The 71,338-nt window shown below is 49.8% G+C and overlaps 2 protein-coding genes across 3 annotated transcripts in view; both read right to left on the reverse strand.

The window, feature by feature from the left end:
- Positions 1 to 1,592: 1,592 nt before the first annotated feature.
- Positions 1,593 to 37,541, reverse strand: Glp1r (glucagon like peptide 1 receptor). Its single transcript, XM_036168129.1, has 13 exons — positions 37,431 to 37,541; positions 30,343 to 30,439; positions 28,242 to 28,349; positions 20,043 to 20,161; positions 19,598 to 19,704; positions 14,119 to 14,272; positions 13,173 to 13,332; positions 8,412 to 8,472; positions 7,811 to 7,880; positions 7,611 to 7,699; positions 7,157 to 7,295; positions 5,364 to 5,405; positions 1,593 to 1,852 (listed from the first exon to the last, which is right to left on the reverse strand). Exons 1-13 carry the CDS (start codon positions 37,506 to 37,508, stop codon positions 1,685 to 1,687), a joined length of 1,392 nt encoding a protein of 463 aa, XP_036024022.1. The 5' UTR covers positions 37,509 to 37,541; the 3' UTR covers positions 1,593 to 1,684.
- A 25,126-nt stretch (positions 37,542 to 62,667) lies between these two features.
- Dnah8 (dynein axonemal heavy chain 8) overlaps positions 62,668 to 71,338 on the reverse strand; it is a 234,034-nt gene continuing 225,363 nt past the window's right edge. For both annotated transcript variants that reach the window (XM_036167928.1, XM_036167929.1), the window contains 2 exons: positions 66,008 to 66,129; positions 62,668 to 62,955 (listed from right to left, as the gene is read on the reverse strand). In XM_036167928.1, coding sequence (XP_036023821.1) covers positions 62,668 to 62,955; positions 66,008 to 66,129 — 410 coding nt within the window. The remainder of the gene's footprint in view (positions 62,956 to 66,007; positions 66,130 to 71,338) is intronic.

Genomic DNA, 71,338 nt, shown 5'->3' on the forward strand with positions numbered 1-71,338 from the left:
GTTTCCACTTCTCTAGTAACATAGACACAACACTCAGGTGAAGCTGAAGGAGAAGAAATTTTCTGCTTGGTGTGTTTTATGGCCCATTACTATCTCCCATACGTATCCTATGCCTCTCCGAGGGGTGCAGGAGAATGTGCCTAGTAAAAGCATTGGGGAGGCCCCCCATTTTCCACAGGATCAAGGAAAGATCAGCCTCATGAGAGAATCCATCTGAAGCCACCTCCACCCCAACCTCAAAAGAGGTCTGGACTACGAGGATTCTTTCCATCTCTGGAACCTTCCTTGGCCTCTATGAACTCATTGTCTACTTTCCCAGGGATGCTGTCCTTGGATTTGGGTCTCTGCAGAGCTGTCCCTGGATGGCTTTCTCATGGTGGCCGAGGGCAGGAGTGATAGATTGTCCCCATCCTGCCCTATCTCTACTCATCATGTGTGGGAGGAGTCTGGGGGGATAAAATCAATCACTTCCCCCACTCCCCTCAAACGTAACAACAGCCACGATTTAGTTTTTCCATGGGGTGGAAGAAATCAGAATTTTATGTTTATATAGACACTGCCACTTCAATAAAAGAAAAAGGATAAAGTGTGTGTGTGTGTGTGTGTGTGTGTGTCTGTGTGTGTGTGTGTGTGTGTGTTCAAAGTGGGAGGATTTCAAAGGCAGGGGAGCCCACCACCATGGTAGCATCAAGAGCTGTTGGTTTCAGAGGATGTACCCCAATTCCCATCCAAGACATGGAATCTGGTCACAGATAAGATGGAGGTATGGAGGCCGTGGATCCCTTGTTCCTCTAGATTCATGTCATCAACACCCCTAGCGGGACATTCCTGAAGTGTCTCCAGATGAGCCTTAGAGGGCATTTGAGCTTCTTTACACCAGAACGGGGGTTCACACCCCAGGTCTGGGCTCCTCACGGTAGGACTTGCCCTAGTACCCTAGGCACAGCAGAAGCTGAGAGAGCCAAGTGACTTAAAAGGCCGGGTGAGAAGTGGGCACCAGCAAACGGTGACCTCTGAGCATCTCCTTGGTACTTATCCCCAGCACCACAGGGAGCCACTTCCAGAAAGAGCTGCGGGTTGTAGTTCCAGCAACCCCCCCCCTCCCCACAAGGACAGACAGGATGGTGAGATGAATGGGCAGATGAGGGAGCGCCAGCAGCCCAGACACACAGAGAAGGCCCCTCTTCTCTCATGAGGAGGATGACGCAGCTAGCAACCCCAGACAGGCACAGAGCACAGCCACTCACCTTGCCAAGCTCTGTGCTGGCTGAGGTCAGAATGGCGGGTCTCTTGTGGAACTGCCCCCTCGCACAAGCCCCAATCCCACTAATCAGCAGTTGCCCTTGAGTAGGAGTCCGGGGTTGATTTGCTGTTCTGTCCGAGGGAACCCCAAGGGCCCTGTGGCTCTAACAGGAAGGAGTCCTCCTCCTTTTAGCAGCAATCATTTCTTCCTCTCTTCCTGCCACGGTGATTAAATTAGCAGGCTGTTCTCCTTGGAGAACATGTGTCTACGGTCCCGGGAGGCACTGCCCACTTGCCTGTCTGATAGGTTTGGAGAAGGAAAGCAAAGGGTGTGGGTGTGCCTATGTCCCTGCCCGTCCCTGTCCCTGGGAGGGTCTGTCCCACCTGGGATGGCCACCTAGCCGGCAGCAAGGACCACAGGAGGGGGGGGCAGCACTGGGGCTCAGCTGCAGGAAGCCTGGCAGGTAGCTGCGTACACGCTGCTGCCCACGGTGGCCCCACTGCTTACACTGCTGGTGGGACACTTGAGGGGCTTCATGCTGCTGTCCCTCTGGATGTTCAAGTGCTCCAGCCTCCAGCGCTCCCAGCTCTTCCGAAACTCCATCTGGACCTTCCGTGGGAAAGCAAAAAGAGAGGGAAGCGAAAGCCATCAGGCAAACCAACTGCCCACAAAATGGCCCTGTTATTACATTAGCAGGGAAGGGAAAAAATCCACTGGATTATATTAAGAGACACAAGTCAAGGTCTTCAGGCGCCTAAATTAATATCCCAATAAAATTGTTTATTGTTGTCTCCTATTCTCTGCCTCTCCTCGGGAGAGAGATGGGCTTGACGACCTAATTGTCCCTTTCCATCTCCAGACTCGGTGATTCAGCTAAGTACCTTCTACAATCCATCACAGTATTACTTAGCAGGGGAGAGTGAGAGCGAGGAGGAGATACGGAGAGGGAGAGAGAATCGGGAGAAGATGGAACCTCACTAGAAAGTGCTCTCACAGTGTGGCTTAGACAATTGAGAGGGGAAAGGCTCTCCACCCTAACCCTGGTGACACCCGTGTGGCAGTTGGAATGCCCTCGGGAGCTTTCCTTTGTTTCCTTTGGGTCTGAGGTGGTGGTGGTGGTTGTTTTTGTTTTCTGACAATGTTCATCTCACTATATAGCCCAGGCTGGGTTCGAACTCTTCACCTTCCTGTCTCAGCTCCCTGAATTACAAGCGTGAACTGTCAAGTCCAGATTCTCCTTAAGGTTTTCACTCAGTCTCTGAACCTCCCAGGGCAGGGGAGGGGTGAAGGAAGCAAGGAGGACTAGCCAAGATCCAGGACTTCTGTGCCTGGCTTTGACTGGCCCGTCCAGAGAAACTAAAGGGAGTTTGGCTGGGCAATCTGCCAGGTGAGCTCAGCCAACCAGATTCCCCAGTGTGCTGACCTCTCAGAAGGATAGATGCTGGAGGACCAGATTGCTGGGGCAGAAAGTTACCCAGAACGCTGAGGGGCTCTGAATCCCTCCAGGGTCTGTGGTAATGCTGCAGCTCTGTGACCAGGTTCCAGTGAGAGCCGTTATTACAAGCTGCACAGCATGTCCTGAGGGCTAGATCACACTTCAGGGACTTATTCTCACTGTCTGCTCTTCTATCCTTGCCCCCAGCCTTTCCATCCAGGAGTGTCTAGGGACTGTGTTCCTTTCAGACCCAAGCCATCAAGAGGGCCAGCGGCCAGCAGCTGTGTACAAGAGGTTCCCCGCCATTGCCCCCACCTGCCCCTAAGCAAACACCCCTCCTCTACTCCTTCCATGCCATCCATCTTGCTAAGCCCAGCCAGACACCCTGTGTGGCCACATGCCATCCCTTAAAAGAACTTCTGTGCTGGGTAGAGTGATGATCGCCCAGAGCCTGCCTGCCAGGGCGTCTTGGTGTCCCAGACAGTGTCGTGGAGCCCAGGCCTAGGCGGTGAAGGAAGGAGGTGGAGCAGACACTACCTATGGCTGCCTTGCATGGCTGGGTTTGTGTAGTGCTAATAGCTAAATCTCCCAGTCTTCCACTTGGAATAGAGGGAAAAAACTGGTAAACTGAGGCACACCAAACTAGCAGGACTTAGAGCACATGGTATCTCTTGATCTTGTCTCCCTAGGTACTTTTTCTGAGTCTCCATGGTGGCCCCGGTCATCACAGCTATCCTCAAGAACCATTATCTATGGGCTGCAGGGGATGGTCCAGTCAGTACATTACCTGTGTCAGAAACCCGAGAACCTGAGTTCAGATCCCCAGAAACCACATAAAAAGTTGGGCAAGGGGAGCTGGAGGGATGTTCCAGCAGTTGAAAGCACTGGCTACTCTTTCAGAGGACCTGAGTTTAATTCCCAGCAGCCATATGGCTCATGACCATCTCTAACTCCATTTCCAGGGGATCCAATGCCTTCCTCTGGCCTCCATGGGCACACAGACATATATGCAAGTAAAACATTCATACACATAAAACAAAAATAAATCTTAAAGACCAGTTGAGCATGTTGGCTCAGATTTATAAACTCAGTATATATATATATATATATATATATATATATATATATATATATATATATATATATATATATGGCAGGTGGATCCCTGGGGCTTTAACCAGTTATGAACTTCAGATTCAGCAAAAGGTATCATCTCAAAAACAAGGTGGGGAGTGTCTGAGGAAGACACTTGGCAAGATCCCTGGCTTCTACACACATGCGCACGCACATACATATCCATACACCCAAAAAGAAACACCATTTTGATTTCCTTCCTTGTTAACCCTGGGAAGCAGCCATTACTCCTCGGGAAAAGTGGGGCGAGCAGAGGAGCAGAACTCATAAATATCTCCCCAGGTCTCAGCCAGGATTAGAATCCAGGTCTAGTCCAACTCCAGCACCCTCATCTAACCACTGGCTTCCTGCCTGCCACAGCTCTAGAAGCCCAGCTGGTCCCTGGCTGTGTCTCCTCCCCACGCACAGAGCACTTGATAGACACATCTACATCTTCCTCCTCTAAGCACCCATGCTCTGACATGAGGTCCTCCCGCTGATCAGTCAGAGAAATGAAACAGAGAATGACCTTGGGGCTGATGAGATGGCCCAGTGGGCAAAGGCATTTGCCACCAAGCCAGATGGCCTGAGTTGGATCACCTGAACCTACATGGAGGAGGGAGAGAATCAACTCACCCCAAGTTGTCTGACTTTCCTTTCATGTGCACTCTGTGGCACACACACCCTGCCTGCACCCGGATGGATGAGTGATTAAAAAGTAAATAAATAAATGACCAGCCGTGGCATCTGCACCACTGAATGTTAACCTGCCCTCTGAGCACTAATGCCCAGCATCACATCCCAAGAATCCCTGACTCAGAACCAAATCAGGCTCAGGGTTTGATAAATCTTTCTTATCTCCACTGACCCCTGGGGTAAAACAGGCTGAGCACTCATGGCTCCTGGGCGACTTTACTTTGGCCCTCAGACATAAACCACAGTAAATCCATCACCGCCCCCCCCCCATCCCCACTCCTCACCGACCAGCAGCTGGTCCAGGCCTTGACAGCCACATGAGGCCAATGTTCAAGCCATCTTCTCAGGTCACAAGTACCTGGCATTGCCATGGCAACCCTGGATCTGGAGAACGGCTCTTGTGGGCAGAGGCCACAAGAGTGGCCAGGGCACATGTATGTTAAATCACTTTGCAGTAAATCAGGTGTGTCCAACCTGTAGCCTAAGGGCTACATGAATATTAGGATAGCGACAAATGTGGCCCCTATCATTTGTGGATGACAGTGACATACAGCAAGGTCACAGGTTGAACACCCCCAGCTTGAAATAGTCAACATTAACCCTTTAACACGAGGCTGGGTCTTCCCTAAGCTCTTATTTCATTAGGAGTGTGTGTGTGTGTGTGTGTGTGTGTGTGTGTGTGTGTGTATGTGTGTGTGTGTGTGTGTTGAGGGGAGCACAGAATAGAATATAAAGGCAAGACACCACCTCAATTTTCAGCCACAGTGAGGGGACTGGAAGAATAGAAAGACTGAAGAGAACCCCTACTGCATAGCCCCACACCAGCCAATGGCAGCAGCCCCAGCAGGGTCCCTACCATCCCCCTGCAGACCTTACCTCATTGTTGACAAAGCAGTACAAGATGGCCACCATCAGGCCCTGGAAACAAGAGGTGTGTTAGCAGGAAGGGACCCAAGAGGAGGCAACCAGGTGACTCGCCTCTGGGATTCCTCTCCTCAAATCAGGCAGCCCAGACTGGCTTGGGAATAGACAAGGGTTAATTTTTTTTTTAATTTTCCAAAATGAATTTGTGTGTGTGTGTGTGTGTGTGTGTGTGTGTGTGTGTGTGTGAGAGAGAGAGAGAGAGAGAGAGAGAGAGAGAGAGAGAGAGAGAGAGAGAGAAAGTATTTACATGCACCATGTGTGTGCAGGAGCCCTTGGAGGCCAGAAGAGGACATCTGACATCTGATTCTCTTGGAATAGGAGTAATAGGTAATTGTATAAGATAGCACATGGATGCTGGGAACCAAACCTGGGTCCTCTTCCAGAGCAGCAAGTGCTCCTAACTGCTGAGCCATCTCTCCAGGCCCAGTTTCTTATATTTTTCACTCATGCTGCATCATCTAATGCTAGTGAGGAGGACCGGTTCCTTGCTTTGAACCCATATGACACATCCCCACCCCCCTAACTCCATCCTGTGTTGTGTGGCTAGTTCTTCTGAACTGAGATATTCCTTCCTGGAAGGAAGGAAGAAAGAGGCTCCTAAGACCTAGGAAACTCATGGAACTTGTAAGACCCAGGAAGTTCAGAAAGTTACAGACTCCTCCATGGGGTTATATGAGCAGTCGGCAGTTTTGGAAGAAAGAGGAGTGTGGTAGTTTGAAAGAAAATGCCCCCAAAGGGAGTGTCACTATTAGGAGGATTTGTTGGAATAGGTACGGCCTTGTTGGAGGAAGTGTGTCACTGCGGAGGTGGGCTTTGAGGTCTCATATATGATCAAGCCACACCCAGTGACTCAGAACACTTCCTGTTGCCTGTGAGTCAAGATGTAAGAACTCTCAGCTTCTTCTGAGAGCTTGTCTAGAGAAGGACATGTCTAGCATGTTTTCCTGAACGCTGTCTTGCTTCCTGCCATGACTACAATGGACTAAACCTCTGAACTGCAAGTGAGCCACCACAATGAAATGTTTTCCTTTATAAGAGCTGCCATGGTCATGGTGTCTCTTCACAGCAATAGAAACCCTAACTAAGGCAAGGAGACTCTCCTCCATGGAGCTGCCTGCAAATCATGTAGGGAGCTGCAGGGATGCTGCTTTTGTAGGTCATCATCCACACTGGGATGGGCTTTTCAATGATGCAGCTGCCTTTGAGTCACCAATGGCCCTGTATCCAAGCCCAAGTTCATTGGCTCACCACCTGGACTTCAGTGGGATCATTTTCTTTGTCAACTGTCAGTATTCTATGCGGAGTGAATAGATATCTGTTCGTGTCTTCCTAGGAAAAGTCACACAACCCCCTGTAAACCTTGTTTTAACATCTCCGGGCCTCAGTTTCCAGTTATGTCAAGTAGGGGCCATCTCACAACTGTAGGTCCTGGGAGGATTGAATGCATTGTGTGTATAAATTGCCTGGCAGGATGTAGTGGATGGCAGTGCCTCTCTCTAGATGCCCATATGCCCAGGTCCACATCTGAGAAGACTTCTTGTCCTATGGGCTTACAAAGAAGACCGACTTCTATGTCAAAATACCTGGGGATACTCGCTCTGGCTCTGCTCCCACCGTGTGATTTGGGGCCCAGATTGTTCTCAGGCCTTATCTCATTCATCTTTCCCCATGTGCATGATGCAAGCTGGTGCCACCCCTCCCTCACTTTGGGACATCCCAGGCGTGTGCCCCCAACTGTGAGTCACCTGGAAGGAAGTGAAGGAGAGCTCTGTGAACAGCTTGATGAAGCGGAGGGTCCCTCGGGCATGTTCGTCCATCACAAAGGCAAAGATGACCTCATGTGTCCCCAGGAGGGGGATAAGCGTCAGAGTGGACTTGGCAAGTCTGGAGACAGGGTGAGACGGCTTGTGTCATTCAGCCACTTGTACACAGATAGCTCTTTGCTCTCTGTGCCCACCATGGACACTTTTCACCGAAAATACCCTGGACAAGCTGCCTTGGTGTGTGTGTGAGAGATGGGGGCAGAAGTCAAGACTCTAGAAGCTCAGGGGCTGTTAAAATAGAGAGAAAAGCTCAGGGGTTGCAGACCAGACCTGAGGGGAAAAGAGGGCTACAGCAGACTCCAAACAGAGTGTCCCAGAATCTCTCTGGTGAAAGGGAAGGCCAAGGGCACCCCTGCAGCCATCTTGGTTAAGGTACCTGCATTTGATGTCAGTCCTGCACATGAGATTAGCCTTCAGTTTGGATACCACAATACAGATGACCCGGATGAAGATGAGAAAGTTGACCTACAGAGCACATGGGCAGGAGGCTAGGACCATTCACCTTTCCCCAGTCATTAGCCTGGTCCCAGGCCAGATCCACCAGCTTCCATTTCAATCCCCAACTCTGTCACTTACCCCAATAGCAAAGAGAATGGGCAGTCGAATGATGAGCCAGTAGTTCATGTTGGAATTCCTGGTCCAGCAGCTGGGGAGGAAGAGAAGGGCACACAAGGCATCCAACTGGACACTCAGAGGCTCCAGTGGTGGCTCCAGTGGTTGGTGCAGGACACAGGCACAAATGCCCAATGCCAGCAAAGTGCTACACCCAGCCACAGATCCATGCAGAATCCTCTAAGCATCACATACCCCACCCCAGAGTCCTCAATACATGGTCACACACAGAGAGACCCATGCTTCTCCCACATAATCATGGACCCCTGCAAACAGTCATATGCACACCCAACATCATACACAAAACAACAGGCTATTCACTCTGATGTTCATAAAAGCCATCGGGAAGGCATCATGCACTCCAAAGGCCAGCAATATTGATCATCGTACCATCCCAGGGCAGGTTCAGGGAGTAGAGATTAGAGACGGGATTCATATGCCAAACTCCTGCTGGCCCTATGAGTCTTCCCACACAAGTAGTAAACTTGTGCTCCGGGGTTCAAGAGTCCCATAGATTATAAGGACGAGACCCCAGCGCACCACACTCCTGCAGCAAGACACTCACCCCTCATCCTCATAGAGGTATTTGACAACGCCCCAGGGGATAACAAACAGCAGAGGAACACCTAGTGGAGAGAAGGAAAGAGAAAGAGAAGAGAAGCTGGCAGGCAGGACAGAGCTGCTGCCACAGTGCCCAGGTCCTCTCCACACCCTGGACCCCTCACATCTCCAGCCCCTCGACCTCCCTGGCCCTAAAACAGTGCTTGAGAGAAGGGAAGTGAAGGGTTTCACACTCATGTTCCACATACTTCCTCACAGAGTTCGTCATGGTCCAGCCCCTCCTGTGTGCCAGGTGCCCTGCCAGGATTTGTCTCCAGAATCTTGGCTGTGAGATCCCAGGACAGACACTCATGTAGCACAAGATCAGTACAACGTGGTGGGGAGCACATGCTGGATGAGGAGGGGACCAGAACAACTCTCTGATGCTCCATCCTCCCTCTTTACAGCCCATATGCCCATCTCAGTCCACACCTTAGGTCCCAGAAGCCCCTTCAAGTGTCTGGTCCCTTCCCCATGTACCTGTTCAAGGCCTAGAAAAGAGACAAGGCCTGTCCCGTTTATATAGAGGCCTACACAATTAACTAACTGCAGCAGCAATACTTCTCAGTGAGCTCTAGGCTTTAGACACGTGTTCACGTGACACTAAATGGTGGAGTCTTCAGAAGATGGGGCCTGTGGGCAGAGGAGATTTTGGGACGACCCCTCCCCCCTGCCACCTGTCCAACCTCTCATTTTTCCTTCCTGGCATGAGGTGGACTATTTACTCACTCATATGTACCCCACCACTGTAATGTGGCACCCCCACATGAGGCTCAAAGCAAGGAGTCTGCCTAATCTTTGACTTGAATCTGCAGAATGGTGATCATATAAATAGCCCTTTTCTCTTTATGATAGCAACATCCCAGATATTTATTTTATTATAGCAATGCAAAGTTGACAGATATAGCTTAGAGGTAGCCACTTAGATGGTTCCCAGTGATCACTACCTCTAGGTATTCATATTGGTTGTTGTTGAGATAGGGTCTCAAGTAGCCCAAACTGGCCTCAAACTTTCTTTTTTTGCTATAAAGTCAAAGATGACCTTGTACTTCTGATCTTCTTCCGTCCACTTCCTGAGTACTAGGATTATAGACTTTTGTTCTCTCTCTCTCTCTCTCTCTCTCTCTCTCTCTCTCTCTCTCTCCCTCCCTCCCTCCCTCCCTCCCTCCCTCCCTCCCTCTCCCTCTTCCTCTCCCCTTCCCTGTCTCCATTTAATTGGGGAAGTAGAGGGAGGGGAGTTGTCACACCAAGAATGTTCCCTGACAGTCTACAGAGAGCTCCCTACAGCAAGAAATGGAGGGCTCCTACCCACAGCTCCATGAGTGAACTTGGAGATCGATTCCCCAGGCAAGCCCTAGATGGCAGTAACTCTGACTAACAGATCTAGCTAGATATTCTGAGTCAGGGGTGCACAGCCATGTTGAACTCAAGACTTTAAACTGTGAGATTGTAGTTTGTGGCTCTAAGCAGCAAAGTTCAGAGGTCACTGTTAGACAGAAATGGAAAAGAGTCTGGCTGGTTCCTAAGGTCTACAGGGTAGACTCAGTGTGTGCTGAGCAGGGGGACCGGCCATCCTCTCCCGGCAGCTGGGGAGATGGATGGGAGGAAAGAACACATGTAGGAGCAGATTCTGGGGCTGTAAGCCTACACCCACTCCAGCCATCCTCAGAGGCTTTCTGCATCAATATCTCATTACCTGCCTCTACCTAGGCCTTTCTCAAGTTGGTCACGTGGATGTCTGAGGTAGGTCACAGTGTGCACGTTAAGGTGTGTGGACACAGGTTTTGTGCACGTGGTGGAGGATCTATGCATGTGCACATGTGGCTTTGGGACATCTCTCCCAGGTGTACATTTCTAAGGCAAAACTACTTCAGAACCTTTCCAATCACCATCATCAGGGTCCTCAATTTATTGGGGCCCACACAGTCACAGCTGCTGAGCAGACACAACTTGTGTGTCTGGATCACTGTACTGGCCCATGATTCAGATAGGGGAGGGGATCTAATAGTACACAGCTGGCCAGCATCCATCAGGTCTCCCTATTGATCCATTCACTAATGTTACTATTACTATTGTTTAAAAGTTTTATTACATTCATTGTGTGTGTGTGTGTGTGTGTGTGTGTGTGTGTGTGTGTGTGCGTCTGTGTCTGCTCATCCATATCTATGCTCAAAGGTGTGTGTGCAAAAGTGTATATACCCATGAACATGAGGGCCAGAGGACAACCTCAGATGTCATTCCTAAGGATCTGTCTACCCTGTTTTTTGAGTCAGAGTCTCTTGCTGGAACCTGGAGTTTACCAACTAGGTTAAACTGGTTGGTCAGTAAGTCCTGGGCACCCATCTGTTTCTGTCTCCCTGGTACTGGAATTACAGGCAGGTGCCACAACTCTTTTATGTGGGTTCTGGGGAATCAAACTCCATTCCTCATGATTATTCAGTAAGCACTTCCACTGAGTGAGCTATCTCTCCCCACCCTCTATTTTTACACAGACCAGCCATCCAACATCCATGATAGGAGGGGCCTGGGACACAGCATAGACCCTGTTCCATAGAATATGCCCAGTAAGAATGCAATGAATTTATCAATGAGAGAAGGGAGGCTCTCTAGACAAGACCGTGCAATTTCTTGGGCCATACATGCACAGAAACATCAGGTGGTGAGTCCTCCATCAGTTGCTGTCCTGAGACCTCACTCCAGAATGAATGAGCTTGCCACCAGCCAGCTCCGATGAGCTCCATCCATGCATTAACATCTGATGGACAAGGCCCTTCAGAGCACAGCTCTGTCACCCACATGGTGACATTCCCCTTGAAGGCTACACGTTCTCCAAGACAAGCCAGGGGAGAAAGGGCAACCAGAGGCACAGAACAGGTCTTGGGAAGTCATGTCTCCCCACCAACACTTATCTCCCTTCTGGGGATGCCCAGCTGCTCATGGATGGCAGCACCAGTTGATGAACCTTTTAGGAGCTTTCCACAACTCCACAAGTCTTACTTTTAGCTCAGCTGCACAGGAAGCTGGAAGTTGTCTGCCTATCCTGACTCGGGCGAGGCCTCCTGACATGGCCATAGAGCATGCAGGTCTCTGTGACTCTTGCTTCCTCTCTGACCCTGCCTCTCCCCACTCCAGTTCCTCAGAAAAAGATATCCTTGTTGGGGAAGATGTCCCTGAGGGTCCTGAGCCCTGAGCAAGGATAAGCAAGAAAGACCTGGTACCCTTCCTTCCCCCATATCCTACTTAAAGACCTCCAGAGTACCATATGTCCACTGACCATTACCAACTCCCTGCTTTCCTGAACACATCGCTTTGCTTGGTCCTGCCCTCGGGTTGCCATGGTGACAGATACAAACAGCACTGATGTTATTTCCCAGAATGGACAGATGCTATCCGTCCCCCACACAGAGGAAGCCCTTCCCTGAGTTCTCCTCAGTGGCCTGTCCCTGCACCCAACCCTAGGGAGCATCAGGACTCTCCAGATGTCCCACCTGATGGAGTTGTCTGGCAGGATAAAGAGGCGTAGGAAGGAAGGAAAGATCTAGTTGGGTGGGCTGGGTCTTGGAGGAGGAGGAAGAAAAGGGACGGTCGGGAACCTCTACATGCTGAAGCTAGGGCCACTTTCATCTGTACAGAGACCTAAGCCTGCTCGGCAGAACCAACAGAGGCCTGAAGCGAAAAGCAGAAGCCAAGGTCTGTGCTTGGCAAGTGGACAACAAGGCCCAGAGTCAGGAAGTTAGTTGCCTCTTGTGACTCGGGGTCTGCTCTGTCTTTAAGGCCCTGTTGTTCTCTGGTCTTAACACTTCGGTTACACTAAACCCCCACCAGAGCTCCTCACCCATGAGGTTGGCTGAGGAGCACCCGAAGAAATAAGCAGGGTGCAAGGAGAGTGCGGAGGGGCTGAGAGAACCAGAGGGCGGGGTCCTAAGGGGCTGGAAACCTGAGGCAGCTTCCTGGAAAGTGAGCTAGCAACCGTGCAATGAGGGGGATGCTCCCGGCACCAAACAGCATCTTGGAAGGGCAGGATGAGGATGGGAGAGCACACAGTCTGCTCTGACTGAGCTGAGCTGTCTCTGGAAGCCAAGGCTGGGAGGGACCAGAAGAGCTCTAGGGGCTGAAGGTACGGCATGAGAAAGAAAACCCTGGAACTCCAAGGCGAGATCAAGAAGGGCCCCCACCCTCCACCCCAAATGAACTGCAATCCTCCCCCTCCACGTGACTCTCATGTGGTGAGAGGTAGAAACACAACCAGAAATGTTCCAGCAAAAAAAAAAAAAAAGGCACAATAGTTCTCAGTAGACTTCTTTTGGCTAGAACATTTCTAGCTGGGCTCCAGGCACATCCGCAGTCCACCCCTTTCCTCGATGCTCACCTCTCCCAATTTGGCTCTCTGAATCCTTCCCTCTATCATTACAACAGTAGCCTACCCCCGGCCCACCGTGAGGACCAGGATATAGCACCTCCCACAGGACCCCTGTTGCCCTGCGCTGGGTATGAAATGCTCTCCCCTTAGTATTTGAGGACAGTATCCTGACTTCTAATGCTGTGGTGGCAAGGTTAAGGGTCAGGGTAGGGGGATGTGCAGCCATATGAGAGTAGAAGCATCTATTAAGAAAGGAGATACATTAAAAAAAAAAAAAAAAAAAAAAAAAGACAGGGTAGGGTCTGCCTGCCACTCCTTGCTGCAGGTTCCCATGGAGGTGGGGAGGTGAAGGACTGTAGGCCTTACCCCAGCCTATGCTCAGGTACAGCTTGAAGATGCGCTGCTCCGAGAACACTGAGAAGGCCAGCAGCGTGTACAGGTAGACACCCTCCACCAGCAGCCAGTAGTAGTTGGCCGCCACACAGTACTGCATGAGCAGGAACACCAGTCGGCAGCTTAGAGAGTCCTAGGGACAAAGAAGGGTCCCATAGGGACAGCAGCCCTGCCTGCACCTGCCGCTCCTCACTGGCCTGGCCTGGCCACTGTCCTACCATGCTTAACACAGGATAAAAGAGTTTTCATACGGCCAGGGCCACTACTGGGGACTGTCTCTGCTTCAGTTCACTGAACCCTCCCTACCCTGAGAAGAAAGCGCCTGCTATTGTCCCCATGCTGGGAAGAGAACCGAGCCCTGCAGAAGTTATACATCGTGTCTGAATTTATACACAGCGAGTGCACGGGAGAGCTGGGATGCAAACTCAGGTCTGCACCCAGAGTTCTTCTGGTGTCTCCCACTGAACTCCCTACGGCAGAGTCTCTTACCCAGAGACTCGCTTGCCCAGGGTGAACTGTCTCCTCCATCCCACTAGGGGCTCCCCATGGTGGACTTCCTCTTCCATCAGACTGGGGGCTCTGTGGGTTGGACTGCCTCTCTCGTCAAATGAGGCCTCTCAGAGTAGACTGTCTCTCACATCAGACTAGGGACTCCCCAGGTTAGACTGCCTCTCATCACACCAGGGGCTCCCTAGGGTGTATTACCTCTCCCATCAGACTAGGGCTTTCCCACATGGTAAACTGCCTCTCCCATCAGACAGGGACTCTCTGAGGCCAAATCTGGGATACTTTTGCTGTTACCCATCCCAGACTTACGCAGTGGACCTCTTCACCAATGTCCTTCCCTCTCCAGGCTCCCCAGGCCCCAGGCTCCCTGGGCCCCCCAGGCTCCCCAGGCTCCCCAGGCCATGCCATGCACCTGATAGGAGAGGAGTCCATCCCACTGGTGCTGTTGGGCAGCCGTGCTATACATCCACTTGAGGGCAGCATCCTTGATGAAGACGGACAGGGCCCGGAGGATGAAGGATGCAAACAGGTTCAGGTGGATGTAGTTCCGGGTGCAGTGCAAGTGTCTGAGGGAGAAAGCAGGGCCCTTCCCTGACAAGACCGTTAACACTGGCTCCCAGCCAGCTTCCTCCCCACGTCAGGCATGAGTCTCTTTCTTCCTTCCTCTGAGAATGTCTTTCTTCCTCACAACCTTAGAAAACCCCTTGAAGCACTGCCTAAGAAGCCCTCAACCAGGCAGCCACCGCCTGTTTCCTACCCATCGTCTCTCCTTGCCATGGTGCCTTTTCTCATACAGTTACATGTAACCAAAGCAATGTATGTGTCAGATCAGTCTTCCCAGTGGGGGCTTTGATTCTTTGGGACAAGACACTTCTGGACTGTTCTCTGGGGTAGAGTGTGTCTAGGCATATGGTAGAAATGAAGGAGGAATTGGGCACTGTGTCAGTATACTCTCCAGTAAAAATGTGTAGCAGGGCCGAGGAGATGGCTCAGCGAGCGGGTAAGAGTGTTTGCTGTGCAAACATGAGGACCTCAGTTCAGATCCCCAGCGCTCACCTGGAAAACCAAGTGTGCACACCTGTAACCTCGATGCTGGGGGCGCGGGGGGGGGGGGGGGGGGGGGGGTGGTGAGGAGCAGAGAGACCAGGAGATGACTAGGGTTTGCTGGCTGCCAGCCTAGCTCCAGGTTCAGTAAGAAACTCTGTTCTCAAGCAAATAGTGTAAGAGTAACAGAAAGTGACGTTCGATGTTCTTCTCTGGCTTCCACACGCTTGGTAGGCAAGCCATGTGCAGAGCATGCACACACACACACACACACACACACACACACACACACACACACACCACTGTGGGGCAAACTGGAAGTCTGAAGGCACCTCATCTGCTCAAAGGCTATCTCCCAAGCAAAAGGCAACTTCATTCTTAACAGAGGAACCTGGTAACTATTTTCTTTAAAACCATCAGCCAGGCGAGGATGTGCTCTCATCACCTCTACTGACTACTCTACAGACCCTAGCACTTCAACAGGGCCACAGAAGGGGGTGAACCAGAACTGGTTGTGGCTTATAGATGAGTCTCTTCAGAGAAACCCCAAAACAATGTACGGATGAAACTATAGCAACCCAAGAGCTCAGCTAGTTTGCTGACGGCTTCCCTGACGCATCCTAGCGATATGCAGTAAAATGACACTGAAGATCCATTGGTAAGGTTCTATTTGATTTCCTGAAAATATCTCTAACAAGAGGATCATTATGGGCAACATAATAAAATTGGCTTAAGATTATTAGAGAAGTCTTAAATTAGTGGGAGATACGTAGTCACACCATACTTACGAACAGAAATGCCAATGTCACTGTCCCCTGTTAAATAATGAATTCAAAGCAGCTGCAATAAAATGTCAACTTTTTTTTCATGGTACTTAAAAAGTTTACAAAGAAGAGCTAAAGATCCAGGATAGTGTGGGATGGTTCATACAGAACCATCAAGTGGCCCTTTCCTGTAATCCCAGCATGTGATAGGCTGAAGCAGGAGGATCAGGAATTTGAGGCAAGTCTAGGCCACGAAGCAAGGCCCAGATTCAACAAAACAATCTCCAGCGGGGCATGATTTGAACACCTATAATCCCACCACTTGGAAGGTGGAAGCAAGGGAATCAGGAGTTCAAAGCCAGCCTCAGCCACAAAGCAAGCTCAAAGCCTGCCCAGATTACATGAGACCCTGTCTCAAAATAATCGAGACACAAAAGAAATCACAACATAGGAGTCTTTTCTGTAAGACAGCTAGGATTTCTCTGTGTCTATGTATGTGACACCTGCACATATGTGTGCATGTTCATGGGTGTGAGTGCACGGGCAGAGGATAGCCTCAGGTGCTAATCCTCACCATCTACCGTGTTTGACAGTCTCTGGTTCACACTCCTCACACCAGGCTGGCTGGTCCAGGGACTCCGAGGGTACTCTTATCTCTGCCTTCCATGCCCCTGCAGGAGTAGTGCCAGGCCGCAAGCACATGCCACCAACCATATCTGGCTTTCCGTGGGTTCTGGGGATGCAAACTCAGCTTCTTACACTCAGGTATCAAATGCTTAACTCACTGAGCCATCTCCGCAGCCTGAGAGATGGGATTGATTTTTATTTCTCCTTTAAAAAATTTTTATTATATTAATTAATTAATTTTATGTATATATAGCACATATGTATGTGTATGTGTTTGGGCCCACACATGCCAGGACACTTGTGTGGCGGCCAGAGGGCTGGGAACGAAGTTGGAGGTGTCAGTTCTTTTCTCGCGCTGTGTGGATCCAGGGATCAAACTCAGGTCATCAGGGCTGGCCTTTACTTTCTGGCCTGTGACTTTAAATTTCTAACAAATCTTTAGGAGACAAGGTGCTATGGTTTAGGAATAGGGTAGATAAACAGACCAACAGAGCAGGATGTAAACAACAGAAATAAACCTATAGATCCAGGGGCACTTGTGATAAACCAAGACTGACGGCAAAGGCTGGCGATGGCCTCATGCCTTTGGGAGGGAGGGGATTAAATCCCAGGTTCTCACCTGACACAAACCTAATCCCTGGGGACTGAAGAGCCACAGGGCAGAACGAGACCCCGCAGCTTCTTGACAGGAACGGAGCTGAGTGGCTTTGCAGCCATCAGATAAGAAAAGATCACTCAAGGGAGGGTCAAAAGAAATCTAGTCTTCAGGGAAAAAATTAATAAATGTCTATCAATTGATAAAAATAACTTTTGTTAATTAATAGTTCCTATTGATACATTTTACTTATCAATAAAAATTGATAGTTGGCCAATTTCATTTCATTTAAATGCAGAGCTCCTGTGTATAAAAGGCACCGTAGAGTTAAAGAAAATTTGGCATAGATTAAGTCTATCTTGGGTTACTATCCAGATAACAAATGCCTAAAACAAGCCATGAAAGCCAAATAAACTAAGAATTAAAGAAAAAAGAAATGAACAAACAATACATAGACTAAAACATGAAAAAAATCTCTCTAGGAACCAAAGATAAGCAAATTAAAATCATAACAAGTTCTTTTGCACACTTTATAGATTAGCTTCACTTAACTGTGAAAATATTAAATGTAGGTAGGGTATGAAGCAAGGGGAACCTTCTTCACTGGTGGCCAGAGCACAGACTGGCAGCAGCTGCCTGGCAAGCCACCTAACACCAGCTGACAAAATAGTAAAAACCAGGCAGATGGCTATTGGTGACAACTGGGGCTAAACCTCTGGGGATATGCCCCAAGGGAACACACAGGCAAAAACCACAGGAAAAAACCATTGTTGTTAGGTTTGTAATGCAGAAAGGAAAAATCAATAAAACACTTCAAAGATCCACAACCCATGTGATGACACAGGGATACAGGGTCGGCTCAAATTAATGAAACAGGACTGCCTATCATCAGAATGGGCCTCACGAAAACAGTGTTGGATTCCCACCATATCCTGCTGTTCACTACGCTGTTAAAAATATCAGCAAACCACGCTGTGTGTTCTTACAGACCCTTAGCAAAGGAGTGCAAGGTAATGAGATAGAATGGGAATTGAGTAAGTCCCTACAGAAAAAGGATTAGCTCTTCAGGGGCAGACACAGGGACCTGGTGGATGCGCTTTGCTTTGTGTTGTAGCTCAGGTTAGCCTGGAATGTGTTACGTAACCCAGACCAGCCTTGAGCTTGTGGTAATCCTTCTGCCTTGATCTAAGTGCTGGGATTATGGGTGTTTGCCTGTAATCTGACTTGTAATAATTTGGGTTTTGTGGGGTATTTTTTCCATTTCTTCTGCAGGTATGCGCATGTTTTCCCATGACTATATGTGCGTGTGTGTGCACACAGGGAGGCCTGAGGATGATGTTGGGAATCTTTCGCCATTGCTCTTTCAACTTTTTCATCGAGGCAAGGGCTCTCCATCAAACCCAGAGCTCACTGAGATGGCTAGCCTGGCTAGTAAGCTTGTTCCGGCAATCCCGTTTTAGCCTGCCAAGGCCAGAATTGTAGGTGAGCCACCACGCCCACCTGGCATTTATGTGGCTTCCTCAGGATCTGAACTCTGCTCCTCACATTTATGTGGCAAGGACTTTAACTGTGGAGCCCTCTCCCTAACTCACAATGCCTTAGTTCTAAAAGTGTATCCCTATATGCATTTTCACTATACTTCTGAATCTCTGGACTAGTTCACAATAAAAGAGTATTTGTCATGATTTGAATATGAAATCTCACTGGGATGTGTAGATTGGGATGGTGACACTATTTAAGGGGTGATGAACACTTTATGGGTGGAGCCTAAGTGGGGGAAGTAAGTCACGAGGGGCATGCCTTTGAAGAATAAACTCACTCTTCAGTTCCTTCCTCTCTCTGCCCTCTGTCCATCAGAAAATGAACAACTTCCTCTGGCATACACTCTCATGGCCATGATTTTCTCTGACCCCCATCTCATAGGGGGTCAAGTAGCCAAAGACTGAACCCCCAAAATCATGAGTCAAAACAAAGCCCTCCACTCTGAAACTGCCCTTGCATGTATCTCTCTGGTACATAAAAGTAGCTAACACAAGACTCATCCAATGAACGCATTTATTGAACACCAACTGTATGTCCAGGTGCTTTAGAGACCAGAGGAGAAAAAAAGCATCCCCTGTTTTTATTAAGTATTTATGTTTATTCTTTTAAATATGTGTATGTTGTGGGGGGGTACATGAGTGCAGGTCCCACGGAGTCCAGAAGAGGGCACCATATCCCCTAGAGCTGGAATTACAAGTGGTTGTGAGTTGTCCAGCATGGGTATGGAGACTTGGACCAGGGTCCTCTGTAAAAGTGGTATATGTTCTTAAATGCAGAGCGCCATCTCCACAGCCCCACCTCTCCTATTCTTGATAATCGAGATCCCCAGGTTTCTGCCCCCACAATTCTTCTGACCATAAACTCAGTTTCCCTCACTTACCCCAGAGAGATTAAGGAAGCTGCTTCTCAGCCCCTCCTCAGCTAGGTTAGACCCAAGAAAGAACTTTCCAGTGGCGTTAACAAGCTCCAAGACAGTAGGGTCTCTAGCCAACTGAGACTTGCCTGAAATCATGCTGAACGACTGATTATTATCTGCATGATGGAGGTGACTTTTTGGAATTTCCCATCATCTTACCATCCACTGTTACAATCCGTGTGTGTGTGTGTGTGTGTGTGTGTGTGTGTGTGTGTGTGTGTGTGTTTTGGAGTGCACATGCGCAGTTACACAGTAGAGATTAGACTGAACACACACTGTTTTCAACCTCATGTTTTCCAGGAAGTTCTAGAAAGCAGGACCCCGACTGCTTTGGCTTGGAATTCCTCCCCTATGGAAATGAGCACAAGACAGTCTCCCCCACTCCGTCTTGAGCTCCCCTTACCTGAAGCCAACGAGGATGGCGGAGGCGATGACCAGGGCAGAGAAGGAAAGTGCGTAGCCCACGGTGTAGATAATGTACAGAGACAGGAGCTGTTCCTCGGGGGAGTTCTGTGTGTACAGAGGGACACACGGATGTATGCACAGCCTGTGAGTCTCCTTCTCCCACAGCTTTCATTCCAGAGTCCAGGGACTGAGGTGACCTGGGGGCCCCACTTGGGATTCCAGGATCAAGGAAGAGCGTGACCTATGGAAGTGGTCCAGGGATGTTTACAACCTGGCTCCAGGGTGAGCACACATCACCTTTGGCCAGACGGCAGATGTGCAGAGTCACCCGAAGCACGGGGACAGATGTGACAACAGCCAGCCCCACCCACAGCCCAGAGTCTCTGCTCCCATGAAGCAGACACCCCGCTGCCCCTTCCCAGGCCCAGAAGCCGACGGCTCACTCTCTCCCCTCGCTTGGACTCTTCACACTCCGACAGGTCCCTCCAGGGCAGGCTGGAGTTGTCCTTCTGCAGCCAAAGACCCTCAGCCGTGCAGAAGCGGTACACATGGCCCTGGAGCACTACAGGAGGGAGACACGGCAGCTGAGGTTCCGCCCGGAAATGAGCAGTCCACCCAATGTTGTCCTTCTCCTTCCCTCTCCTGGGGGACCCCGCTCCATTAGAGGACTCTTCTGAGTTAGTAACAGGCACGTCCTCTGTGCTCACACTCACACACACACACATACACACACACACACACACACACACACACACACACACACGCACACACACACACACACACGCACGCACACACGCACGCACACACCATGATGGTCCGGGTACATGACAAGAGATTGCACAGCAAGGATCACCCAGTCACCTTCATCTGTCCCTCTGGGACACCCAGGGACACAGTTGAGTAAATCCATAGCTTTTAGACAAGACAAATCTAGTTTGGATCTGTCTTATCCCCCAGCCTCAAATCGCACTGTGGACAAGGTCTGGTGCTGAGCAGAAGAGACCCTGCCAATCACAGTCACCCTCTATGATTTCTGATATTCCAGATGCAGAGTCCTTCCCCCTCCTGCATTCTTTGGGGGACAGACATCCCTACAACTTAAGCTATCTGGTACTGAATTTCTAAGAACGAAACTAAAGCAACCTCTCCCTCAGGGAGCCCCAGTCTGAGGAGACTTGGCCTGTCCTCAGGGAACCCCAGTCTGAGGAGACATGGCCTGTCCTCAAGGGAACCCCAGTCTGAGGAGACATGGCCTGTCCTCAGGGAACCCCAGACTGAGGAGACATGGCCTGCCCAGGGAACCCCCGACTGAGGAGACATGGCCTGTCCTCAGGGAACTCCAGTCTGAGGAGACATGGCCTGTCCTCAGGGAGCCCCCCGTCTTAAGAGATTCAGACTTCCTCTCAAAGGCCTCTCAAAGGCGCACAAAGTGTTGTCGTGCCATCCTAACTGTTGCTCTTGGAAAATTTCCCTTCCAACCAGGAGACAAAGCTTGCTCCTTCAACTAACCACTAGTCCTGTGTTCAAGGAGGAAACGGCTCTTTGAGACCTGCACTTCTGAGAGAAGGCACCAACTCGGTCCCTGCCCTCATGCAGCTCCCAGAAAAGAGCAGTGAAAAGGGAAGCCAGCAGGGACCCAGCGCAGTCTCAGCAGAGCTGGGAGTGGGCTGCCACATGTGGGGGTGCTGGGGCAGTTCCCATCATGCTCTACTGTGGACCTGTCTAGGGAGATGAGGAAGAGGAATGGATTTTTAGCCCAAGACTCCATGTCAGCCCAGCAGAGCGCTCTGTTTATCTAGGAAATGCCTCACTTGTTGTCTCCCTGTAGGAGAACTTAAATCTTTCACCAGGGTCAAGGAACAGGGCGGGGGGGGGGGGGTGGGGCTGGGGACAAAGAGGTTGAAGGAGGTGGGGTCAGCACAGGAGAGTGAGGAGGGCAGAGAAGTCAGGGCCGACTGCAGACGACTTAAATTGTGTAAGACTGAACAACTTGAATCAGCGAGATGGATCCGCCCATAGAGATGCCTGCTCGGAAGCCTGCTGCCCTGAGTTCTGTCCCCCGGCCTCACATGGTCACCTGATGGGAGGAAAGAAGCAGCTCCTACAATCCTACAAGCTCTGAACTCCACATGAGTGCTGCGCAGCGCGTGCCTCCCCTGAATGAGCAAATAAATGTAAGAAAATGGTTTAAAGACCAAAAGCCTTGAAGGGCCGGCTGTGGGCGGCAGCCAGTGTGGAAAGGAGCAGCAGCGGGGGGGAGGTGGGTTCCGAAGTCACCAGGAGCCCTGGGTGGCTGTGGCTGGTCAGTGTTGAGGTGAAGAGGTTGTCGATAGGAGGAGGCTAATTAATGTATGTACGCGGCAGCCTGGCAGCTGCATCCTGTGGGAGACATACCCAAGGGACGCCCACCCCAGGGGCAGCCTTTCAGTACAGAAACCCAATCTCCCAGCTTCTGAGACCATTGTTCTGTGGCAGGGAGACCTACTGTTGGTCCTGTGACAGCCTCTTCCGGTGCAAGTCCCGCACCTGTCAATCAGGCCTTACTCTTAACACTCAGCACCCAGGGTGGGCAGTCCTCACACTTCTTCCCCTTCTTTCTTTCCCCTTCAGGAACAGCCCCTGAGGCAGGTCCCTCTCCAGGAGAGTGAACCTCATCCAAGTCAAACAGCTTTGTAGTATTACTACTGTGAGACAAGTCTGCACACAAGTGCATGCGTGTGCACATGCAAGTGTGTGGGGGAGAACGTTTGCGGGTGCGCACAAACACACATGCACTCCTGTGCATGGAGGCCAGAAATTGATGGTGGATGCCAGGTGTCTGCCCCACAACCAGCTTGCGGCTTGGACAGGCTCTTTCACTGGACCTGGAGCTCACTGACTCGGCCAGGCTAGCGGACCAGCCAGCCCCTCCCCTGTGCGGGCACACCACACCGCAGCCAGCTTTCTGCATGGGGCTGGCGATCTAAACTTAGCTCCTCCTGCTTGCGCAGCAAGCGCTTGACCAGCTAAACTGTCTCCTCGGCCTGAAACCTGCCTTGTCAGAGACTTCAACAAAACCCCGGGAATCTGAGCATGGCTTGTCCCGGAAGCATCTCTCAGGACTTAAAAACGGTTGGGCACGTATAAAGGCAGGGGAGAACAGGTGCGTGGGCTCATTTTAGCATCGTGAAGGGCCATGCTCAGGTCCCCAAATGCTTCTCTCATCTGCTGCATGGATGCTTAAAATTATTTAATGGGAGTCCAGGCTTCTGGTAGATAACAAGTCTGTCTTTGGCTGTAGATACACCCCAAGAATGGTGATAGGGACCTGGGCCAACTTTGTGGGAATGACACTGGTACAGAGCTTGCTCTGCAGTCTGAATGGGAGGAAGTGGGGAGAAGGAACCTTGGGAGCTAGGAGAAGGGAGAAAACACAGCGCTAGATTCTTCCCACAGCTGGCATAAACCCCAGTATACAGTAGACACTGTACCTTACATACACTGTGCACACAGTAGGTACTATACCCTGCATGCACTCTGCACACAGTAGGTACTATAGCCTGCATTCACTGTGCACACACAAGGCTCTGAACTCTACATGCACTGTGCACACAGGAGGAACTACACCCTACATGTACTGTGCACACTTCAGGTGCTGAACTCTACATGTACCGTGCACACAGTAGACACTGTACTATTGTAGGCTTCCTCCCTACATGCACCGTGCATGTTGTCTCTAAAGGCTACTTACTCACAGAATCAGGCTTTGAATACCTACTGTATGCTTACACCTTAGAACACCATAGCCACCTCACCAGGTTAACCATTTGACAGATGAAAACACTGAGCCTCTGAGAAGCCGAGCAGTCTGCTCAAGACCAGGCCCAATAGGAAGAAGCACAGGCAGGATTCTAAATCCCAGCTCTCTGCCTCCAAGGGGTCCAAAACTTAGCAGCCAGAGTTGTGCCAAGAGTCAATCGTGGCCAGGTGCCATTTTCTCCTGTCCTTCCCTGGGTTTGGATTTCCACACATGCCACTGTGGCCCCCAGACAGCCTGCATAGCTCTGGGCTCTCTGCTCAGGGCCAGCTTGGGGGTGGGAAGGTAGTATGTGCATGGATGTGTGTCTTCTTGGCTTAGAGTCAAGAGATCACTGTGTCTCAGAGAAGCACAGCCTGCAAGTTCATCTGTCAGTTAGCCCTCGTTAACATCAAATATTAAAAGCCACGGCTGGATACTGGCTGAGCCCATGGTCCCCAAATGCCTTCTTGGCTGGAGGTGGGTGGTCTGGGCAAAGCCCTGCTTATCAGCCCAGCTTTATCTAGCCCGTGAGAAGCTGCCCAATCACAGCCACGGGCTTGGCTTGGTGTAGTCAATACGAGGAGACAACCAGGCGGCCACATGCCAGGAGGCCCGGGCATATTTCATTAAGTCAGCCCCTGGTGCTGGAAATAAAACCCCCAATTAAACACTTCGCCTCCCGGAAGCTGCCACGGCGTATGTAATCAAGATAACAGCCACCCTTCCACGTGGACGGCGGGCACTCAAAGCTGTCGAGAGCCGCTTGCGAATCTATTAGCTCCTGCACCCTGGCAACAGAGGTGGCTGGCAAGGGCCGGGGGTGGGGGGGACCCATTTTGCAGATGGAGATGCTGAGGGTCAGGGAAGCTGGCACCCCTCCCAAATGTGACAGGATGGGGGCAGGATCAAAAGCAGGGGCCAGCTCTGGGTGGGGGTATAGAGAAGCTTGGAGCATCGGGATTTAGGATGAGGTCAGGTTTGGAAGTCCCAACTCAAGTGCAATCTTGGTTCCACTCTTAATCAGCTGTGGCACTTCAGGAGCTCTCAGCTTCCTCATCTGTAAAATGGGAACCATTCCTAGGAGAATGTGCAGGAACAGACTAGTGCATGGTAGGCCTTCGACACACAGTCACAGGGAGGCCTTGCTATACACACACACCCCCCCGCTTTGTGAGGCCCAACTTGGGCCTCAGTCTCCCCTTGGTAACCCTGGCTTGCTCTAAAAGCTCCCAGGCTCAACATTACTCAGGGGAGGCAGCCTGTCAAGAGTTTCTAAGAATTGTGAGTGATAGGCTATTTTAAAAGCATTTTATGACCCTCATATAATTAGAACTAAGCTAACAAACAGGTAGGAACTGGAGGGGGGGGGCTAATGAGGCTAGGATGATGTGTAAGGCGTGCTCAAGAGTAATGGGGCTGCCAAAAGGCCCGGAGACAGCCAACAGGCTAGAAGGCCTTCTAAGACTCTCCCTTCTTGTCCTGTGTGGACCAGACTCTTCCATCATGGTCCTCTTCCTACTGTCTACCTCTGCCCCTTCTACACCCCCTGGAGCCCCGAGTCCACGATGACAAGGGTCAGAATGCAAAATCTAGAATGGTTATCTTGGGACACTGTGCACCTCGGAGGCCTGGTGTCTTGGCCCCATGTCCAAGGTGCCCCCTGAGCATCCACCCTCCTCCCGTCTGCCTATGCCTGTTCCCCCAGCCTGGTCCTGATGTCACCTGTCCTGATGTCACCCCCAGGAAACTGACATCTCCGACACCCCCCCTGCCTCTCTCTCTGCTTGGGCCATGAGGTTGACCCTCCGGCTCCATGCGGCTCCCCTGCAGATGTCACCCAAGCGTAACTCCAGCTGCAGACAGGGACTTAGCTCAGCTATGGTTGTTGGTTGGTTTGAATTTAGTTCTGTCTGAGGCCACCCACTCCTCTGCCTTGCTCTGAACCCCAGAAGGCTGACTCCTTCAGGTTTGCACCACACAATTCTTACTGGTCAGCGGGAAGACACCAGCAGAAGATACCGGGATAAGAGAGAAAGAACCTGGGTGTCGCTCTCTCACCCCTGCCCTGCTTTGTCCCTCTGTGGGCACCCTGCTGGTGGCCTCTTTACCCTAACTCCAGCCATCATGGGGACCTCTGGCCCCAAGCCTACTTCTTCCTTCTCGGGCTTTTGGGGGTACTCTCTTCTTATTCCACTGGGCATGTTTTCTAGAGAACCCGCCAGAGACAAGGCCTGCTTGTCATCTCCCTGTCCCCAGCTCACGCTGTGAGGCATCTCCACCAGCTGCTCCCTGAGGCAGGCTAAGAATGCTCCAGAGGTGGCCCCTTCCTCATCCCCCACCGCCCTGGGTGGGGCTAGGAAGCCCCTCTAGTATGGTGATTGCACTGTGTGAGTCCAGTGGGTGTCTCTGTGGATACCCAGCTCAGGAGAGGGGAGGCAGAGCTGGTGATCTGGGTGTCCAAAGGGGGAGGGGGAGGAGGAGGAGTAAATTAGCCTGGTGAGAAGGGAGGGGAGGTTGCTGGCAGGGGGCCTGTGCAGAGGCCGTTATCTTCATGGAGAAAGCAATAAAACCGTGTTCGCTCATAAACGGGCACCACCAGGACCTATTTCCTGCTCAAATAAAATTAAAGGTGATGGATGGAGCCGCAAGCGCAGGCAGAGCTGGGGGCGCTTAGTGCTGAGTGATAGGCTCTGCCCCGCGCCTGGCTCCCTGGGGTCTAGGGGCTCAGCCAGGATGCCCAAGCAGAGGTCCCAAATCTTTGAGGCAGGGAACCTGTGCGCCATGCAGGAAGTTGCCAAGGCATGTAGGGCGGGTGGGAAACATGAACCGAGACTTATTTTCCCCCCCAGGGGTCTCCAATCCTCTCCCATCCACATCACTTGGCTCCATCCCAGCTCCCAAGTGAGCAAAGAAACCAGTGCACAGAGAGGTCTAGAAACTGCCCCTGACCACACAGCCACTGGGATCCTCGACAAGCAGGGCCACAGGATCGCATGGCTTAGAGAGAAAGGGCAGGACCTCATTGCCCTGACTAACGTGTTCCCAGCCAATGGAGGTCATTCAGACCACTCACCTGTCTCCAGCCCCAGGGCCGCACACACGGTGCAGGCACTGCCCAGCTCCCAGGTAGCCTTGCTCAACAATTAAACAATGAAATGCAGAGACTAACCCCACCTCCTGGCCTGACGCCCAGGTCTGCCAAGCCAAGCTAGCTGTGAGTCTTGGAGAAGTCAGGTCATATCTCTGTTTTCTCCTCAGCGGGAGGGAATATGGGAGTAATTGCCTCAGGCAGTTATCCTATGGGCAGGATTGAATGAGTGTCTTGCCTGTCAACAGGCGACGTGCGCTGAGGAATTCTGAGTGGAGGGCCACGGATCCACTTGGAGCCTGCTTTTTTCAGACCCTGGTTTGTCTTGAGTAGCACAAGGAGAGATGGGTGGGGCCTCTCTAGAAGACCTGCCTGAGCCCCATCAGACCATACTTCATGCTAAAGAGAAGTTCATGTCCGCCCTGCCAGGCCACCTCCTCCAAGAAGACCTCTGGCTTTCCCCAAGCCTGACCTCATTCCTATGCTTGCTCACAGGCTGGTTTCTGCTGAGGATAGTGGCCAAGAAAAGTACTAGGTTCTCAGGATTCCACCAGTCACCACCTCATTTGGAACAAGAGACTAAAATCTTTCGGCACCCCAGTTTCCTTATCGAGGCAAGCGCATCCCCGAGGCAGCAGTTAGGATAGAATTGGACTCAGTTAGATATTCAATAAGTACTGGCCATCATTACCTTATGAAATGTCTTTGCTGGGCTGGGCAAATGGTTCAGTCTGCAAAGTGCTGGCCATGCAACATGAGGACCTCAGAGTAGTCCCACAGCATCCGTGTAAGAAGTAGGGCACGATAGCATGTGCCTGTCATCTCAGGGCTGGGGACACTGAGACAGCAGATCCCCAGGGTTTGCTAAGGGAGTGGACAGTCTGTGAGGACAACCCAAAGTTGACCTCTAGTCTCTCCATGGAGGACAGTACTTGTGGACTCTCTCCTGTACATAAACAGGCACCTCCACACATATGAACACACACACATACACACAAGTATCTTTTCCCTCCTTGTGAACACTGGGATTCCTTGCAGCAAGAATGCTTGTCCCCATTAGCTCCCACAGAGTCTCAGCATAGGAACTGGGATGACGCAACAGGCCTGTAAATTACCACTGCAGTCATGGGCGCCCTGGCCCTCTGCATGGCTCTGCAGAAAGCGAATCTCCCACCAGGTCATACTTTGCCCAGTGTAGAGTCTCCTCTGTAGGCAGAGGTGGGCTGCCCAAGGTCTGAGGGGCCAGCCCACCATACCCTTGAGCACTGCTCCCCATGAACCTTTAAAAGAGTCAGGAAGAGCTGAGGTGTCAATTCTAGGACATACATACACACACACACACACACACACACACACACACACACACACACACACATATGCATGCACATACACACATACATGCGTGCATGCACACACATGTATGCATGCACACACACACACACACACACACACACACACACACACACACACACGGCAATGACACTCCCCAGGTATCTCCTTTCTGCCCCCCATGATGCTTTCCTCCCTCCTGGCTCCTTCGCTGACCACTAAGTCAGAGGGTCTCATTTCTGTCTTAAGTGATGTCCCCCCCCCCGCCCCCCTGCACAAGCATCAGATTTAGGACACCTCAGGCAGTTACTGCACCTGCCACTGCTGACTATCCAATGACCACCAAAGGGTGGTCCACCCTCCAGGGGCCTGAGGAGGTTCCCAGAAGAAGGGAGCCCATGTCCCATCCTACCCCAGAGTCCTTGGAACATGGAAAGGGACACTCACCACTGCTGGCCCAGGGCAAGTACCAGGGGCAGCTGACATTCACGAAGGAACCCGGGGGCCCATCTGGCCAGCAGGCATAGTCATCAAAGGTTCGGTTGCAGAAGAGGCCTGTAGAGGCGGTGAGTAGTCCCTGAGTCCCGGGCTGCCATATTCTTCCTTCCTGTCTCTTCCCCAGCTCCCGGAAGCTGCACTCCCCAACCTCTGCTGAGTGATCACTGGATGCTGAGCATTCTCCCTACAGGGATCACTGGATGCTGAGCACTCTCCCTACAGGGATCACTGGATGCTGAGCACTCTCCCCATGGGGATCACTGGATGCTGAGCACTCTCCCTACAGGGATCACTGGAGGCTGAGCACTCTCCCTACAAGGATCACTGGAGGCTGAGCACTCTCCCCATGGGGATCACTGGAGGCTGAGCACTCTCCCCATGGGGATCACTGGAGGCTGAGCACCCTCCCCATGGGGATCACTGGAGGCTGAGCACTCTCCCCGTGGGGATCACTGGATGCTGAGCACTCTCCCCATGGGGATCACTGGAGGCTGAGCACTCTCCCCATGGGGATCACTGGATGCTGAGCACTCTCCCCATGGGGATCACTGGAAGCTGAGCACTCTCCCACGGGGATCACTGGAGGCTGAGCACTCTCCCTACAGGGATCACTGGAGGCTGAGCACTCTCCCCATGGGGATCACTGGAGGCTGAGCACTCTCCCCATGGGGATCACTGGAGACTGAGCACTCTCCCCATGGGGATCACTGGAGGCTGAGCACTCTCCCTACAGGGATCACTGGAGGCTGAGTACTCTCCCTACAGGGATCACTGGAGGCTGAGCACTCTCCCCATGGGGATCACTGGATGCTGAGCACTCTCCCTACAAGGATCACTGGATGCTGAGCACTCTCCCTACAGGGATCACTGGAGGCTGAGCACTCTCCCTATGGGGCAGGGACCAAGGAAGGACCCTGTTACTCATCAGGACAGAACCTTAAGTAAGTTCCTTAACATCTCTGTGTCCTCCTCTGTGGAATGCAGGCATCTCCTGGCCCACAGAGCATTGCTGCAGCGTGTTATGTAGAAGAAGGAATGGAGTAAGGACTCAACAGACATCTCGTCTAAGCCATTTTTGAGCTGTTCTTCACAGATGGGAGGGAAATGCTGGCTCACGAGGCTGAAGAAACCTTCCCCAGGTCACTGTGATGATCAGAGACAGGATTTGAACCCAAGCCCAGCTGGTTCCAACATTGTAACCTTTAAACCACCCTATAAAGATGTACTCTTATTGGCCTCAGTGGGTAGAATGCTTGTCTAGCATGCAGAAGCCCCTGGGTTCGGCCCTCAACACTGCATAAGCCAGGTGTGGTGGTACACAGGCATAGAATGCTAATGGGAGATAGAGGCGGGGGATCAGAAGTTCTAAATCAGTCATGGTACATGCACACAGTGAGTAGGACACTAGCCTGGCCTACATAAGATCTTGTCTCAAAAAAATAAAGATAGGTTTGTAAAATGCGTACATTGGGACTTCAATCTATACACAGTTAAGGAAGGGCTGAGGAGATCATGGAATGGAAAGTGGGGGCCCTGCTCTAGAAGTAAAGACGGCAACAAAGTAGCACCCACAAAGCTGCCTGCAAGAAAACGGGTGGGAAGGGAGTGGGAAGACACATCATTGAAGACACAGTGCGGTCAGTCACTGTGGGATGTTCTGTTAAAGTTAAGGTACCTTTAACATTTACATATCTGTTTAACTCAACAGCTTTTATGATCAAATCTTTTTTTTGTAGTTAAAAATCCCAAAGACAACACAAACCAGATTCTCTGTGTAATATCCATCTTTGTAAGACTGAAACGCCACAGTGGCTGTTGGCTCCGCACAGGATCACTGGACCACTGGACACTAAGAAATCTCCCCATAGTTCTCACTAAGCACTCTCCCTACAGGGATAACTGGATGCTGAGCACTCTCCCCATGGGACTTGGATCCTCAGAGCCTCCCCGGAGCTGTGTGGAGCACGGGGGGGGGGGGTGGGGGGGGGGTGGGTGGGTGGGTGGGTGGGTGGGGGAGGTGGGGGCGGGATGAGGGCTCATCCGGACTCACCTGTGGCCAGAGGCGGTGCTTCAGTGAGGAACCGCTGGCACTGGCGTCGATATTCTCGCCATTTCTGCACTGTCTCCGAGAGGGACACCGTGGCACCCTAAGAGGGAGAGCAGAAACGGAAGCCCCATGGCTCCATCAACCCCTTCCATTCCCACTGGCTCCCTCCCATCCCCTTGGTTCCTTAATCTCCAGGGGACCAAAGCCTACCAGGAACTTCTGAAAGGGGAGAGAGCCCGTGACTGCCACTCTGGGTATCTAGGCAGAACCTATTTGTGTGGTTTTCCTGCCCAGGGGACTGTGCAAGGCTGACGTGTAGAAAGTACCCAGCAAGTGTCTAAAGGATTGATGCTCGGGGAGGTGAAGGAGAGTGCAGATGGAGAGACTATGTGACTCATTCATGGTCCCATCTGCCCTTCATCTCCCCTCAGCGAGGAGACTTCCTGAGGGACAGGGCTGCATCACAGCCTGGGGCTCCTCCCCACCCCTGATGTCAGTCATGCAGGAGTTGTCTTGCTTCCAGCCATTCATTCTAGGAGAGTCAAGAGAAGATTCTGTCAAAGGCACACAGTGTCTCAGGAAGCAGAGCTAAGGCTGGTACACAGTCATCTAGCTCAGCGGCTAACCTGCAGCACCAGAGGATGCAGGACACCCGGGGATGCAGGATGTGGCCACTGTGAGGTCTTATAAAGAGCCAGAATTATCACCCACTCCCCCTGCTGGACTCAACCGCTGCCCTACGAGGTCCACAGACCCTCCCACGCCCCAGTGTCTCGTCTAATAGAAAGCAGATCTGCTGGCAGCCTGGTTGCTAAGCCTCAGGGTGCTAAGGGCAGGGTGAAGACAGAAAAGTTCCAGAACACAGAAGCTGTGCCTGCCCTGGGAGGTGGCCTCTTTCCTGTGACAGAGGGACAGGAGCCTAAATAAGTTTAACGGCACTGGTGTTTGAGCATGTGGCCTTAACAAACCCATTCTACTGAGCACATCCCTCTTCGTATTTCTGAGTGCTCCCTTTAGCCAGCCTTGAGCTGAAGTGCTTTCTAACTTTTTCATAAACATCCTTACAGATGTTATAAATATCACCCAATTAGAAGTGGGTGATAGATCTCAAAATGAACAGAAAGCCCCTTGCATTAAAGTCTGGATAATTAAATTCGCATATGAGTGTATGTATGTGCGTGGGTGCACACAAGAGAGAACACGTGTCGCCACAGTGTGCCTCGGGTATGTGGAGGTCAGAGGGCAGCCTGTGGGAGTTGGTTCTCTCCTTCCAACCACGTGGGGTCCTGAGGATTGAACTCATATCATCAGGCTTGCCAGCAAACACCCCATGAGCCACCTCTGCAGCCCAGAAGTTCACCTTCTGAAGCCACAAGAGGCACACAGGTGCTGAAATAAAATGGCTGATTTTCAGATACCCGGCCCCAAAGTCCCAGCACACCTCCACCCCACCCCACCCCCACACACAACACATCTGATTTCTGGGTGAGCCTGCCCTGGTTTGTGCAGAGTCCTAGTTCATGTGACATCACCACAGAACAACACATAGTGACATGTGCTTGTCCCTGGTGACATGGAAAGGTCCTGAAGCGGGGGGGGGGGGGGGGGGGGGTGTCAAGCTTGCGCTGAATGCCACCAACATCTCTGAAGTAAGTGTGCCGGTGAGGCTGCCCTGAAGGACAAGTTCTTCTGAGAGCAAAGGTCAGCAGTGGTTGCTTGGAGAAGAAAAAGAAAAAGACTAAAAAGGGAAATCCAATGTGCCGACAGCAAAGGTGGTGTTGTGATCGGAGCCACTGCTGAGGGGTGGCAGAGTCATGGGACTAAATCATGGCAGACTGATGCCACATCCTCCACTGCCTTTCCTAGTTCCCTCCTCCTCTATTCTCGTGGCAGTGGTGCCCGTGAGGGCAGGCAGCGACAAGGAGGAATCTCACAATGTCTGCTCTTAGTAGCAGAGGTGGCAGAAAGCAAGGTCATTGCTGGGAACTGAGGCAGCAGGTATGTCTAGCCAGGGAGTATGGAGGAGGCCCAAGAAGGTGGCGTCTCCCAATGGACAGGAGGGGTCAGAGGCTGGAGACGGGACCTTGATGGCTAGCCACCCTGGGAGCTTCGAAGAGGCTTTGGACAGTGGCTAAGAACAGAGTGAAGACATGAAATTAACTTCAGACCGGGGCTGTTAGGACAGGCCTGGTCTCCATCAGACTGGGGCTCTGTTAAGATGCGGCCTTGTCTTTCTCTCTGCCCCACCCCAACCTCTCCAAGCCATAGAGTGTCAATTGTGCTAAGTAGAGGAGATGGTGGGCAGACACTGTCTTGGGAGTCTTCGGGCTGTTTGTGGCTGGGGCCAGATGCTTTGCAGGACAAATGATGTAGAAGGCACTGGGTGTAAGACCTCAGGGAGATCTCAGTGCTGACCTGAGGGGTCATCTAGGGGCTGAGAGGTACAGAAAGCGGAAATGGAGGCCGGCCTAGCAAGGAAGATAGGCATTTCAACAGGAAGGCATAGTAGGGACAAAGGTGCTGTAGTGAGCAGACTAGAGAGGTGGCCCAGTCTATAAACTGCATCCTTCAAACCCATGAAAATCTAAATTTCACACCCAGAACCCAAGTTCTGGGTACAGTGGCACATACTTTCAATCCTAGAGCTGGGAAGGTGGGGACGGGAAGAGCCCTGGGGGACACTGCTTAGCACGATAATCAAGCCCCAGGTCCCAGAGACAGAGACCACCACCCCAAAAGCAAAAATAAACAAAAAGGTGTATGGCTCTTGAGGAACATCACTCAGGTCCTCCACACACACACACGTGCATATGCATGAATGCATGCATGAATGTATGCATGGCCACAACTTATCGACCTCCCCACATGAACACACATGCATGTACATGTGGACGTCCACAGAGATGTCCAGGGCAATTCCTGGGCAAAGAGAAAGGTGGGAGAGGGAGGATCTGAGATAACCTGGGGTCCCTGGGTGCCACAGGCCCTGGCGTCCAGGTGACAAAGCAAACAGGGAGCAGTCCTAGTTTGGGGGTCAGATCTGCACTGATCCTGCAGCTCTCCCATAAATTAGGTCCATGATCTTGTGACTGTTCAGCTTGCTTACGTGAAAAGGAACCACAAGAGTCCACACGTCAAGGACCTTGACAACTGAGCTTCTGCTTACAATGGCCCCTGGCACATGGAAGAGGCTGGTCCTGAGGATTCCACTGTTTAGAAGACAGGCTGGAACCCCAGACCTGGCTCCCTGAATCTGGGAGTCTTCCTTCTAATTTCCATAAACTCCCCAAAGAGTGAAATTAACATGGCTGTCCCAGGGCAGCAGTGCTGGTTAGGACAACAGATTAGGAGGCTCAGGGGCCAGGACAGGCTAGTATTTCCTAGGACCAGCACTTCTGGAGTGCTTGAAAAAAAAGGAGGATCAATGCCCAGGTGGAGGGAACAGCAAGGAGGGGATGTCCCCAGGAGAAGTAGCAAGAGATGCAGAATGGAACACTGAGGAGCTCACAGCCTGCAGACTGTGCTCAGTGTCTGCTCCGTCCACAGCCTGCACCCTGGCACAGGGCATCCTCCGCAGGCTCAGCAGGAGCGTGTGCACCAGGGCTTTTCCTTTTCTGGAAACCATGGAGTTGAGGACTAGGAGAAAAGAGTACTCAAGCCTCACTCGACCACTGAGGAGGGAGGAAGGAGGGATGTGGGGCCCCTCAGAAGGGCTCCTAAGACAATTTACAGAATACCCTCCTCACCCCAACTAGGTTCAACCCTGCAGAGTCTCTGCCATTTCCTCCTGGGACACCACACTTTTCTTCTGGTCCCCTCTCAGAGTCTGGATCACGCTTCCCATTGCTGAGTCCTATATTTTTGCGTCCATGTTTTGCTTTCTTAGGGTCCTTCCTGAGGTAGCTGACCAGATGGACAGAGCAAGGCAAGCTGCAGACACCTTCGCTCAGACTCAGGTACCTTCTCACAGACACACTGTCACACACAATACCCCTCACACCCTCAGGGATGTTCCCAGCACTGAGACCCTGACATTGAGTCTCCCGTCCCCACACCATCACACACAGACTGCCCGGCATACGGGCACATGCTGAAACACTGACCAACACACACATACACACACACCTGACTCACACCATCACACACATTAAACACTGTCCCAAGCACAGTACCTCTCCCCTACATGGACACATACCAGAAGATCCCATTCACTCCTCAGGCTGTCACCCGCAACCCCATAGCTTCCCCAAAGTACAGTATAACAGGCAGAATACCAACACACACACACACACACACACACACACACACACACACACACACACACACACACGGATATGTGATTACATGCTGATATGTTGCTGTATATGTGGTGATTCCCATCCAGATTGTCACACAAAGGGTCCCGAACAAACAAACTGAGAAATAGGAACTCTTGTATACCTTGCACACCTATCTCCCACTCTATCTCTCCCTCATATGCATCTCTTTGTAAGAGAGAGAGAGAGAGAGAGAGAGAGAGAGAGAGAGAGAGAGAGAGAGAGAGAGAGACTTGCCTAAGAATGAGTGCAGTAAGTCAGTAAGTGAAGGACCTGTTTTTCCTCAGCACCAGGCACTGGAGGACAGGATGTGGTTTCTTGGCTGCTCCTGGCCAGCCCTATACTGGGTCCACGTCTGGAAGGAAGCCCAGCCAGGGACAAAGTCCACCCAGACCAAGCTGTAGCCTTAGCCTCCACTGCCCTTTGCTGGAGTGCAGAGGCCAGGGGCTTCCAACAATCCTGCTCCAGGCTCAATTCTGCAGTCTGGGGACACACCAGGTTCCAAAGGACAGTTCTCCCAGAAGTCTCAAGCTGTCATTCCGGGAACCAACAAATGCTTTATTCCCCTCCGTGTTCTTTCATCCCTCCATGACAGATCCTGCAACCCCTGCTTTACTGCTAAGAAAACTGAGGTTCAGGATCATCAAGGGTCCTGCTGAAGGCTAAGAGCAGAGCTGACATCAGAACCCATTTCCACCTGGAACTTCAAGTGTCAAAGATCTGCCTTTCTTCCCAGTAGCCCAGCTCCCCCATGGAGGGTCCATGGTAGACATGAACAGGGAAGAGGAGTAATCCGTTCCCAGAAACCGTGATGGAGTAGCCTAGGTCACACTTTGCAGAAGTCAGTTCAGCGATCCCTCACCTTGGAAGGAAGTAACTTCTGGCCTCGCCAGACCTGCTCCCTCAGCCATCAGCCATCGTGGCCCCCAGGAGGAAGGTGTGAGCCAAGAGCTGGGACCTACACGCTTTTCCACCCTGTTCCTAAGCTGCTGGGCCACATCGCCTAGGGAACCCTGTTTCTAAGCACTCACCTCACCGTGAGTGACACGGAGGGAGACATTCTAATTTTTGCTGACCTCACAGACAGAAAGCAAACCACAAAATTTAGTTTCGAGTCTTCTGTGTGTTCATGAGGTCGCGTCGTAATGATTGTAATCTAACCTCAAAGCTGCCTGTCACGCGGATCTCTGCAGGAGCCGCAGTTGTCAGTACCCCCATAGCAAGGGCATCCCATCAAAAACTCCAGGGTGTCTCTTCACGGCCTGTATGTCTGCCACCCAGGTGCTGGTATGGACCAGAGCCGAGGAGTAAGATGCTATGAGGATAATACTTCTGGGCAAGGAGGCTCGGAGAAGAAGACAGGCAGGCCCTAAGCTTGGATCTTTCTATTCCTTCATTCCCAGCCTGATCTCCAAACTTGGCCCGCAGCAGCCTTGGAGCAGGAGGCTCACACCCCCACCCTCCCGGCTCACAAGAGGGAACTCAGCAGTGGATCTGCAGTCCTGGCTCTGGAAAGATCCCAATGTCACCAGGAAAGCCATGGCCCATGGGGGAACACTGAGGAAGGTGCCAGGGACTGGGGGAGGTGTCTCCTGGGATCAGCTGGCCCTGGAGAACAGGGAGAGGGAGAGGATTCATCTGGAAAAGGATTTGGGAGCTGAAATAGTGCTGGCCCCTTCCTTGGGAGGCACCTCTGTCCACAACTGGATTCTCAGCTAGGGGGGAAGTCTGCCCCTGCCCTATTTCAGACCAAGTTCAACCCTATGCAGGCCCACTTCCCAAAGGTTTCAGTCCTTTAGATCTGGGAGTGGACACAGGAGATGATGGGCAAAGTATTCCCTCATACAGGACATGGCCCAGGCCTGGACCTCTTCTGCTCAGGGGTGTCCTGGCACATTTGAACAACCACCCTCCCCACAAGCAACTGACCATCATGCCCAGGGCAGGAGCCTGGGGCAGGACACACAGGCAGGACAGACAGAGTGGGAAAAGAGTTCACAAGAGTCCCACTGCAACCTATTCTTTGGCGACACCAAGGAGGTAGGATGTGCCTGTGTGCCCCCATAATGCTTTCTGGTGGCTTATTCATCAAAGGGGGCACTGGATTAGGTGTCTGAGCTTGTGGGAGGGCCTGGCTAATTCAGAAGAAGCAGGGAACCTGCTGCTTGCTTTGCTGCAGAGGCTGGGGTGAGGGTGGCAATCCGGTGCCACCTGGGAGGTCATCAGGAAGGACAACAAGCTGCCACTAGCAGGGTCCCTGGGGCTATGAGTCAAAGACAGTATGAGGGGCCGATAATGGGGGGAAGGAGCTAGGTTTCCACAGCCAGGCCCTTTCAGCTCTCTAGAGATCCCTGGGTACCTCACACACAGGAGAATGGAGGACCTGAGTGTAGGGGGAGGCACCACAGGGGTCCTGGACACAGGGGAAAGCGGGGGGCCTAGGGATTTTGGAAAAAAGAGTTGGAAAAGTGGGAGAGAAGGACAGAGATGCGTCACAGAAGTCAGAGCAAGGCAACCGCGGGGCAGCTGGTGCCCTGGCAGAGAAGCTGTGGCCGAGAAGTGAGGCATCTCATCAGGACGAGGGTAGTCACCTGGCGTCCACTCCCCACCTGGACCTCCCAACTCCTCAGCCCTTTTCTCCCCAGAACCTTGCACTTCGCCTGGCTGGGGTCCTGGAGTTTCCCTCAAGTCCAAGGGCCCCCTCCGCTAGCTCCAGCGCCCGCAGAACACCGCAGCATCCCCCTCCCATTTGTCGCCGGGGTCCCCGGGGCTCACCTGCGGGCGGGGGCCGGCTTTGCCCACCGCCCCGAGCAGCAGGAGCGCCAGGCGCAGCAGGCTGGGGGCGCCGGCCATGGCGGGGCGCTCAGGACTGGGCCATAGCTGCCACCTGCGGAACCGCGCGCCGCGACTGATCCCTGCCGGGCTGCGGGGGAGGAGTCCGATGTGGGGCCGCCCCGCCTGCCCGCGGGAGGGACCGGGCGGGGTCCCCGCCGTCTTCCGCCCGGGTCTCTAGGGGCCGGGGTCCAGACGGGCCGCCAATGTCCCGGGCCAAGAGGTGCCCGACGCTGCGCTCTCCGCAAGGCGCCACTCGGGTTTAGGAGCCGCAGGAGCGGAGCCACCAGCTCTGAGCGCCCCGCGGTGTGTGCGCCTGGCCAGCTCGCTGCGACCAGTGGGGCCCGCCTCCCACCCCCGCACCCCGATCTCCTCCAGGCTCCCCCTCAACTATGGAAAGCCACGCCCCCAAGTCAGTGGTTCCGAAAGAAAACTGAGGCCAGGGAAGGTGTAGAATTGGTACAAGGTCACAGTGTTTACCAGACTTCTCCTGGAAAGTGTATATCCCATAGGCTGCTAGTGACTAGGAAAGAAAGATCCACCTAGAGGGGCTACCTATTTCCCCAGTCCCCTCCTTATCCCAAGCCCAACCTTCTCGGCAGGCCTGACAGTCAAGGTTGTAGGGATTGGGACAGGAGATCCAAGGTGGTCCTCAGGTTCCCTTCTATCTGGAAACTTTAGAAACTGCAGGGTGGAGAGGGTTGAGGCTGAAGGTCTGTCTTTCTAGAACTTTCCCAATGTTCCCTGCCCAGCCTTTGCAGCCTCTGGGCCTGCCTGCTTACCATCCCCACTGTGTAGGTGTGATCATGTGCATCCTGACTGCATTCCGTGTGCAGGTCACTCTGTCTTCTGTTTTGTGGAGACTGGTCTGCCTTTCCCCACCTTTGCCCTTGCACACAGTACAGGCTGGGGGAGATCACCTCACTGTGTGTTCTTCGAGACAGTGAGACAGGCAAGCAGACAGGGTACAGCTAACCCTCTTGAGAAAACAAAACCAGCAAGAGGTCTTCCCTCCCCAAGAACTAGTGTAAGGACTGGTTGTGTGTGGCTCTACTCAGCCCTGGACCTGCCCAGGGCTAGTCTGGATCATTCTAGAAGGGAAGGGAGATTGATTGTGAGCATAGCTGTACCTCTTGGAGAACAACACAGAACTTCTCAAAGTCCCGAGTCAAGCGAGACTCCACATCCAGGACTGAGACAGCCGCCTGCAGTCTCCATTCGGAGATGAGATGAGATGGGGGGGAGGAGGGTGATGGAAGATGGGAGAGGGAGAGGGAGAGGGAGGACTCCCTTCTGGCAAACGCTGCCTCTGACTCCTGAGTCCCTTGTTCTCACTCCAGCCAGAGGTCAAACAGGTTCCCACATAGACTTGGGTTGTTTAGCTGTCAGTAAAGAAAATTCCACCCCCCAAAATGATGTAATTGTGGCTTTTACAGAAAGCAAGGCTCGATGTTCAGCCCAGGTTGGTGTGAGTAGCCAGTCTCTGACTATCAGGATCTCCAGATCTTTTACGTTCTCTTATCTAAACCATACAAAGTGGCTTGCTCTAGACTCAATCAAAAGTCCAGTCCACAGGAAAGGACCAGCTGATTACCCACAGGAACATATCTTGAAAATTCTCCACCCATTGATCAGAATGTATTCCCATAGTCACCCCTAGTTCCAAGAGATGCTGGGGAAAGTACCTTTTATTTCAGGGCACAGTTTGCAACAAGAGTCCTTTTATGTCCTGCCCGCCAGCTCCCAATAATGACACAGAGACCCATTATTAATATGAAAGCTTGGCCTTAGCTTAGGCTTGTTTTTAACTAGCTCTTATAACTTAAATGAACCCATTTCTACTAATCTATGTCCTGTCATGTACCACCCATCCTGCTTCTTCCATGCCTCCTGGCACCTAGATTCATCGTTTCCCCCCAAAATCCACTGCATTCCCCCCCCACCCAGAATTCCCACCTATACCTCCTGCCTAGCCATTGGCTGTTCAGCTTTTTATTACATCAATGACAGCAACACATCTTCACACAGTGTACAAATATCCCATAACAGTTAGTGTATCGTCTATTACTCTATCTGCTTTCTGTTGCCTACAACATCATACCACAGATTTTTTTTTTTTTTTGAGACAAGGTCTCTCTTTGTGGCCCTGGCTGTCTATGTAGATCAGGCTGGCCTCAAACTCACAGAGATCTACCTGCTCTCCCTCCAAAGTGCTGGGATTAAAGGCATGTACCACTACTGCCCAGCAAGGCTAAGTACACTTTGAAGAAAATATATTTGGGACCCTGGTTCTAGTGTAAGGGTAAAGAACTACAGTTGATGACATCCTTCATCACAGAATTCTGGAGTGGTGAAGGGTATCCCACATTGACAGATAAGGAGTTCTCAATATAGCTAACCATGTTGGCTTTGAGAGTGTGAAGGCTAATCTTGGTTGTCAACTTGAAGAGAATCAACACTCCCATGAGGGGCTTTCTTGGTCAAATTATTTAGGTGGAAAACCCCACCCTAAATGTGATGGAACCTTCTGGTGGAAGCCTAGATAAAATGTCATGGGAGAAAACAGCTTGGCTTTTAGCCTGCTTGTCTTCACTCTTGCTGGCAAGTTGATCTACCCTACTGCTGTTACTGCTACAGTCCTTTGCTGATATTAGAATAAGCTTCCTTAGGCTTCTGACACAGAGTGAAGACCAGAAGCTCTCCAAGAATCCTCAAGGGTGAGATTAGGACAGCTGAGAGACCCAGGCTCGTGGACTGAGCAACTACTACCTTCTTAGCCTCTCTAGTGCAAGTCAGCCATCATTGGGTTGCCTGGACCATGCATGCAAACTAATTGAACAAATCCCTCTCACCACCACATTCCTTAAATTTTTATGTGTTGTGTACATGTATCTACATGGATGTATGTGCACCATGTGTGTGCAGTGCCCCATGGAGGCCAGAAGAGGCCATCAGATTGTTGTACCCATTTTGCAAAGCCCCCAGAGATCACCAAGGAGCCAGTTTCTGATGCAAGCACATAAGGGTTCTTTTATTCAGGTTCAACCTGGGCTACCGCAAGGCAGATGGAAGGAAATGTGGCAGCGGCCATGAGCCCAGGTATAGAGGGTTTTTATAGGGAAAAACCATAAACCGGGAATTGGCAACTTTGGATTGGGTAGAAGGGGCAAGGTGATTTTTTGAAACTATTGGTCCAGACTTTGAGCACAAAACCACATTTGAAACCATTGGGTTAGACTTTGGGCGGGGAACCACAACCTGCTGAACAGAATTATCTGGACTGCTCAGCAGGATTATCTAGATATCTTCAAGGGCCATAAACCACAGACAGGATGTCTGCAGGAGGATACTGCTCTGTATCCATTCAAGTTGTCATGGCACATTCCTAAGCCTGTAAAGTTAAGTCTAGGCCTTCACAAGATCCCCTGGAGCTCAAGTTTTAGACAGTTGTGAGCCACCATGTGGGTGCTGGGAACCAAACCCAGGTCCTCTGCAAGAGCAGCCTGTGTTGGTAACCACTGAGTCATATCTCCAGTCTCCATGGCAATATATATTCATTCTATAAGTTCTATTTCTCTAAAGACCATGAACACAGAGAGCAAACCCACTTGTGAAACAACCCACTCACCCATCATCCCTAACTGTGAGTTAGTTAGTTCCCTCAGGGTTATGACCAAGTTCCTGACAATAAGTGACTAAAGGAAAGAAGGGTTTATTTGTCTCCTAGAGTGAGGGGATGCAAGGTATCCCTGGGAATTGGGGGAAGGGCATGACTACAGGAGCAGCAGGTGGTTGGTCATATTGTATCCCAGTCAGTAGAAAGACATTGTGGTGGCTTGAAAAGAATGCCCCCACAGGCTCATAAATTTGAATGTTTAGTTATCAGGAAGTGGTACTACTTAAGAAGGATTAGGAGGTGTGGTGCTGTGGACATCACTCTGTATAAATAAAATGCTGTTTGGCCAGTGGCCAGGCAGGAAGTCTGGGTGGGACAAGAGAGATGAGAATTCTGGGAGGTGGAAGGCTGGGGTAGAGAGACATTGCCAGCCGCCACCAGTGACAAGAAAGATGTAAGGTACAGGTAAGCCATGAGCCATGTGGCAAAGTATAGACTAATAGAAATGGGTTAATTTAAGATAGAAGAACTAGATAACAAGAAGCCTGCCACAGCCATACAGTTTGTAAGCAATATAATTTTCTCTATGTTTACTTGGTTGGGTCTGAGCGTCTATGGGCCTGGCGGGTGAGAGAGATTTGTCCTGAATGGGCCAGGCAGGAAAACTCTAACTACAAATGGTGCCCAAAGTGTTGGCAAGAGTTTCCACCTAAAACCTGAGAAAAAAAAATTCTAAAACGGAGCTAAAAACAGCTTCCTAGTTGTCTCTCTCAAGTTAGCGGCAGCCTGCTGGTTTGAGCTACTATGGCAGTTTCCTGGCGTGTGCGTCTGACCTGCAGAGTGGCGGGAATGAGGAGTCTACAAGCAACACTTTACTCTGCTGCATGGTGGATTCAGCCTTTGCTAATTAAAAAACAAAACAAAACAAACAAACAAAAAAAACAAGGTTTCTGGGCTATGTGCTGCTTTGATAGAACAAACCGCTTCTGATAGTTAATGGTACACATGTCTCCAGACCCAGAGCTGGCAGTAAACTGTATCACCACCACTTTGGAAACTGAGGTGGGTGGAGCCAGCAGCCACAGTGGCGTTCCAGTCTTACAAAGATGGATATTACACAGAGAATCTGGTTTGTGTTGTCTTTGGGATTTTTAACTGCAGAAAAAGATTTGATCGTAAAAGCTGTTGAGTTAAACAAATATGTAAATTTTAAAGGTACCTTGACTTCAAAATTTGGATATAAGGATATGTTGCTTTGGAAAAGAGTCTCTGCTTCTGTTTCCACAGAAAGCCAGAGGCTATGGATTTGTTCCAGATTAAGATACATCAGGTTTGACCAGCCAAGACCACCTGAAAGGTCTCCGATGACACCATGGCCCAGATGATCCAACATCCAAAATGGTTTCAAGGCAACTGGCTCAAAAGACTCACGGACTACTCCATAATCCTAAATTTTTCTTTATGTCCCCATAAGATACAGCACTCCCCTCCAGCAGGAAGTAGTAAGAGAAACTACACCCAAATTCCCAAATATATCAAGCTGGCTTTGGAGATGGAATTGGCTCACTCCTTCTCTAAACCAAGACATATTGTTAAAAGAAAAGGTTAAGTGATTCTTGTGTCCCAAGTCAGAAGAGCCCTCTGGTGTGGGACAGAGAAAAATCAATGTTTTTATTTAAATCGGGTTAATTATAAATGCAATCTCTTTCTAAAGAAGGAAAGAGGATATGATATAGATATAATAGGATGAAAAGGGAGATGAATGAACTTATTTTTAAAGAGAAACAACTTGTTTAATATGTTTTACATTGGTATAGATTTTAGTCTATTGATACAAACTTAAAGTTAATTTTGTTAAACTGTGTGTATATTTCTACTCTTGTTTAAGGTATTATGTTTGTATAGCTCATTTAAAATTGTAATGGATAATTAAAAATAGATTAATAATTAGTCATCTATGATAATCATACTCATAGCCATGTTAGTTAAGTCTTCTAGGTATACACAGATATATTTCAGATAGATAGGTAATCTTCAAATACTTCAAAGACCTACAGAATATGGCATTTAAAATATTTTAAAAATTTAGGCTTTCTGGACAATGAGACATATCTGCTCATGGCAGCACCAATTTACTTCAGAGAGGAGGATGGGCATTGAAGACACTTCATATGGAGTTTATCTTCACCTTGGCAAAAATAGCCATTTGGGCAAGAGACTGTTCTTGCCTGGACTGCTTGATCAACTGGACATTCAGGACCCATAGAAAGGTGACCACTGAACTTTGCTTGACAAAATGGTCCTTCAGGTTCCTGCTTCACAGAGAAAACTGCCAGACATTCTACAGGACACTGAAAAAAGTGACTGAGAGACTCTAGTCCTGTTGGCTAAAGATAGTTGTCCCAACTTTACAAAGGAACATTAGGTGACTGTCCAGGCTGCCAGCTGTCTCTGTCTACCCTGCAAGACTCCTGAAAGTTGCTTACATCCTTCTCCCATTTCTCAGGTAATATTATATCCTTCTGAGGTCTTTGATGTAGTTGAAGACTAGATATGTATAATTTTCCTTAGTTATGGTGAAAGATAAGTTAGATATAAAACCTTAGACTCATAAGATAGATAGAATATTTTGTTTAATTTTGCCAAAACAAATAGACTAGATATTGTAACTATAATTCTTGCTTGATAATTGTTTTGTTATATGTAATTTTACTATGTAAAAGTTAAAACCTTCCTTTTTAAAAAAAAGAAAAGGGGAAGTGCTGTGGATATCACTCTGTATAAATAAAATGCTGTTTGGCCAGTGGCCAGGCAGGAAGTATAGGCAGGACAAGAGAGGAGAGAATTCTGGGAAGTGGAAGGCTGGGGCAGAGAGACGCTGCCAGCCTCCACCAATGACAAGAAAGATGTAAGGTACACGTAAGCCATGAGCCACGTGGCAAAGTATAGACTAACAGAAATGGGTTAATTTAAGATAGAAGAACTAGATAACAAGAAGCCTGACACGGCCATACAGTTTGTAAGCAATATAAGTCTCTGTGTGTTTACTTGGTTGGGTCTGAGCGTCTATGGGCCTGGCAGGTGAGAGAGATTTGTCCTGACTCTGGGCCAGGTAGGAAAACTCTAACTACAGTGTGGCCTTGTTAGAGGAAGTGTATCATCACTGAGATTTCAAAAGCCCAAGCCAGGCCCAGTGGCTCTCTCTGCCAGCTTTCTGAGGATGTGGATGTGGAACTCTCAGCTGCTTTTCCAGCCTCATTCATAATGGACTAAACCTCTGAAACTGTAAGCAAGCCCCAATTAAATGCTTTCTTTGATAAGAGTTGCCATGGCTCACAGCCCTTTGAATGGAACAGCTTTGGAGGGGTGCTGCCCTCCCTCAGGAATCCCCAGATTCCCACAGTAGATACCTGCTGCAGGTCACAGCAATAGAGATTCAGCTGTATATAATAAAAGCTGTGCCTAGAAAAGTCAAGGAGTTTTTCTAGAGGTAAGCCATTTATTAAGGAATATTTGGTGCTATTCAGCTTTTTAATATCCGTAATATCAGCTGTCTTCTGCTATGAAATTCTTGTGTGCTCATATACTACTAGGCCTTATGGCAAACAGATAAACTTCTCAGACCCTCTGCTGATCTACTAGGTAACACCCCTACAGAGCCTAGGAGACAGGCAGACTGTAGATGCATAACTTTGTTTCTTGTGCAAATGAAGCTCACAGGCCATCCTTTTCCTTCAGGGGCCTAGTGCGCATGCCAGAGCAGTTGATTCAGGACAAAAGGGTTTTTGCATAACCAGGTGCAGTAAAGACTGGAGCAGATTTCCTGGTCCAGCAGAGCAGTGTGGCTGGAGAGAAGAGCATAAGGCAGTTTCTGCAGATAGTAAGGCAGTCTGGCTCAGGTCGAGGAGTAAGAGCAAGGAAAAGTTCTGCGGACTGTACGTGGATTTATATCGGGTCAGGAGAGGAGATGAGGGAGGAAAGATGGAGGCGGAAGAGCATAGTTACTATTAAGCTATGAGAGGACAGAAAAAGAAGGGACAAAGAGGAACTGAGAGTCAGGACGGAACTGAAGCTGCATAGATAGAATTTTGTTACAGAGTAATAAAGTAAACAGACAAAAGAGGTTGGTGGATATAGATTACTTTCCCTTAGATAACCCCTGGGAAGGATTTTCTCAGGGTAGGCCCCTGGGAAAACTCTGATAGATACGTGTCAATCATGTGCCTGGTGTTGACTTTATTTCCTCTCTTGGTTCATTTCCTAATGGTGTGGATCAGGGACAAGAGCTTCTTAGGACTCATTTCCTAAATTAAAATAAAACATTTGTGTTTGCACCCTAACACCAGCATTTGTATGCGGGGTGTTAGTCTGTCTGTGCATGGAGGGGCAGGTGCTGTGGGATGGTCTTTCTGTGTGCTGTGAATATGTGTTTCTACTATTGGTTAATAAAGAAGTTGTTTTGGCCTATGGTAAGGCAGGATAAGAGCCAGGTGGGAAATCCAAGAGAGATACAGGGAAAAGAGAGCAGAGTCAAGGAGATGTCAGCCCTCTGCCCAAGGAGCAACATGCCAACAGATCGGTAACACCACGGCCACATGGCAATACATAGGTTAATGGAAATGGGTTAATTTAAGATGGAAGAGCTAGCAAGCAAGGAGCCTGAGCCATAGGCCAAACAGTTTGTAATTGATATAAGCCTCTGTGTGTTTATTTGGGCCAAATGGCTATGGGACACGGGAAAAATTCCAGCTACAGGAAGGGTCCCTGATTGCTCCTTTAAAATCTGAGGATCTAGACAGTTTTTTGTGTTTTCTGTGATACTGCCTCTCATTTCAGCAGGTATCATCCTAGGTCTTAGGGACATCACCTTCTCCCTGGACCATGGGAAACAGATGCAGGATTTCAGCACAGCATTCTTCCATCCCTGACCTGGCTCCTTCTGGTTTCTGTCTCAGGATGATGAGTGAGACTGGATCCCCTGCTCTTTTGCAGCCATGGCTGCTTCTCATAACAGTGCATGGGACCTTTGGAAGGACTCATCTCCCTAGCTCCTAAGGTAAGTAGACTTCTGAATAGGTCAAAAGTCAAATCCCTTGTTCAGAGCAATTGGCTTTTTGTGGTTAATCTTGTTAATGCAACTAGTCTTGGAATCACCTAGAAATAATTTCACATGTCTGTGAGGATGTTTCCAGAGAGGTTGTGTTTTAAAACATTTAAAAATATTTGTATGTGTGCATGTGTGTTCAAGCACATGGTGGAGAAGGAGTTATAGGTAGGTGTGGACTGACTGTCATGGGTGCTGGGAATGAAACCCCTGTCCTCTGGAAGAGTAGCAAGTGCTCTTAACCACAAGCCATTACCCTGGCCCCTCCCAGAGGATCTCAACAGAGATGAGGAGAATCACTGTGAATGTGAGTGGCACCATTCCATGAGCAAAAGCCCCAGGTCACATGAAGAGAGCAAAGTGAGCTGAGTACCAGCATTCATCTCTCTTTACTTCCTGACTGAGGGCATTTCAGTCCCTGGTCCCTGCTGCCGCCACCAGAGTGCTCTTCCCACATAGATGAGCTGTAGTCTCACACTGTGAGCCAAAACCAGCCCTTCCATCCTTAAACTGCTTTTCATCAGTGATTTTGTCACATCCATGAGAAAAGCTTCTTCCCTCCTCAGCCAGGGTCCTGGAGGATTAACTCTCTCCAGTTTGTATCTGATTTATTCCTAAGGCCATTCATGGATGTTCTCTTGCGTCTCCCACAGCTTGGGAGCACGCCCTGCCCTCCAAACTCATTAGCTCCAAGGAGGCAGCTGAAACCTGTACCCTCCTCCCTCTCCCCTGTAACCTCTCATGCCTCCTCAGGCCACTCTCCGGCAAACACAACACACACCCCGAAGTTCCATTATTCTTACTATCTCCTACCCAGGCTCCTGATCATGCCTCAAACCCTAGTTCAGACAGCCCCCTTCCCAGGAGTCCGTTCTTTACCCCGTCTCTGAGTGTCTTTCCAGTCAACATAGATGCTTACTCCAACATAGATGCTGTAGCGCTGGAGGGCTGCCCTAAACACACACCTCTTCTAGGATCCCTCATCCTGCCCAGACTCAGAGCCTCAGTGGAGAAGTCATTTCTTTCAGGGTTTGTCACGCCTCATTTCCCAGGGCTCTTGGTCCTGTATGTTACTACCCCTGTCAGGGCACTGTGGAATTATAAAGTGACAAAAGTGTCATGTCACTTTATAGTGACATGGTTAGTTTGTTCCCTATGGATACCGTGCATCTTGGTGACAGGGCTTTGTCTATATACCAGTGGTTCTCAACCTTCCTAATCCTGTAACCCTTTAATACGGTTCCTCACAGTGTGGAACCCCAACCAGAAAATTATTTTCATTGCTACTGTATAACTGTAATTCTGCTACTGTTATGAATTGTAATGTAAATATCTGTGTTTTTGCCTTTAATCCCAGCACTTGGGAGGCAGAGGCAGGCGGATCTCTGTGAGTTCGAGGCCAGCCTGGTCTACAGAGCGAGTTCCAGGAAAGGCGCAAAGCTACACAGAGAAACCCTGTCTCGAAAAAAAAAAATCTGTGTTTTCTGATGGTCCTAGGTGACACCTGTGAAGGGTCATTGGACCCCAAAGGAGTCATGATCCACATGTTGAGAACCACTGGTCTATACCCACAGCATCCAGCCTGGGAGTTCTGTTCCTATCTGTGTGCCTTTCCCATAACATTGTAAGCTCCTCGAGCGAATACAGACCTCGCTCATCCCCAGTGTCTCACATCAGTACTGGCTCTGACCCCTGGTAGGTAGGGGCTCAGTAGGTGCTTGTTGCAAACGGCATGTGGGGACCCAGGCATTCTGTAGCTGCCTGATGTGCAGCAGGTTAGAAGGCTCTGGAACCCCCATTAGAGATGGCTGGGCTGGGAGAGAGGGCAGAGTATGCCCTGAGAACGCACCATCCTTTCCCCACAATGCTAGCAAGCCATCCTAGAGCAGGAGAAAGGATGACTCTCTAAGGATAGGGATCCGAACGGATGAAATACTGCCTGCTAATTAGCAAGAGTTATGAGGGGCCAGGATAATGGATCAATTGGTAAAGTACTTGCCTTGCAAGAATGAGGGTCTGAGTTCAACCCCTAGAACCCACAGAAAAAGCCCAGGAGCAGTGGTGAGCCCTGTCGTCTCAGTGCTGAGGAGGCAGATGGATTTCTGGGGCTCACTGGCTAGTCAGCCTAGCTGACTTGGTGAGTTCCTGGCCAGTAAGAGACTTTTCTTTTTCTTTTTCCTTAAAGATTGTAGAGATGGCTCCATGATGAAGAGCACTTGATACTCTTGAAGAGGACCTGAGTTCTTATCCCAGCACCCACAATCAGATGGTATACAACTGCCTATAACTACAGGTCCAGGGGATGTGACACCCTCCCCCTTCTGGCCTCCATGGACAACTGCACTCACACGCACATATCCACATACACATCATTAAAAATAAATCATAAAAAAGATAGATGTCTCTTGAGGAGCACCCCAAGTCTTCTGGTGTATACACACACACACACATGCACACACATGCATGCACAGATGCACAGAGAGAGACAGACAGAGACACAGAGACAGAGAGACAGAAACAGAGCCAGAGAGAGAGACAGACAATAACCATAAATGAAAGCAGCTACTGACTACTGGGTGCTCTCCACCCACCCTCTTTGTCCCTACCCTGGAAAGCCCTGCCCTCAGCAGGAAGAACTCAGCAGGAGTTGGGGCAGATTTCTACTTAGGAGAAGGCCTGAAAGAAAAGAGTAGGAAGACACGAGAGGAGAGAGAAGCTAGGGATGCCATGCCTCACAAGCTACTGCCCAAAGAGACTCACTGGCTTCCCCCAAGGTGAAGATCACATCTGCTCCCCGGTGACAGGATGGAGCTGTTGTCTTTGAGCCTGCTATCAGCACACAAGCATACTTACAGATCTTAGAGGCTGACAGTCACGGGTTCAAATCCAGACCAGGCACTTCCTGTGCATCTGCAATCTCTAATTCTGGCCCATTGTCTGTGAAGTGTGGGTATAACAAAGAAAGCCAGCGCTTAGGAGCATTTTCTGGCCTCAGGCTCGCCACCCTGCTTGTCACCGGGAACCTAAAGATCTGCCCCCTAGAGGACGCAAAGACTGCAGAGTCCCAAATGCACCCTCTGCCTGGAAAGCCTGCCTGTGGCTGCTCCTGGGCACAAGATCTTGGCACAGAGGACGGCCCTGCAGGCAAGGGCTTTACACTTCTAACTCTTTCAAGAGTAACCCCTGTCCTCAGCACCACCACGCCATCCCATCCCCGGCTCAGAGCCACACTGGCTGACCATCAGAGTGACTTCTACTGCCGTTTTATAAATGAGGACACAGGACAGTTAAGGAAGGAGCATGGCATGGCTTGAGATAGCCCATGAGCGGCTGGATGCAAACCTACCTCGCCTGCATCCCCACAGGCCCCCACATGCCACACTGACCATGCTACAGGAAGGGTTTAAAGACAGAAGCGGCCCCTGCCCAACACCTGGCACCAATGAAGTCCTCAGTCAACAGCAGCTTAACTCTGCAGTTATACCCACACCCTCCAGTGCCTCTGTTCTCGGGGTCCCAAGCTGTGCCAGGGAGAAGCAGGGCAGCAGGTGTGGCTGCTGAGGCCCCAGGGCCTTAGCACATCGCTCTATGCTGCCAGGACCCCAGTTCTAGGAGACAAGGAGACTTGCCTTACTTAAGGGCCCCTTCCCCCTGCTATCCCAGTGCATGGCCACCCCCACTGCTCCCCACTCACTGAGTCAGCCAAGCTTACCAGGTACTGGGCCCTGTCCAGCTCCAGGCAGTCAGCAGGGAAGATTTACCGCCTCTTGAGCTACAGTGATTATTGCTCTCTTGAGGGGCTGCGGCAGGCTGTATTTTCAAAGTGTCAGGGTATCGTTCGCAAAGGGACTCCTCGGTTGAGAGAAGTCAGCGAGATCGCAACCCCTTTCCGGGGGGTGGGACTAGAGTTCCCAAAGCACGGGGATTTGCCTGAGGTCACTTAGGAAAATGGAGACAGAGTTGTAACTTTGGACTAAGAGAGGAATTACAAGGTAAGAGCAGACTAGTTCCTGTCCCTTTTCCACATGGATGCCCAAGCCAGAAATGCCTCAGGCCTTCATCTGCTCCCAGAGTGCAGAGAAGGTGACAGAAAGCCCAGGGGACAAATGGGGCCTGGTTGATGAGCCAGAAAGCATCCCCTGGGGAGATAGTAAAGTGCCCTAAGTAGGACCTGTGCTTCCTTTGGACAAAAAGAAAGTCCGGCAGAACTGGCTGGCTGCTCCCCAGATCTGGACACAGCACTGTGTGCTCTTAGCTTCCTGGGGTTGCCGTGACAAGGCAGCCCACAAGGTGTGGTGCAACAGCAGATGTTTCATCTCGGAATCCGAGGGGTGGGAGCCTGAGGTCCAAATCTTCCATGTGTGGGTCCTTCTGAGAACTGGGAAGGAAGAGTCCACTCCAGGCCTCATGAGTTTCTCGAAGCTTCTGGTGCCCCCTTGATCGTGGATGGCCTCCCCTGTCTTTCTGCATGCCAGGTGGTTTTTCCCGGGTGTGTGTCTCTCTATGTCCTGATATCCTCAATGCTGAGCTGTGGGCACGTCTCGGTGGTAGAGCACTTGCCTGGCACATGCAGGGGCCTGGGTTCCATCTCTAGTGCTATGAAGAAAAGGAAGGGAGGGAGGGAGGGAAGGAAGGAGGGAGGAAGGAAGGAAGGAAGAAAAGAAGATCCAGGCATAATGGCACATGCCTGTAACCCCAGCACTTGGGAGGTAGAGGCAAGAGGATCAGAAGTTCAAAGTCATCCTCAGCTATAGAACAAATTTGAGCTCAGCAGCCTAGGCTGTGTGAGACCCTAGCTCTAGAGAAAAGGGGAGGGTGGAGAAAGAGGAGGAGGAGCGGGGGGAGGAGGAGGAGAAGGAGGAGAATGAAGAGGAGGAGGAGGAGGAGGAGGAGGAGGAGGAGGAGGAGGAGGAGGAGGAGGAGGAGCCGTGTTAGATTCCAGCCCACCATGAGGATCGGACTCAAACTTGATTATCTCTGTAAAGACTTTGTTTCCAAATCAGGCCACACTTTAGGGCACCGGAGTTGGGACTTCAAGACATCTTCTTGGAGGGAGACCATTAGACCCACAGGCACCTAGACACCATTTCCCCCCTCTCCCTCGATGTCTCCTGTGGGCCATGGAATGGGGAAGGAAGTCACATAGGAACCTCCAGGCCTGGCCCACAAGACTGCTCTCAAGCCTCCAGTCTTCTTGGCTTGTGAAGTAAACATGCTCATCAAAGGGTATCAAGGCCCTAGAGGATGACAGAGCCACCAAGCAGTAAGTAGCCTAGGCCCCGGAAAGCCTTCATGGAGCAGAGTCTCCCACAAACCTCACCCCGGATGGGGTCATGGCAATCCACTGGGATTCAGAATCTAGATACCCTGGGATGTACGCTTAGATATAGGGCCACAGTTAACCTGGGCAGGGAGCCCTTCTGAAGATCCCCTCAGAGCAGTCGCCATTAAGTGGAGAGGGCTCCTTACCCCAGGCTCATCTCCTCTCACGTCTGTCCCGGGATCACATGACTAGACAGGGGATTCTGGGTCTGAGTTGGTGTGACTCCTGGGTCTACAGGTACACTGAGTTGTTCTCACCTACCTGGCCTTCCTGTGTAGCTCATCTCCAGCGTTCTTCACACGTCCGCCTTTTCCTGAGGAGTGAGAGGATCCAGGCAGCGCTGCTATAACGGAGCATGCGGCTTCCTCTTTCCTGAATTTAAGCTCTGATGGGGAGAAGAGAAAACATACCACACCTCACACATTCAGAAGCCAAAGGAAAAGCTGTGTCACAAGGAGCCTTCTCCTCGGAGCCTTGCAACCTCCTCATGGCTCTGAGAAATGAAACCAGTGTCCATCGGAGTAAGAGCTAAGGGGTTTCCTCAGACCACCACTCCGGTCCACTGCTGTAGAAGCCCTCAGCAGAGACTCTGAAGTGAGCCATCTCCAGAGTGCCCCTCACACCAGTGAAGAGGAGTGCTGATGGACATCAGAGCCTTCTCTCAGAACAGCTCCCGGCCCTGATGTGCGGATCCAGGACTGGGCTTCAGGATGCGAGTAGAAGGTTGAAAAGGGTCATCCTACAGATTTACCTGTGTCCCCCAGGTTCAGGAAGGAGGAACTCTTGGGACAGGCAGGATCCCGGCACCAGTAGACCCTGACAGGACAAGTTTTGGCCTGGGACCCCCAAGACCACGTTCTCAGCACAAAGGAGATTTCTTTTCCCAGAGGGACAGAGGGCAGGAATAAGGGACAAAGACAAGAGATAGAGGACGAGGGACAAGAGGAGAGAATGAGGAAAGGGGGCAGGGTGTTTGTCCTGGAGGACAGAGCACAGCCTCTGGATAGAGAGGAGACAGACAAGGCACATAGGAAAATGGCGGTTTATGAAGGTACAAGGGGAAACCCCATGTTAGGATGAGCGCTTGATTTTAATTGGGCATGTTAATCAGGGGAGCCAAATTAAATTAGGGGCTTTTGATGCTGGACTTCAATACTTTGACAGCTGGACCTTGGTAGTCAGCCTCAGGAGGAGGAAGTGGCCAAATAAGGAAACGGACCTCGGGGGCTAGCGTTAGGAATGTAAAGTAACGGTTTTTACCAAGGCAGAGGGAACTGGGGACAAGGACAAGGCCTGCCTGAGCCACATGCTTGCCATGCTCAAGCTGGCCAGAGCCCATTTAGATAGTCATCCTGGATTCACCTCACTCTTGCATCTGAGTGTGTTCACAGCAGGGGGAGTGGGTGTGTGGGTGCAGGTACACATGTGTGTACGTATTTGTGGAAGTCAGGATAACCTGAGTGGGGTTATTCTTCTGGAGTTGCCCACCTTTTGTTTTGTCTTTGGAGATGGGGTCTCTCTGTGTAACCCTGGCTGGCCGAGCTCATCTTGAATTCACAGAGACTCATTTGTCTGTTCCCAAGTGCTGGGATTAAAGGCATGTAATACCATGTCTGGATTGATTTTTTTTTAATAGAATATTTTTAGTGTGTGTGTGTGTGTGTGTGTGTGTGTGTGTGTGTGTGTGTGTGTACACCTGTGGATTTGAGAAGAGGGTATTGGATACCCTGGAGCTGGACTTACAGGCTGTTGTGAGCCACTAGATGTGGGTGCTGAGAACTGAACCTGGATCATCTGTAACAGAAGCAAGCTCTTGACCACTGAGCCATCTCTCCAGTCCACCTTGTTTGTCGAAAATAGGGACTCTCAACGGCCAGACATCCATCTGCCTCTGCCTCCCCAACACTGGGATCATGTGTCACCAAGCTTAGCTCTGATTATTCCTCCTGGGGAATCAAACTCAGCTCTTTTTGCTTTGGTAGCAAGTACCTCCCTAACTAAGCCATCTCTCCAGCCCTGGTCTCTTCACCTTGACTAACCACACACAGGCTGGATTAAATAGCCTCCCTGGCTTCTGCATGAAAGACATTTGCTGATTTACTCTTTTCCCCTTGATCAAAGAAAGCAAACAGAAGACAGCGACTTCCCGGAGTTTCTGGGCCGGCAGCAGCTGGAACCCCCGGACCTCGGCTTTGGTTTTTAGTGTAGATTCCGTATTGTCCATGCCCAGAACCTAACAGGAAGTGAAGCGCCACCACTACCCAAGACTGACTCCCAATTTGTCTCCCATGCTTTATGCAGGAACCCAGTCTAGAAGTTCCTATTCCAGCCCCTGGTCATCTCTCCTGGGCCCCTCTGGCTTGTTCTGTGGCAATGAGTCAGAAGTTCACGTTGGCCACGAAAGCTCTAGGTCTCCTGCCGATACTTGGGTCTAACCATGAGACCTAGCTCAAGTAGACCTGTCATTTCCAAGAACCCTCACATACTTCATTCCTTCCCCTCACAAGGCCAGCCCCAGAGTCACTTTCTTCGCTGTTTTAGAAGTACCTGCTCTACCCACCCCCACTCCCACCCCATGCACTCCATAATGCCTTGGTTTCTGGCTCATTTGTCAAACAGATGGCAAACAAAGCTGAGGAAACCTCTGCAGTACCTAATGGCTCAGATGCCCACCCCTCCCCATCCCGCTGCTCTTGGGGAAGGTGGTGGGTGGCTCCCCAGAGGGTAGAATCACAGAATTAACTCCAAACAGGGCAGTTTCCTGCTGGGAAAAAAGACAAAAGTTGACAGTGTCAGCATTGAGGGAGGAGTCCTGGAGGGGAGCCCTCCAGACTCGTGTGGCTGGGTTTTGGCTGGGGTCAATCCCAGGCCCCAGATCTTGTTGGACAAACCATGTGGGTCCTGGGGCTTGAACTCAGGTCATCAAGCTTGGTGGTAGGTGCCATCGCCTGCTGATCCTCTCTTTCTTGTATGTCCCAAGGGCTGGTATTATTGGTGTGCACCACTGTACCTGGTTTATTGGCCCAACCACTGGCAGTCTTAATGATGGTTTTAACATCTACCCCTTTGGCCATGATCTCATCTGATAACACACCCATGACCCCTAGGAAAAGACCATTCTCTGTGTCTCCCTACCAGGAATACTCTGACTAATACCTGAGTATCCACTGAGCCTTACCCAAGGAGAAGCATTGAATTAAACCCAACTAACCCATCCAATCAAAGACCCTCAAAACTGCCATTACTAAGGAATGAGGTCTCTTACAGGCTCCCTGCTCACACTGTTGTTTATGGGCAAAGGCCTACTTAAAATGTGGGAAGCCCTAGCACAGAGGTGGTGGTGTGAACATGTAATTCTACCCATATTAGTTATTAGCCATTTAATGGTTGCTGGGAGAGGAAGGGTCAGATGGGTTGGGTTTTTTGTTTTGTCTTGTTTTGTTTTGTTTTGTTTTGTCTTGTTTTGTTTTGTTTTGTTTTGTTTTGTTTTGAAATGGTATGCCTCCTGGTAGTCTGACCACACTTGAAATTAGGCCCAGATCTCAAGACTAGCTAGGTGACAGATGTTAGGCTTGATGGGAAAAGAAGAAAAGTAAATAAGAGAAGAACTTTCAACGTTGGATGGGAAGGGGTGGGGGTGAAAGGGGAGAAGCTGAGGGGAGTGAATATATTCAAAATACATTGTATGAAACTCTCATAGAATTAATATAATTTTATATTGGAAGAACTGAGTCTTCATTCCATGCCTCTGCTAGTCTTTGTCCTAGGGGCCTGTGTGTGCACAGGTACTTGTATGTAGAGAGCATGTGTAGGTCAGAGGTCAACCTTGGATGTCTTTATTAAGCACTTTAAAAATCACTTATATATGTCTATGTGGGAGTGCCAGAGGAGGACAAAGATCAAATCTATGTCAGAGCCATTGGATCTTGAGTTACAGGCAGTTGTGAATTGCCTGATGTGGGTGCTGGGGAGCAAACTCAGATCCTCTGTAAGACTAACACATGCTCTTAACCACCGAGCCATCTCTCCAGCCCCAACCTTGGGTGGCTCAACCTCAGGAGCCATCCACCCTACTTTTTGAAACAGGGCCTCTCATTGTCCTGGAATTCAAAGATTCAAGGAGGCTGGCTGGGTGGCAATCCCCAGGGATCCTCCTGCGTCTGCCTCCCCAGTGCTGGGAGCACAAGTGAGTGCCACCACCACACTTGGTTTTTGCTGTGGATGCTAGAAATCAAACCCAGGTCCTTGCACGGGTATGAAAAACATTCTGCTTGCTAAACCATCTCCCCAGCCCACGCCCTTCCCTTCTGGGTCTCACCATTCTCAAAGCTGCTCCCTGCTGGCAGGGTTATTGTGCAGATATTGCACATGAGAGAGTTTGGGAGACTGCCTCATGTGCAGGAAATGTCACAGTCATATCCACAGTGTCCTTGAGGTTCCACAGTCACACATTCAGAGCCTTACTTTGCAGCTGTGCCTCTCAAAAGTCCTGGGCTGCAGCCAAACTGAACTCTGTCATGGTGTATTTGTTTATGATTGTTTTTTTAACTTGTTCACTTATTTCTTGCCATGCTGGGGATTGGACCTGGAAGCAAGTCCTCTCCCATTGAGCTACATCACCACCTCTGTTGAGGTTTAAACTTTGCTTCTTTTAGCCCCCACGCCACCCCAAGAGTGCTCTGATCTCATTTCCTTTGGTCAAGTCCCCACATCCAATACAGCTCAGCCTAAATTCTCCTTTCTATAAAGATGCCCCCCCAATCTTCCCAAGGAAAAGTCAGGTTCCATCCCTCTTTATTGCTACAGCCCTTCACCTTTGGAACAATGACCCTTTCCTGGCTTACATGCTATCTTGTAGGCAGAGCCGGTGTTCTCTTTTCTGGTAAGTGTCTGAGATCTGTTCTGTGACTTGGTCACACCTTCATTTCTCCTGGGGGTTGTCACAGAGTTTAGAGTATGCAATAGGCACACAACACCCTCGGGCTTGGTTGCGGAGAACTGGATCGGACCTCGAGAGGTGATCAATGTCTTCACAGCCTGCAGGCGGAAGATGAGTGGCCAGACTCCAGAGATCGGGTCCATAAACATCTTTTGACAGAATAGGCTAACTTCAAAGCCTAGCAATTTTAGATTATATTTGCATTGGAGGCTTTTAAAGTAGCAAAACTTTAGATTTATGTCTTTGTGAACAGATGTGGAAGGGAAAATCAATTCCTCGTAGGATTGGCTTATTTGTTTTTTATCTCAGTACTAAATATTATGCAGCAAGTGACAAATTAATACATAAATTGACCCGGAGACATCTACATACTGGATGGATGATCAGAACGGAGAGTGGCTTGAGCAACGCAGAGCCGGGCAGCATGGAGGCTCGCGTGTTACCTGTCAATCAAACGTCTCCAAGGAAGACTGTCGGGAAGAGAGCTTGAATCACGTGCTAATGGAGAAGGGGAAAGGCTCACAGGTTTCAAGGGGTACAAGTGGCATGCCGGCGGGTGGTGTCACTTCTAACACTGGGTGTAGTTCAAGCGTGACTCGTGCAAGGTTGGCAGCATCCTGTTTGCTCTCCGCGTGTGTGTCTTCCCCTTCTCCTCCAGGATGAATGGAGCAGAGGGAGAGCCATGATGACAGCGTGACGCAGGCAGCCCGTAAGGCTCTGCTGGCCGCCGAGCTGCAGGAGTGAGTAATGTGAGCTAACAGACATTAGCATGGACAGGATCTCTGGGGTCAGTCCTTACCTCTCACAGCTCCAGGGAAGAGCAGGGAGGTGGGCGAGAGAGGCAAGAGTGGAGGTCACAGAGAAAATGGACCTGATCATCCCTGGGTCCGCTGCTCCACTGCCAAGGATACCCTGTGCACAAAAAAAAAAAGGACCCAAGAGGAACATGGGCTCTGAGAGCCACCAGGGAATGTCACAGCTCCTGCTGGCAGTCGGGACCAGCTTTAGGTGAAAGCAGATGAGGCAGAAAGCACAAATCAGTTCTCCAGAAAAAAAAAAAAAAAATCCATAAATGTGGAAAAAAACCAAAAGTGACTGCTTTTCCCAGGAGAGGGATGACACATTGAAGACGCTTTTGATACAGTCTAGCTAAATGCCAAACAGCCAGTCGGGCTCTGTAGAGAAAGAAAGAGAGCGGAGAGATAAAGGAAGAGGGTGAGAAGACTGTCTTCTGTTTTTCTGGCAACCTCTCTTTGGGTGTTATCATGGCAGGACACGGATGTCCTTTAGGGCTCACAAAGAAAGAGGAACAATAGAGAAGAGACGCTTCGCATAATCAGGAAGGCATGCAGAAAAGCCAGAAATGACAGCGTAGTGTCCTTATCCCCCGGACACACAGTGAAGTCCCCAGTCAAATTTCTGAGGAGGTTGGGGTTCCTTCCTGGTAACGGAATTACCCATGTATTGATCAGCATGAGGAATGGAAAAGAGCCCCAACACACTCATAAACACCACCTTGGAGGAGCCGCGAAGGTGTCAGGGAATTGGAGCCGCAAGCGTGAAGTGTCTGGATTGGGTCAATGAAGATTTCTGTCGGGATATAGAGAGGAGGTGATTTAATTAGTCAGTCCCACCCTACGTGAGGATGGCAGGTGGGAGCTGCTGGCACCACACTCGTCGAGGCGGGTGCCTGCCGCCCAAGGACACCTGTTCAATTAAAACTGCTTATAATGAAACACCTGTAACACTGTCACTTTCCAGAACCCGCACCCCATAATCCCAAGAGAGGTGATCTTATAAGCAAGCCTTAGCGGGTTGAGGGGGCAGCAATACCTATGAGGTCTTCAATCTCCACTCAGCCTGGGGTGAATAGAAGGGGTTAAGGTAATCTTTGCCCCAACGGCTCCTAGAAGGCTTTAGTATTGATTCAGGGTAGGCAAAGATGATTTTCATGTCTTGAGTATCACCCCTAAACTATTTATATTCATCTCAGAGGCTTGTATGTAAATCAAGATTTGAGTGTTCAAAGACCGTGGTTCCTTTTTGCAGTCCATGCCAGACGCAATAGAGGCAACTAACTTTTCCCCATGTGCTCAAGGTACAAAAGTAATTTTTCAAAGGCAAAAATATAGCTCAATCCTTCAAAAATTCTCAGGGAATTTATGGCCATGAAAAAAAAACCCAGCAATTAAAAAATGAAGGCTTTCAAATTTTAGCTGTTTTTGAGTTGATGGGGCATCTTTTCAAAACCTGTCCATTCATTGCTCAGAGTCCTCTCTGTTCAGGAAGGTGCATCTCTTCACCGGGTCCTTCACAGGTTACAGGGGCTGAGCAAATCTCCCTCAAGTCCTTTTTTTTAAGTTGTTCAGATTTCTGGGGAAGGTAAAAAGAGGAGACGATGCAAAACAGCCTCATGACTGGATTTCAAGGCGAAGCAGGTGGGGAAAGACTGGCGGTGGGTGGAAGAGATAGCAGTCCTGAGCTGGTTAATCCCACTCACGGCCCAAACTGTCTTCTTGACTACAGGGCTTATTGCTATGACCGGCTTCCTCTGCCTGCTCCCTGCCCACATGTGGGACAGCCTGAAAGGCCATCTTTTGCCTAGCAGCCCAACTTGGTCCCTTCACTGTGTTGTTATTTATTGGGATGTACTTTGCAGAAACCTGTAGAGTGGGGAGCTGCTTGAGTGACAGCGTGGACCACAAAGTCCAAGTTTTGGTGAGCCCATGAGGCCTTTGGTATTCGGAGTGTATAGTCCTCGCGATGGAAGTTTCTTGAAGGTTATCTGGCCTTTGTCTCTGGCTATTTCGTCTCTCTCTTCCCCTCTCTCCTGTGGTGTTGTGACCCACAGCACTTGGCCCTTAGCTTGTGCTGCTGCTTTGGAAGGCTGGAGATCCTTCAGGAGGTGGAGCTTCACTGGAGGCGGTCCTTGAGGTCCACAGCTGGCCAAGCTTCCTGTCCAGTCTCTGCTTCCTTACCTACCCACATGTGAGCCAGCAGCCTCCAGCCACTCACTCCCACCACCGCGATAAACTGTGTCCACCCCCACACTGTGGGTTAAACAAACCCTTCCTCACACAAGAACTGCTTCTTGTCGGTATTTGGCCACAGCGAAGAGATAACTGATGTATCTCCCTCACGCGGGGCCCTTCCCTGGAACCCACTGTCTGCAATCTTGACAGTATCTATGAAAAGCTCAGGACCCAGCCCCAGGGTTACCTTGTGTTTGCTCCATCCCTCGACCTTGAGTATCCCCAACCACAACCATGACCTTCAGCCATGGTCCGAGTCACAGTGCCTCCCCTGCTGAGTTGAGGTCCCTATTCATCTCTGACAGCAGAGTGTGGCTCATTCACACGTCACTACCCTCAAGACAGATCTCTTTTTTTAGGCTCTATCTCTGGGTGCTTTCCTTTGCCCTTATTTTTATGTAAAGACCAAAGTAAAATAACATTTTAAATCAAAGAAGATATAAATCTCATGGCTCACTCTGCTGAGACCAAAATGAGAAAACGTGGACTGATTCCAAGGAGGGCAAACAAAAAAACCCGCTGTGTCTGCCCCAGCTTCTGTCGGCCTAACCATCCCTTCCCCTCCCTCTGCTCTTTATGCTCACCAGGTCTCCCTCACTCAAGTGTGGCAAATTATGTAATTAGTGAAAGAGCAACAATTTTGCTGAGAAAATGGTTATGTGTTTATGGAAGTTCAATGGTGCAAAATGTCTACGGAAAGCCATTTGCTAAGCTAGAGAAAGACAGCGGAACTGGGTCCCCAGCCAGCTCTCAGCAGAACCCAGGCAGTTCAGAAGTGCCAACCGTCAACAAAACCATTTGGAGGCACTGCCCAGGGGCCAGGTGCCCATATTGGCCGGGCCTCCATGCCCATCTCTCCTTCTCCTCACTGTTGACTCAGAGCAAAATAATCAGCCACAGCCGAGTCCCCAGAAAATAGTTCTCGTGTGCCATTAACCAGTCTTAATCGGTGACCTTTGCTAGAGTTACAGCTTTCTATATCTTCCTTGCCACCCCCATTTTCTCCAAGCCATTCAAGTTATTAGACAACATCAGGCCTAATTAGTATTCTCTAAGTATCCCCTTGGATGTCAGGGGTTTAGATTATGCATTTGCCTTTAATTGTTTAATCAACCAATGTGTGCTGTGTCAGAACCCATTGACTGGCTTGCTATGGTGAGATTACATTGCTTTCCTGGGCCCATCTAGACTGACAGGCAGGTGCTTCCAAAGTCTAGCTTCATTTCAGGAGGATCCTTCACCCAGGGAATACCACCTTTGCTTTAGTGCCCTGGTCATGAGAAGTACAAGGACACTTAGACCAGGGGCTTGGCTATTGTTCTAGTTAGCATTAACCATCAATTTGACACAACATTGGATCACCTGAAATAATTTTTTAAAATGTCATTGAGTAACCTGTCTTTACTAGGTCAGTCTGTGGACATTTCTATGAGGTCTGTCTTGATGGATGCCAGTAGGTCCAGCCCACTGTGGGCGGTGCCATCCCTAGGCAGGCGATCCTGAGCTATATGAGAAAACTAGCTAAGTAAGCATGAGCCTACAAAGAAGCCAAAATGAGCCAGCTTGATCTTCCAGGGTTTGCACTTCAAGCTCCTGCCATGACTTCCTTCAATGACAGATTGTGACCTGCAATCCAAATGAAAACCTTCTTCCCCTACATTGCTTTTGGTCAGGGTGTTTTTATCACCAGGACAGGCACTTAGTTATTAAGGTCTATGACTGACATTGAACAGGCCTCAGGGACACATCAGAGGTCGCTACAGTATTCTACTTCCAGGAGCTACCCCAGACAGGAGGTACATCAGAGTCTCCTCTGAGGTCATCCCTGGATACCATATCCAGGGTATCACTGGACCATCTCACTGGGTTTTCCACCACCATCTCCCATCAGGGTGATGGGACGGCAGGAGAAGGGGGCAATCTGGAATGACTCCTACTCCAGAACAGAGAGGATGAAGTTAGTGCCAGTAGCTGGGGGCAGGCAAGAAGATTCCAGATGAGAAGACGGCAGAGAGACACTTCTTCACTATCCCGGAGCTATGCGAGCAGTTCAGTCGAAGGCCCCATCTGTTTTGTTAAATTGACAACTTCCTTCAGCAGGAAATCAAGGTTCATACTGAGTTTCAGACTAACTACTGAGTAAGAAATAGCCTCACTTTCTAAAGCCCGCTTTTTAAGATGTTCAGCGTGTAACCTAATTTCGTTTGATGGAGATTGTTTTGCTTTCTCCATTTGCTACCTAGACATGTGTTTCATTATTTCCTGCAGAATTGGGCTTGGGAGGGAGAGCCAGGGAGCCAGAGTTCCCTGAGCCTCAAAAGTACTACAAAAAGAAGAGGAAATAGTACTAAATAAAATTAAAATCAATTACAAGATCAACTGTCCCAGTGGGTTTTCTGACATTCCCCAACAGCGCACACACAGACACACACACACACACACACACACACACACACACACACACACACACACGAAAACTCAAAAGGGTAATATTTGAACATGGGAAGATTACTTATTGGGAGGGATTTTCTTTTGCTTTTATTTATTTGATATATTTATTTGTATATTTTAATTGTGTGTGTGTGTGTGTGTGTGTGTGTGTGTGTGTGTGTGTGTATGCATGTGTGCATGAACATGCACGCCGGAGAGCACATGCATGCTCCACAGTGCATGTGTGTGGACCAGAGCACAGCTTGTGGGAGTGGATTTTTTCCTCTCATCAGGGTGAAGCCCAGAGTATCCAACTCATGTTGCTAAGCTTGGTGACAAAGTGCCTTTCCCCACTTGCCAGCCCAGGAGTGGTTTTCATCCGAGGAAAAAGTTCTATCTGCTGGGGTCCTTTTAGGGTGGATCCTATCAGCACCCCGTTTTCAACTTTTCAAATGCAAGCCTTCTAAAACGTATTTGAACATGAAGACAGGGGTTTATCTTTCAAAAAGCAATTATAACATAATGTGAGTTCTTGGCATCAGAAGCGTGAATTCGGACCGGTTCTTTGAATAGGGATACGAGAGGAAGAAACAGATAAGCCATGGAGAAGTATCAACTGTTTAATTGAGGGAGAGTGATGGCAGACACACCAGGAAAGAAAGACACTGTGTCTGAGACTCTCGATGGCAGGGCTTCTAGATGGCTTCTCTGGGGCCCGTGGCAGGTAGACATGAGCTTACTTGATGTCACACAAGAGGGCCACTCCCCTCAAGATCCAGTGATCCGGGGACAGCACTGTGCGCAGGTACACCACAGTGATGAAGGTGAGATCAGTTCGCCGGGGTTTCTTGTAGATAGGACACACGTACAGTTTCGGGTCCTTGGGCGCCGTGGAGTTAATGGCAAAGATGTGCAGGACAGGAAGCTGCATGAAGAGAACCTTCGGGGTGGATTCTGTGAGCTTCCCGTTCCGCCTGTCCCAGGATGCTCCATCCATATACAGTCCATAAATATACACCCCTTCCTGAAAGGTCGAGGGACAGAGAAGAAGTGTTGAAAGCTAGACATCCATTATGTAATCAGGGCTGTCGGCTCAGGAAGAAAACACATGTCAGTCTTAAAGCACTAACAGATGAGGCGCCACCACTGGAGAGACTGCATTCACAAAATACCAGGCCACGTTTTCCCCTGGGGTGCACAGTGAGTCTGGCTGCACAGTGGAAAGACCCTGCTATGAGGTACTGGGATGTGGGGTGGCCAACCTGGGTGACAGAGGGCCAAGTCAACTCTGCAGCTAGCTGTAAAGTCCAGTTGGAGCTGGTGTAAGCTGGGAGCATATGCTGTGAATAGAGCTGTGGTCAATGGGATTTTAGGCTGAGTTGACCAAGCCAACTCTTGGCTCCATCCCATCTCTTTCGCAAGATGAACTAAGATGAGAGCGCCCCCAGAGGCCTGGAGAGGTACAGCAAAGTGGGCGTGAAAATGGAGGGGAGGAATTGGCAGCTCCACAGTGTATATGACCAAACAAACCATCCTCCCTATGTTCTTTCCCACAAATGGACTTGCCTTTGTGGGCCTCACCTTTAAATCAAGGAAGCCAAGACCCCTGAGTGCAGGGGACAGTTTGAAATTTGTTAATGGAATTGCCTGGTGATGGCTTCTAAGGATAAGAGCAGTGACTTTGGATTGAAGGTCACATGGGCTTTTGCCATCAGGGCAGACTGCGGAGGGGAAGAGTCTTGAAGAGATCTCTGAAGGGGTGCAGCAGCAGATGAAATGGGGAGACGGGGCCAGAGCAACTCCACAAAGACAGACGGGATGGGCAGAGAAGATACTTTACTTCTTGGCAAAGGGTGCAATGGTAATAAAATGAGTTATCACTTGACCATGGAAGACGAATCTGCTGAGCTGAAGTGTCTGAACTCTATCTTGCAGGCACGGGGGAGCCACAGAACATGTATTCATTAAAACAAGAAAGGGCCAGAGAGAATCATGCAAGCTCATAAAGTATATTTATGTAGAAGAGGGTGACCGTTTTTCTATTTCTAATGAAGATGGGGCCTAGGGAAGTAAATGTAGATCATGGTAAAGGACAGAGAGATTAGCTGCAGAGACTTTCTAGGACTTGCTCATGTGGGCTAACTGCATGAGGACCATATATTTTGAACCACAAACTGAAGCCCATGGTTTGACAGTGAGATCCTGGGCAGTCCCATAAGATCAGGAGACAGGAGTTCCCATCGTTAACTTAGTGTGGTTGACAACTATTTACATGAACAAGGTGATTATTAGGAACCATCCTACAGCCAACTGTGTCCTTTTCTATAGCCCTTGCAACTTAGGGACCTTAAGAGTCACAGTGAGAAGATGTGACAAGTAGAATAGTGTCACCCCACACTTATGTCAACCCAGTACTTCAGAAGCATGGTTTGGCTTTGTAGATATAATGTCTTTAGATATGAACACACTGGATCTAGAAAGGCCCTAGATCCAATATGGTGTGTGTGTGTGTGTGTGTGTGTGTTTGCATGTGTGTGTGTGCGTGTGTATGTGTGTGTATGAGCTTGTGTTTGTGTGTGTGTGTGTATGAGCTTGTGTGTGTGTGTGTGTGTGTGTGTGTGTGTGTGTGTGTGTGTGTAGGGGTAGGTCACACAGAGAGGCACAGAGGGAATAAAGCCCTTGACAGTGTTGGTAAACACTGGAATGAGACAGCCAAAACCAACCAATCTTGCCAAGGGTTGCCAGCAAGCATCAGCAGCCAGGAGAGAGCCATTGAGTAAGACTGCCTCTCACACCTTCCTTCTGGAAGAACCCAACACTGCCAATCACTGACTCCTCATTTTGTTTTGTTTGGAGACAGGGTCTCATGTAGCACAGGCTGGCCTTAAACTCCGGCTCCCCCTGCTTCTGTCTCCTGAGTGTTGGGATTACAGGTGCATGCCACAGCATCCAGCTAATGTGCTGCTGGGGATCCAACCAGACTCCATGCTCACTAAGCCAGCACTCTCCCAACCGAGCTACAGTGGTTCTTGGACTTCCTGACTCCTTAATTGTGAAGGAAAGACATTCTAAGATTTTAGTAACCTCATCTGTAGTATTTCAGGCAACAAATATGGATACTTACTTACCACATGGAGGTGACATGGGAGGGGATGCAAGAACCTCAAATTATGTAATAGTGAGGCCCTAAATTACCTTACAGAGTGGCTGGTAGAAATATACAGGGTAGGGGGTGTGGGATGAGGGCTCGGAGAGGCAAAAGGAACCTTCTCGAAACTGGAAGGAAGACCTCCTATTATAAAGCAGCAGAAAACTTGGCCCAGAGCTGAGAAAACCATCTGCCCTAATCCCCTTGGTATTGAGAGAATGGCCATCAGAGAAGATGGAAAGACGGAGATTTATTGAGCTGCCATGTCAGATCCGCCACCACGCACACACGATGGCCATTACAGCCCGAGACCTCCTGCAGAGAGGCTGGACTGTCACGTACTTTTCAGACAAAAGAGCAAAATCATTAAAGAAGGGGCTGGCATCCGTGTCAACGCAGTAGCTCAGAGGGCCTGCTCTCTCCTCAGCATGGCAAGTTCTCCTCACTCAGGAGTCCCAGCACACAGGAGGAACACCACAGTGGAACTGAGCTCCATTAGTCCAGTGGACGTTCATGGCCCTCAGCCGCTACAGGGGACCCTGTGAGCCCAGCGCACAAGCTGAAGACACATGGAAATCCCTCTAAGCAAACACGACCATAACTTTCTTTTATAAAGAAAGGTCACCAGGGAGTTGCTGGGCTCACTAGCCCTTGTCATTAACCTCCCACTCAGCAGACAGGGGAGGCACTGGCCTTGAGGTTGTCTGGTTACAACAGAGGAAAACCTCCCTGAAAAGCAGACAGGCTTCACTGAAGAAGCCAAGGTCAGGTTTTAATTTTCTGTTTGCCTGTGTGGTCCTGGGGATTGAACCCAGGGCCTTGCGCACTAGGCAACTGTTGGACCATTCGCTGCACTCCACCCACAGCCCTCAATCGACAGTCTTGACCTGAACTTGGATTTCCACCCTCAGCTCCCCACAGCACCTACCGCAGGGGGTGAGGTGATCTCCTCCTTGGTCTGCCGAAGGACTTCATTGTGGATGGTCACAGTGTCCAGTGCCCAGCCTTTGTGAGCTCGGGTCACCTCTTGCCTCATTGCTGTGAGGAATCCTTGAGAGAGGGAGAGAGAGAGAGAGAGAGAGTCTCTAAACGGCCTGTCCATCCTGGGAGGAGCCGAGAGCAGAACCCTAGAGCAAAGGGTATTTTTTCTGGGGATTTGTTTCCATGAGGACAGTGAAGAGAGAGGGAACCTTGGTTTGGAAGTCTCCTGGGACTGCAAGTCTCTTTAAGGGTTTCAACCTAGTCCCAGCTCATGGTCTCTACTGGAAAACACAAAATCCAATGTGTGACCGGAATGGTAAAGTATTCTGAGAAACAGCCTTCCAATTAAACCTGAATCAAACCATTATGAAGCTTCTATTTGCCATAATGGGACAATTTCATTTAGTCTAAGGAAATAAGGCATAAACACCATAATAGGAACCTGACTTTCAATTTGATCAAACAAAGCAATCACACCGGAAAGGGAAAGCTACATCTTTTAATGTGCATAATACAGTTATTTTAAGATAATGGGTGGCTCCGTATCTTGTGGCCTCTCTCTAAACTTAATATTTAGGAATCATGTCATTCAATTCAATAAGAGAAGTCTTTTCTGGAGAGTGGCATTTGATGTTAGAAAAAAAAAATCCCAAATTTCAAAGCTGGCTGGAAAACCAGCTGCCTGTGGTCTGCTGCTATCTTTTGGTTCTCATACACATGGTGGAAGAACTGCAAGACCCCCAGTACTCTTTTTTGTTTGCTTATTTTTTGGTAATCTCATGCATGAATACAATGTGTTTAGATCATTTCCATCCCCATCTCCCATCCCTGGCACTCTTGAGTGGCCTCAGAGAACCGTGGAGGGCATGTTGCAAGGGGTTAAGCTCCCTGGGAATGGAGGGAAAGAGCAGTACCCCGCCTGGATGCACCGAGGGACTCCAGTTCATGCAGAGGGACCCATTCTTTCACTTGTCAGCTCTCCTAAGAGTGGTCACAGTGTCTCAGGCACAGTTCGAGGTCTCACAAAGTGGAAGAGGACACCCATGGACCTGCATTCAAGTCTAAGAGTGTCTGTCTCTAGATGAGCGGCTCTCAGCCTTTCTAATACTGCGACCCCTTTAATACAGTTCCTCGTGCAGTGGTGACCCGCAACCATAAGATTATTTTCATTGCTACTTCATAACTGCAGCAAAACTACAGTTATGTAAATATCTGTGGTTTCCGATGGTCTTAGGTGGCCCCCCGTGAAAGTGTCATTTGACCCCCAAAGGGGTCACAACCCACAGGTTGAGAACCACTGCCCTAGAGGGAGGCAGAGCATTAGCAGGACACAGGCCAAGGTATGAGAAAGGTTCAGAAGTCCTAACTGCAAAGTGGAAGTTAATTGCAACTCTCTTTTCAATATTTATTTTTTTTGCTGTTTTTAATGATAGGTATGCACATTGTAGGGGTGGGGAGGGAAGGCAAGAGACATCAGATTACTCTGGAGCTGGACTACAGGCGGCTGTGAGCTGCCCAGCGTGGGTGCTGGGAACCAAACCTGGCTCTTTGGCAAGCCCAGTCCACACTCTCAACTGCTGTGCCATCACCGTCTCTCCAGCCTCTGGCTGCAAACCTTGAAAGCTGCATGAGAACTAGCAAGACAGGATAAGGCCAGCTCGAGCAACAGCATGTGTGAAGACACAGAGGCCGAGTCTGGGTTAAGGGAGGAGTCAATGAGTCCAGATAAAGACAGTACAAAGGCGGCAGCATGACTTCTCGGGTCAGAGTTCCTACTGCTTCTTTTAGAGGGCATTTTTATTATATTTATTTATGTGCATGTGTGCATGTGTGTATGTGTGTGTGTGCGTGTGCGTGTGCGTGTGTGTGTGTGTGTGCGCGCGCGTGTGTGTGCATGTGTGCGTATGTGTATGTGTGTGTGCATGTGTGCGTTTGTGTGTGTGTGTGCACGTGTGTGCGTGTGTGTGTGTGTGTGTGTGTGTGTGTGTGTGTGTGTGCGCGCGCGCGCACATGCACACCATGGCACCCACGTGGAAGTCAGAGCGCATCTTGCAGGAAGCACTTCTCTCTCCCGGAATCTAATTCAGGTTGTCAGGCTTGTCGGCAAGACACTTTACCCATGAGCCATTTCGCTGGCCCCACGGTGCTTCTTGAAGGCAGAAAGGTACTGAACATTTAGAGGAAGCCAGTGACTTGTCTGTACTTGCATCTAAGGAAGCTCATTCAAAGTGCCCATGAAGACAGGATCTGGGGCGCTAAAGAGAGCCTTCTGTATCCTTCCAAAAGCCAAGCCCCTCCATCAACCAGAACAGAAAAGAATGCACTCACAGAACGAGCTACAGTCATCGGGAAATACAATGGAAGTTCATGCAACAACAGCTGGCCACTTCCTGCATACATGGCCTACATGTAAGTCTGTGCACCATGTGTGTAAGCAGTGCCCACAGAAACCAGAAGAGGGCACCAAATCTCCTGGAACTGATGTTACAGATAGTTGTAAGCCACCATGTGGGAGCTGGGAATTAAACCCCGGTCCTCTGGAAGAGCAGTCAGTGTACTTAACCACTGAGCCACCCACCTCCCCAGCTCCGCACTTTCATTTTAAATGCTGGGGAAATCCCACATGTCAGTAACACATTTCATGAGTTTGTAGGTCAGTGGCATATATATTCATATACATATGAATAAAATAAGAAAACTCAATTCACCCTTCTAATCAGTATGAAAATGTCACTTTGGGATTTATTTATTTACATGAGTGTTTTGCCTGCATGGATGTATGTGTACCATTCCTGTGCCCTGGTACCCACAGAGGCCAGAATAATGCATCAGATCCCCCGGGAACTGTGGTCACAGATGGTTGTGAGCTGCCATGTGTGTGTTGGGAATTAAATGTAAGTCCTCTGCAAGAGTAGCCAGTGCTTTTAACTGCTGAGCCATCTCTCCTGCAGAAAATGTCATTTTCACAATTCAACACACAGTGTCCACCCATGTGTCTAGTAGACACTACATATCCAACTTGAGTGTCTAGAATTAAATTGATCTTAACTTACAATATTTTAAAATTCTCCTCTGATATTATGAAGCTAAGAGTCACTAATCCTAGGTTTAAACTTCCCTCTTCTTGATAATTGATAGTTGAGTAATTGATATTTTTCTTTCTATACATCTTAAGTCATGACTAATCTATAAATTGACCTCACCCCATACGGCTTTCAGGGCCATGCCAGAGTGTCTGAAGAGAAGGGAAGCTGGCTAGTGTTTTATTCATTTTTTTTCCTTTAATATCTTCCTTCCGCTTCTAAGATTTTAGTCATTATTAGAGAGTTCTGCAAAACTCCAGCACCGTTAAGGAGACACTATTTCCTGTCTGGTCCTACTGGGGAGCATGCATTACATTGTCCAGACTTCAACAGTAAGCATCCTCATGCTTAAGAGACATTCTTAGCATGCCAGCAGGTGGGATCCAGTACACACGTCTGTTCAGAAACCAAGAATGGCAGTGTTGAGTAAACACTTTTGAGACCTAGCGCAAGGGTAGGGAATGGTTTGTGACCATCCCTACTCAAAGAACATGGAAGAGAAAAGATACATGTATTTCCAAATCTATGATGTATCCGCCCATTTATTTGAGATGGAGTCTCATTATCTAGCTATCTTCAAACACCATCTGTAGCCAAGAATGACCTTCCTTGACCTTCTAATCCCTCTGCCTCCTCAAACACTACTCATTTTATGTAGTATCAGGAATCCAACCCAGGACTCTGTGCATGTTAAGCAAACAGTCCACCAACTGAGCTGCGTCCCCAGCCGCTTTTCCAGGCTATAGCATTTGACATTGGCTTCCTATGAAGGACATGGTCTTGTCACATTGAAAACATATTGAACCTTCTGAAACATTAATTGTTGGGTTTTAAGAAGTGAATGGCTGTCTCTCTTGGAGACCGATGTCAAACCTAATGAAACTACAATCTGCTCTTTCTGCTGTTTGCATAAGTTTTTAAAGGACGATTGGTATAGTTTTCTTCACAAAAGCTTGAAATCAAACACTTTTGTTTTGGCATGAATTTACTTATAATCATTCTGAAAGTGATTCAAATGTTCCCATTCTTGAAAGAAGAAACGAAAAGTCAGTCAGAGTGAGACCTCAGCAGCAATAACCTTCTATTCTTCCTGTGATTAAACCACCCACATGAAAGATGGGGGACGTGACTGAACACTGGAGTTCCATGTGCCCTAGATGAGGTGTTTAAACAATTCTTCCCTTCAAATTCATAAAGCATAATAAGCCCTTAACACTTGTCAAGTTCGTAATTTTAAAAAACTCACTATTAACCTAGGATCATACTGTGGAAAGGCAGGTCTGAAGCAATCCTTGCCATGTATTAATTCCTGCAACGGGAACCAGCTAACACTAAAGCGAGCTGATGTCCGTCGCCTGGCCTGTGCAATCAGCTGCCTTCAAGAGAGCCGCGGGGTGTTTTCAGTGGTCTTCCCTACAAGGTCTTAGAAAACGTGAAAGGAACAGATGGTCAGGAAAGGTGTGCTCCTCAGCTTTACCAAGAGCTGGTTATTCTGTAATGATTGGCCTGTGTGAATGGCAGGTGGCAGGTGTAGGTGTGTGTGTGTGTGTGTGTGTGTGTGTGAGAGAGAGAGAGAGAGAGAGAGAGAGAGAGAGAGAGAGAGAGAGACCATATGTCTGATATGTCTGTATGCCTGGAGGCCAGAATTCAACATCAGGTATCTTCCTCAATTGCTTTCCACCTCGTTCGTTTGTTTGTTTGTTTGTTTTTGAGGTAGGGTCTCTCACTGAACACAGAGCTGGTCAAGTCAGTTAGAATGGATGGCCAGTGAGCTGGGGTTACAGATGTGTGCCACCATGCCTGACTTTATACAGGAGCTAGGGATCTGAATTCAAGCTGTTGTGCCCCCACTAAGTCTCTCCAGAGTCCCAGGTGGCATTTTTTTCTTCAATCAATGAACCAACCAGTCCTTCTGTAATAGGCCTGGGTTTGCATAGTTACTTCCTGTCTAAACAGTTACCACACCTCCCAGCAGCATCTTCAAAGGTGAAGAGAAATGATGTCCTTGCCACGAGTTTATGACAGGCAGTTTTTTCCCCAAATGAGAAGCAAATGCAGCTCATTGGTAAGTTAAATAAAAAGACAGAAATCAGTAGACAACAATGAGGTTGGTCAGCCGAGCCGAATGAACACACACTGGGCACCTTTCACAGAAGTGTTGGCTAAATGCTGCAGGGCCAGGGTCTGGCATGGCT

Source organism: Onychomys torridus, chromosome 18 (genome assembly GCF_903995425.1).
Source record: "Onychomys torridus chromosome 18, mOncTor1.1, whole genome shotgun sequence".
Classification (NCBI taxonomy): domain Eukaryota; kingdom Metazoa; phylum Chordata; class Mammalia; order Rodentia; family Cricetidae; genus Onychomys; species Onychomys torridus.

Bases quoted from the DNA above. Each gene is read 5' to 3' on its own strand.
- Glp1r (XM_036168129.1), bottom strand. From the start codon at position 37,508: ATGGCCGGCGCCCCCAGCCTGCTGCGCCTGGCGCTCCTGCTGCTCGGG. The intron at 19,705-20,042 runs GTGAGCCGTCGG...CTGTACACACAG, and splicing joins AGTCCAAGCGAGGGGAGAGA to AACTCCCCCGAGGAACAGCT. The intron at 7,700-7,810 runs GTAAGTGACAGA...TGTGCTCTGTAG, and splicing joins CCATTCTCTTTGCTATTGGG to GTCAACTTTCTCATCTTCAT.